Genomic DNA, 60,948 nt, shown 5'->3' on the forward strand with positions numbered 1-60,948 from the left:
CTACAGCTCAAAAGGAAGCAAAAGTCAATAGAAAATTAAAATATATAAAAATAGGTAATTAATGCACACAAAGACTCTAAGCAAATTGAGTGACATGAAAACCAAAACAATCCAATATGAACTTTAACACAGCATGTCAAAAATTTAAAATATTTATAAAACATAGTGTTGACAAAGGTATAAAATGTAGAATCTTGAATATCATTTTGACATACAAATACATTTAACCCCAGAACATTCATCATTAGGCCTTCATCTTACATATACACTCACAACCAAGGAAGGAATGTGTACAAGTCAGTACATCTTTTTTAGCCATTGGCAAAACACAAAAAATTAAGGGTTTTTTTGTAGTAGATTACTTAAAATTATGGAATATTTATAAAATGGAAAAGAAAGATATTTACTAAAACTATGGTAGCTCTATATATACTGATATAGAAAGATATCAATGTGAATCAAGTGACACAAAGAGCATTGGAGAATATAGTATGAATACTTATGTTTATAAAAAGTATACAGCTTATATGTCTGAAAATATATTTAAAATACACAACAAACTGGTTGTAAAAAGATTTTATTTTATGATTTATTCTATTTGAAATTTTAATCACACACCTGTATTATTTCTCCTTCTTCTTCTTCTTCTTCTTCTTCTTCTTCTTCTTCTTCTTCTTCTTCTTCTTCTTCTTCTTCTTAATGTTATAGGAATTTAGAAGTTTTCTACTACAAAAGTTTGGAATTTTTTTAAGTTTTACGTTTTTACAGGAAATGATCGTTAACTAGGAAGTTACATTATTCAGAGAAACTTATTCCCTTGAACTTTATCATAACTAAGATTTCATTCTTTAATTATATAGGAACTAGTGTTGAATAATTTCATGTTTATTCACATAAAGAAATGTGAATAAAGAAACTGTAACTATAATTTAAATCTTGACCAAGTACTGTGAAAACTACTTGCACACCATTCTTTTTTACATTGCTGCAAACAAATATTTTCTTCTGGAGTCTGCAATGAAGGCCTACGACAGAGTATTTCTTGGCAAAATAAAGAAGGGACTAGGATCTTAACTAAGAACCATAAACTGACTAGTTTCAGACTTGAACTTTCATAATCAACTACTGCTACTTTAGAGAATCATATCACAGCCTTTTAATATAGTACTATTTTTTGTCCTTAAATCATGTTTTGATATCCAAGACTCTGATCAATCGCTAGTCTTAACACAGTATGATATTTTTCAACTTTCTCACATTTTTATGTGAAAGCTACAGTTAAATCTACCCTTGATACACCATTTTTCACCTTTTCCACGCCGATCAAAAGATTGAACTCAACAAGTTAACTATATATGCATATATATAATATATGTATATATTATATATACAGGTATGGATGATGCTTTTTACTTATTTATTTTTCGATTTTTTTTGTCTTTAAAAAAAATCTCTTTCCTTAAAAAACAAGGTAACACACTGGAAAAGGAAAAAAATAAAATAAAATAAAATATAAAGCAAGATAAATTTACTACCCTCATCTTTGTTTGGGAAGGAGAGAATGGAAATCCTGGTCACCTGCCCCCAGTCTGCTGGTCCCACTAAACTTATGTTGGGGCTCAAAAAGCTATAGCTCAAAGAGTAGGATTTTGGATGCTGAGAGCCTTGAACTAAAGGAGAACCAAGGTCTCTTTGGCCTTTGTTCACCTCCCTGTCTCACACCATGCTTTCCTTCCTAATGAGGGAAGCTTTGCCAGGGCTTCCCTGAAGCTAGTTTACCTAAGGGAAATCCCTTTAGGAGATCTGTAAGTGTCGTGGACTGCTCCCTGACACTTCATTAGAGAAGGTGAGCTCACTGGAAAAGGACACCAAAGGTATGACACCTTGCCAACAGAAACTTTGACACTGTTCTTAGGAGGGCTGCTACTCCAGAGACTTTATTTGCACAGCAAAGTGAACTTTGTTCCCTGTGGATTTCTTCCCCTCGTCCTCCTAATCAGCTGATACCAGCTGATGGAGTTGAGTTCATGGGTAGTGACCTTCTTAGTTCTTTTGATGGCTCCCAAGCCTGCTCCTAGTGCTCTTGGGCAGTGTAGGCCAGATGCTGGGGACAAATCTCATTCAGTTGCTTAACACCTTCAACCTGCTGTGTATCACAATGTTCAAGCTGTAGGACATTTCACAATACAACAAATATTGAAGGTGCATCTCCAACTTGTTCCTGGCCAGGCCATCTTGTCACAGTTGAGCTTCAAGCCATGCCACTATGTCTGCAGAAGCAGGAATTTACCTTCCTTGCCATCATAGGATGCTGAAGTGGTAGAATTGCGTTGCAGGGTGTGTTCAAAGACCTGTAAGCCTGCTTTGTGGAACCCTCATGTTAGTTGTGGAGAAAAACATAGGCTACACCATGTTGGACACCCAGCTCGGGCTGCTGGAAATCAGGAGCTGTGTATCTTTTCCCTGGTGTGCACATAGACAGTCCCAGAGCTGTAGCTACTGCCTCCTCCTATAATCTGCACTACTCTTCTTATTAATAGAGTATTAAAGAAATGAGAGCCTATAAATAAAGATTTCAGATTATTCTACAGGGCACTGAGCAACTGAAATTAGCAACTAAGCAGTAAATTAATTATCTATCCTCTCTTCCAGCATGGAGACTTAAATGCAAAGCAAAGGCAGCTGGCCGCCAATTAATTTTAGTTTTATTTTTAAGGTGAGTTAGAAAGGACAGAGATACTCCCAGACATTTGTATTATCAAATGGAGAAAGTTGCCCCCTTTTTCAAGTCCATTTTGGATTCATTTACCTTAATTTTTATCTGATTCCAACTCCCAAGAGAAACTCAGAGCACAAAGCTAATGCCTAAATAAATTTTGTTATAATGGAGGAAAAATTCACCCCCTTGTACATAATCACTGTTTTTTCACAATTCCAATATCAAGTTACCTGACAAGTAACTTAAAACTCTCCCTCTCCCTCTCTCTTTCTCTCTCTGCAGTTTGCTGTGTAAGCAGAAAATCTGAAAAAAAGCCACTAAACATAGTTTCTTGCAGAAGTATATTTATTCCCTGACAGTCCTAATGGCTTGAGGTACCTTGAAGTGTCCTCCCCACTTCACATCTTTATGTGAAAGATACAGTTAAAGTCTGGGCTGGATCTGGGCTTCTTTATGACTAAGAATGGGTGATTGTTCTAGTACTGAATCCAGCAACTACTTTAAAGTCACCTGCCTGTCTGATCTTGTTTGAAAAACCTAGTTATTGCTTTGTTTTATATGATAAAATTAGATAGATTCCTCCATTATGGTTTGGATTTGAAACGTCCCCCAAAACTCATACTAAAGGCTTGATCACCAGCTGATGGGTTTTGGAGGGAAATGAATGGATCATGACCACTTCAACTTCATCATATGGGTCAATCCAATGATAAGATCATAATTTGATGGCATGATTGGGAGGGAACGAAAACAGAAGTAGGGACCTAGTTGAAGGGAGTAATTGAGAACAAGACCATAAGGACTATATCAAGTTTCTTGACTCTCACTCTCTCTCTCTCTCTGCCCCTCCTTCTCTCTCTCCTCCCTCTCTTCCTCCCTCCCTCCCTCCTTCCTTCCTGACTGCCATGATGTAAGCAGCTATGCTGCATCATGATGTCCTGCCTTACCTCATATCCAAAGTAATGGAGCCAGCTGACTATGGACTGAAACCTCTGAATTCATGAGCCAAATAAATCTTTTCACCTTAAAATTGTTTATGTCAAGTGTTTTGTCACAGTGACAAAATGCTGGATAAATATTCCCCTTCAGATAAAAACTGTGCTACTTAGGTGGTGCATTAAAATGAATTTAAACTAGCTAATATTTTTAACTTTCAGAGGGTTGCAGGTACCAAATGTAAAAATAGTGATGTCATTCAGCCCAAGAGACTGATGTGGTTAATTAGAACTAAACTCTGCATGGAAGATCTTGCTCAGGTTTATTCTTTGATCATGGGAATCATGAGACTCGTGGACACCAACAGAATGAGTGATTTCTCCAATTTATATTCTACAGAACATCTCAAGAAAGGTTTTTTAACTCACAAACACTTATTATAAATCTTGCTACATTCTAAACACTATTTTAAAGTACTGTATAATTATTAACTCATTTAATTCTTCCAATACCACTTATTGGTACATTCTATTATTCTGATAATTTAAGCATGGAGAAATGCAGATGATTAGTAACTTTCCCAAGGTCATATACCTACTAAGTGGAAAAGCCTTTGCTACACTGCTCCTATTGTCAAGATAAAGCAAGATTTCTCAAGTTCAGCATTATTTATATTCTGGGCTGGTTAATCCTCTGTTGTACATTTGGGCAGGCATGTCAGTATCTCTTCCCTCTATCTCTGTGCATTTCAGTGTCTCTTCCCTCTATCCCCTAGGTCCCTGTAGAACAAGCCAAAAAAAGTCTTTAGACATTGCCAAATGTCCCTGTAACCCCAAATCATCCCTTTTTGGGAATGCATCCTTTGTTTTTATCACTGAAAGAGCATGACTGAAAAGAGAAAATGATAATTGAAAAGTATGAGCTTGTTAAAAATAATTCTACCATGCCTCCTCACCTTTTAAGATAAACATGAAATATCTGGAAATAGCCCTTTATTGGTTTTAACTTGTCTTTCATTTCTATCTTCTTCCTAATCTTTTTCTGGCTTAAGCAAGTAGAAAAGGGAACACTCTAGAGAATATTTTCTATAGACTTTTAGAGAAGAAAAAATTGGTAACCTAATAATTGTATAACCAGTTGTCTTCTGTGTAAAGACTGAAGACAAAGATATTCAATAATTAATAAACACAACGTTTAGGCTTGGGCTGTAGCTCAGTAGTAGAATGTTTGTGTGGTATGTGCAAGGCCTTGGCTTCGATCCCCAGCATCAACGAAGGAATGGAGGGAGGGAGAAAAGAATATAACATGTATCTATCCCTTAGAAGTTGACTTGAGAGCTAACTCAACAATTAAGAGCAGAAAATATATAAAGCAAGAATGCCAAGCTGTGCTATTAAGCACTAAACCTTGAAAAAGAAGGAAGGAAGGAAGGAAGGAAGGAAGGAAGGAAGGAACCTGGAACCCTTTCTAAAATCCACAGGGTACTCAGGAAGACTTCTCTGCACTGTGAGAGAATGTCCTCTCTGTAGCAAGGTGGCTCATAAGGGCACTGAGCATTTCTGGGCAGTTGGTCAAATGCTTAGTGCTTCAAATAGTAATTATAGCACAAAGTCAAAGGAAGCATGATTTATTGGGTGGAACACAGTGTCAATCTGAATATGATCTTTTTATAAATAATGTCCATGGGGATTAAAGGAAAAGGTTAGAAGTTTTAAATAATAACTAAGTGAAGTAAGGTAAGCAGAATTACTTTGCTCCACAATGTGGGTTACAGTTATTCAATTGTTTATTATTTTATCATCCAATGAACCCTTTCAAGTTCCCCTCGTTCCACTATGTTCATTTGGCCAAGAGTAAGAATCTGCTTTTACTTGCATCTTCTCATAATGTACTAAGAGCAGCAAGATTAAAGTTTTACTTTTAATTGACACATAACAATTGTTCATATTTATGTAGATATGGTGTGATGTTTTGATATACAATGTGTAATGATTGCATCAGAGTAATGTATATCACCTCAAACTTTTTAAATTTCTTTGTGTTGAAAACACACAAAATCCTTTTTTCTAGCTATTTTGAAATATACAGTGTATAATAAATGTTAACTATAGTGATTCTACTGTGCTATAGAACACAAGAACTTATTCCCCTATGTAACTGTAATTTTGTACCCAATAACCAATCTTTCTCTATATTTCCTTTCCTCTTCCAGTTTCTTTACATTCTTCTTGGAACTTGATAAAAGAGTATAAAACAAATTGAGAAAGTAACTACCGGTGAGTTTTATTTCAGTACCAAAAACCGCATGACTTGTGTGTTTATCACTCTTGTATGAGTGTGTCCTCCTCTTTGATTCCTCCTTCACCTGATGAAGCTGCAGCTTCCACTTCCCTCTCCAAGTTGAGACATCCAACCTTGATATAGGGCTGCTGTGATGAGTAATGTGAATCATAAAGAATAGGGTATCATCAAAAAATACAATAGTTTAAATTTGGAGTTAGCAGAGATCCTGACATTCTTGTCTAAAAGTATTGATTGTTTACTTAATATATCCCTTGCTGACTGCTGTGTGCTACAAAAGATAAAAAGAAACATAATGCACCATGACAATCCTTGAGATGTTTCATCTTTTGGAGGATCACACAAATAATAAACATTAGAAACCCTAAGAAATATAAAGGTGAAATGTCAAAATGCAATGTCGTGAATGAGTACTGTTATGAACTGTTATGGCTTATATCTAGATGTACCCCCCAAAGCCTCATCAACTAATGGTGGCCTTTTCAGAGGAGGCTGGATTTAGGGTGTGTGAGTGTGTAGATTAAGGGTGTGTGGTAATTAACTTAGTCTACTTATTGATTTAGCTTAGTTTGGGCTGTGGATAATGGGAGGACCCATCATGAGTGTGGCTAGTACTGACAAATAGGCTTATAGCCTAGATGGGATAAAAGGAAAGGGAAGGCTCCCTACTGCTGCTGCTGCTTCCTGCCTGCCCTGTCATGGACTGTTTCTCCTCTGCCATGACCCTCCACCATGCCACACTTCCTTGGAGTCTGCCAACTATGGACTGAAACCTGTACAAACTGTAAGCTGAAATAAATCTTTCCTCATTTAATTTGTGAGTGTCAGGGATTTTTGTCCCAGCAATGAGAAAGTAACTAAGACATGAATTAAATTGTGTACCCTCCACAAGCATATGTTGAAGCCCTAAACCCCAGGTCCTCAGAATATGACTGTATTTGGATACAGAGCCTTTCAAAAGACAATTAAGTTAAAATAGGTGGATAAAATATACCCTAGTCCAGTGGCTAGTGTTCTTATGAGGGGAATAGATTAATTAGGACACACAACAAGAGAGGGGAGAAAAACCACATAAAGACACAGGGAAAAGATGGCTGTCTACAAGTCAAAGTGAGAGGCCTCAGCAAACACAAACCCTGTCAACAGCTTGATCTTGCACTTGAGACTCCAGAACTATGAGACAAGTTTCTCTTGGTGAAGCCACTCAGTCTGTGGTATTTATTGTGGCAACCATAGCAAACTTAGATAAGCATTAAATTTGTGTTACAATCAAGAAGTGTTTTTTGTTAGAAAAGAGATTAATGTGAGCCTGAGTGACCAAGAAAAGCTCAGATAGGAGGTGGGCCTTGAACTAGTCCTTGAGGAAATAAGTTAGACTTGCAGACAGTATAGAAGAAAGAGAGACAGTCCAACAAGATCCAGCAACGTGGTGAAGGATCAGAGAGTCGGCAAAAAGCTTCGAAGTTTACACAAGTGAATCAGGAAGAAAGAGTGGACATGGGGACTAAAGGTCAATAGAGGTCTGCACACATTTCTCAAGAGCATATTAACTCATAGCCAATTTTTTTTCTTTTGTGTACAGAAGTTAGCTTATGCAATTTTCTAGCACAATGTACCCCAGTTATATAAACTTGGACTTCTCAGGGATTTAACATGAAATGGCCCATTTACTTATAATAATAAATATGGTTTATTTCCCCTCTGCTTTCAAAGTAAGCACTTTATCATAATATCCAGCTTCAGTTATTCCCTTGGCTAAAATTTCAAGAGACAGTCTTCTGGGACCTTTAGAAGAAAAGTAAATTGATCATAAATAATCTAACTTTAAAGAGAGAAAGCAAGCTTTTTAAAAAAATAAATAAAGCACCCTAAATATCACTTTTTTGTATTGAATAACAAACAAGAAGCCAAGGAGACAAGTAAGGTATTTAAAGTAAATATCAAAGGCAGGGGTACTCCAGTATCAGAGCTAGTTAAGCTGTGGCTAGTGACCACATTTTCTTCCCTACTGTTCATGCATTTTTATTATGCTCTATCACCAAGCACAAAACACTTCTTATGCGAATTAGAGAATATACAAGAAGAAAAACTTCTATGATGCTCACAAATTATAAGACTGACTACAGAAATTATGATATCTACACTTAGAACCATTTTTGTTCCATACATGTTCCAAGACTTTTAAATGCTATTTTATTTATTTTTTCATAATAATCTTTGGAGACTGGTAGTGATGGGGCTTTTGTTGTTCATTGCTTATTTTCCTTTACATGAACCTGTAATCCAGTTTTCAAAGCTGTCATTTCTCATTAAAAATCTAAATAACAATAAATGAAATGCCAGTTCCGCGGTCAATCCAGCACCTCTATGTACAGCATCTATGGAAGGTGAAGGTAATCTGTGAGCTCCGAAGGGCTTGGTCAGCCCTATCCCTACAGCCTTGCTGGTGGAAGCCCATACGTCTACTCTCCTAGGCTGGCTCTGTGTGCTGCCCTTGGTTTTCCCGGATAGAATTTCCAGATTCCTGGCATTTGTCATTCCTGTGGTCTCCACTGTGGTTTTAATTTTACTATCACAACTTTACACATCTCCCCATTGGGGGTACTTGCAAACTGCCTGGCATCCCAACCTTTGTTCAAAATCGCGATAGAAGTCTTCCTGACCCCACAACACTTGGATTTTACATGCCTTTGAAACCACTGCACAGACAATGCCAAGGTCTGCCACCCAATTGGCCAGTAACCAGGTCTCTTTGGACCACAGGTGTAGTGACCTCCTTAGTACCTGGATGGCCAAACATAGGGACACTGAACACATATTTAGTGAAGAATATATAAGTACAGTTCCTTAGCTATCCTTATGGAAGTAAAGCATCCTTGAACTGTCTTCTCAAAAAAAAAAAGAAAAAAGAAAAATCTTTTAGCCTCTGATGGACAGGGTCTTTCTGATTCCTTAGATGCCCTCAAGGCATCTTTTTTACTGTCCTGGTATAAAGTACTGACTTCTTTTTAATGTCTCCTATCTCTTCAGCAATTACACCTCCTTTGCCACAACTTTAAACACAGTCCTTTTCTGGCCAGACTGAGTGTTTCAATTTTTTTTCTCCTCTTATTTTTTTTTTTGCTCCTGATTCTCACCTTTATTTTCTACATTCTGTCAGAATTCTGGCCTTCTGTGTCTACCAGAATTTCTAACCAAGCTCAGTTTACAAAATTCTAGACTTTCTGTAGCTCACCTCCCCAAACTTTTCCAAACTCCTCCTGAAAACCAATCCCAAAATCTTCAGACCCACATCACTGGTATATTCATTGAGACAATTCCAGTTCTTATTACCAATTTTCAGTGTGAGTCAGCTTTCTGCCACAGTGACAAAATACCTGAAAATTTTCATCTTAAGGGAATGAGAGTATTATTTTTGGCCCATCTTTCCACAGGTTTCAGTCCATGGTCATTTGGCCCCATTGCTTTGGTCTTGTGGCCAGACAGAACATCATGATAGGGAAGGAGCATGTGGTGGAACAAAGCTGCCAACCTCACTGCATCCAAAAAGGAGGCAGGGGTGAAGGGATTGTCCTGATATCCTCTTGAGAAGCATGTCCCCAATGATCCAGCTTCTTTCTATCAGGCATTGTCTCCTAACGGTTCTACTGCCTCCCAGTAGTATCCTAGGCTGGCATCTAAGCATTTAGCACAGGGACTTTAGGGGGCATTAAAGATCTAAACCATAGCAGCAGGTTACCAATGTTAGATGTCTATCAACTTCAGGTTTCTATTCTAGATTTTAGGTACTAGAACATGAGGAATGACCAGGAACTGTACCCATACCTGGCCCCCATATGCCTCTGATCTAAGAGGAAAGCTCTAATCACACTTTGGACCCTCAGGTATAAATGTCAACTAGGGTTTGTGTCCAATTCACCAAATGTTTGGATATTTTACTTTTCTCCAGTGTAGTACTGACCAAGGAAATGATAGCAGGCCCTTTTGGAAGAATCGTTACCGCTTATATTTGCTATGGCGTTTCAGGTTCATAATCCTGGGAACCAGCCTTTATTTCACTCGGTGGGTTCAGAAGCTGAAAACTGACCTAGATATGTGAACTAAGTAAGGTAGCACAATTTTGTAGTGAGACAGAAAGAAATCTTTGATTTCCTTTCATATGTAGATTGGCTAACACTTGGCTGGCTAATTCTGTGTTTTACTAATCATGGCGATAGTTCTCTGTGAGTCAGGACCTACTTGCTATCCAAACTTGTCATCCCTTACAATGAATGTGACCTCATTGCTTCTGATGACTAAGTACTGCTACTTGAACACTATTGTTTTGATATCCTATTACTCCTATTGCTATCATAGAATCCATTTCTGTAATGGGATGATACAAAATATTGTACATGGATATGAACTGAGTCTCTGAGTGTCTTGGTTACTTTCTTCACTGCTGTGACAAAATACCTGACATCACAACTCTAAGGGGAAGAAGTTTATTTTGGCTCACAGTTTGTAGGAGTTTCAGTCCACATCCAGCTGGCTCCAAGGCAAAGCAGCATGGGCGATGGGCATGACAGAGGAGAAAGAGCTCATTGTATGGCATTGGGACACAGAGAGAGATCAAGGGAAGAGCAAGGGGAGATATCCCCTTCCAGGCCACGCCCCCAGTGACCCACCTCCTCCAACCAGGCTTCACCTTCCAGCATCACAATTAGCTCTAAACTCATCAGTAGACTAATTCACTCTAATGAGTATCACACACACGTGATCAAATCACCTCCCCCAAATCCCACCTATGAGTCCATGAGGCTTTGTGAGGACATTTAGATTTAAACCATAACACTCAGTGATACTCTTTTTATCAGAGAATTTCTTATGGCTTTGGTATTTATAAAGGTATCTTCAGGCACTGTCTGGGGTATAATCATCTAGTCTCCTGCTGTCTTAATCAGCTCAGGCTGCTACAATAAGATAACATAGGCTGAATGGTCTTAACAGCAGAACTTTATTTCTCACAGTTCTGAAGCTGGGAAATCCAAGATCAAGGTGACAGCCAGTTTGGTTCCTAGTGAATCTTATTTTCATGGTTTGTAAAATAAGGGGATTGTCCTGAATTGAACATAGCCTCTAAGGTCCCTTCAATGATTTTATGGCATAGTTATGCAAAGATCAAGAAGATAGGCTTTTCCTCATAAGTTGCAAGAAATAAAGGATTCTGTCCTGTGCATATATACTGATTAAGAAATAAAAATTTGCTAAATACTACAAAAAATCTGTATTTGGACACAGCTTATGGTTGCATGTATCAAGATGGAGCAAACATTTTTCAATTATATTCAGCTCCCTTCCATAATAGGCATGAATATATATGGCATGTATATGTATGATAAAAATATATATGTAGATGAATGTACATATGGCATATATATGATAAAAATACATTCATATGAATAAGTGAGCAATATAAATTCTTTTGAGAAAAATGACAAAACCAGAAAAATAGGCCTACTGTCTATAAATAGTCCTTGTGCTGCCATGTTGTGGTTGCTTCAGTGTCCTGAATCTATTGAAACATTTACCTTTAATGGTCATTTTGACTCAGAAGAGCCAGAAGTCATACAGCGCTAGATTCAGTGAATAAGGTGGATTAGGACTCACCATAAAGTTTATATGAGCCTGCCTTTCCACTGGATGACACACAGCAGCAGCATTCACCTAATGTCTGATTGCACCTCATAAGGACATACAAAAGAAGACTTCCAGAACTGTTTTAGAAAATGACAAGAATTATAAGTGTGTTCCAAATGAGAAGGTGTATTTTAAGGAGGACTGATGGAAATGTGTCATTTACTGTAATCAAATTTAATGTTATCATTCACTGTTTTGATCACACCTTGTATTTTAAGTAACTATCAAATCACCTTCATTTGTAATTAATATTTAATTATCCCCAAATAACAGAACACACTGAACACCTTGAAAACAATAAGAATCATACTGATTTTTGTATATACATATAAAAACATATATAACTTATCTAAAGAAATATATGCAAGCAAAGACCGCATTGTTCATCATTGGCAGTAACAAGGTACATACCTACATAAAAAGAAGTAGAAACATGCAAATATGTTGCATTATGGGCTGTGTCTTCAAAAATATGAAATTAAACTATCTTTTGGAAAAAGCAAACTTCTCAGGGTTTTATTCATATTTATACTCAAACTGCAAGAAGATAGTGAGAAGCGAAAACAATGTCAGAACTCAAGTTAACATCTTACATTTAACAAGTTTGAATTATCTAAACATTGTCTAAGAAAACATTTATTCTGTAGCTCAATGGTCATAAAGTTAATGAAGATATTATAGCTTTCTAAGCAGAAATTTGAGCAGTTATTTCTTACTGTGAAAATCAAATAATTGAATTGGTTCTTCTACATCATAAGCATCAGACTCATCCAGGATTTGTTAGAATGATGCTTAGTGGATAATCACTAGTTTCTTTGTCCACTGATCTCAAGGGTTCTGAGAGGCTTGATCGACATCATCATAGACACAGAAGATGTTATTCATTTTATTTTATTCCAAGAAAAACAATTTTCACTATTTCATGTTAATAAACTAGATATGCTTTATCTCCCACTGCAGTATAACAGTTTTATCAAAATTAGAGCACCAGATTACTGCAAGAGTAGACAGGACCAGCATCCAATTTCTACAAGCAACAGTGATCAATTGTTTTTAAATGAACATATTGACCTTCTGGAATCAAAACAAAAGAAATGTGTCCCCATAATAAAAATATCATTTCCTAGGAACACTGTCTTATTTTATCTTTACTAACAAAACAGCACATCTAAATAATCTTTTGATTCTTAAAAGCTGTAGAAGCTGTTTATATTTCTTCAGATCACCCATATTAAAAATGAAATAACAGTCACCTAGCTAATGCACACAATATTATATAATATGTATACACACACACAATTATGTACAAACACTTTCTTGAATGTTTAAATTGTGTAATAGTAAAAAACGTTCCTAAATAGTTGTCACTCAAATTAAAATGTTTCTGTTTCAGAGATGGAAAATAAAATAGTAGACTATTAAGACTCATGATTCTAAAATTATTAGCATTATATATTCATTTATGATTGTTGTTGCATAGTTAAAGTTTAAATTTTTCCATCCTCCTTTAGATTAAATGATTATATAATTGGACTCCATTATCCTTTAGATAGATGAGCAAAAGCTGGACCCACTTAGGATATTTTGCAAAGTTTCAGGAACTTGATGGCCAGAGCATTTTCTTGGTACTTTGGTTCTTATTTGTCACTCTCTTATTACTGTTCCATTATACGTATACTGAAATGTCAGTTAAATATTTGTCCTTTCTCCCTCATTCCTATATTTTACAAATTTAGTTTACATTCAATCTTTGACCCCCCTATAAAACATTTGGTAAAATAAGTACAGTACTCAATTATCAGCAACATACATATTGAACACACCTAAAATCATGTTCAAATATTCACCAAATTTTCACTAACACAGTCATATGTTTCCAAGCACCTGTAATCAACACAGCAAAGCTAGTGCTACCATTGCAGAGAAGATAACAGTTCTAGAGCCGTACATTATATGTTTTTTCCAGATGAAGATGCTTTTTTTTCAAGTATTAAAGTAAAGGAAAATAAAAAGAAAGGTGGAACAAAAACCTTTAAAAATCATTTCTTCAAAGAAAAAGCTAATTAAGGAAGATTGTTCACAGAAAATTCCCAAATATAACATTTTGATCATTTAAACTGACTTAAAATATATGGATTATATTCCAAATGTGTTTGGTTATTCACAATGGATATATGGTGATGTACCAGAGGCAGACCAAAAAATAGATAAAATTATTATTCATTTCATAGCACGCTGAAAATGTTTATTCAATAAGCAATTATGGATTTCATATATATGGTTATCCTGTCAAATTACCTTCAGAATATTTTAAATCAAATATATCTGCCATTTCATTAGAAAAATGTCAGGGTAGGGTTATAGCTCAGTGGTACAGTGCTAGCCTAGCATGTTCAAGGCCCTCAGATTGATAGGCAGGCAGGAAAGAAAGCAAAGAAGAAAGAAAGATACCATGTTTATGCCTGTAAATGACTTACACACACACACACACACACACACAGCACAAATACTTGGTAACAGCACATGTAATTAAGCAAGACAAAATTATTCCTTTCTCCTATCTATAGCATGTAGTAACTCTTTTATTTCTATTAACTCTCTAATTTTAAACAAATAATGTGATTATGAAGCTTACATCTTGTAACATAGGGTACATGATTTCCATTTTCCTTGAGAGTTCAATTGGAGGAAATTCTCCAGTGGTTAATATTAAAGTAATTTATATAAATTAGAATGTGCCAATTCTTCTGTCTCTGTATTTCAACTTGTTATTAGTGTAAGTACATAGATTGTGGCATGTGAGGATTGTATATAATTCTAGCAAGTGATTTTAGAAAAGACAATTATAAATACTGATCCTTATTCCACCTTAAATGGCTCTGTATAGATTTTGCTTATCTGATCTCAGATTCCATCCAGTGCTTTGAAAAAGAGCATCTTTCCACTGTTATAACATAGGTATTGCCTCTGGTTTCTCCAAACCTATGCAGTAAAATCCCAGCTACAGATAAGTACAAATATAGGTAAAATTTGGAAATGTTCCACTCAAAGAGGTTTACCATAATAGCAGTTTGTAGCAGTTAATACAACTTTCTGGACTTCATTAAAAATGTGTTTCCTGGGGCTGGGAATTTAGCTCAGTGGTTCCAGAACCTGCCTTGCAGGTTCCAAATTTGATCACCAGTACCAAAAAAAAAGTGTTTCCTGAAATAGGGGATCACATCAGCTGCACTACAAACCAGGGATCAGTTTGTACTATACAACAGTCATTTGATAAATAGCAATCTAGATGTCATAAAAGAGGTGAACTTCCAGACTACAAAGTAGTTTGTGCAATGGAAATACAAGACACAACTGGCTATAGATCTGAATTTTTCAGAAGAAAAAAATTATAGAGTTTAGGATTTTCTACTTATTAATGTCACAGTGAGAAGATGAAATATCTTGAAGGATTTGAAGTCTTAGGATTCTGATAGAGAAAATTTTGATTTTTGGTATTTATGAATAGCTTTTGAAAAGAAATACTGTAATTACTATTCTGATGATAGTGAAAAGTAAGGATTTTCAAGTTACATACTTGATTTTCAGGTGATATGTTCTTAGCAGACAAAATTTTAAAAGGCACAATTTCAATGCAGTAATTTTATGATTGCAAAATTCAAATATAATGTGACATATAAGCCAAGAAATAAAATTCTATAAGGGCCCAAGGAATCATACAACATATAAGCAACATAGTAATTCATTCCAAGCATCAAGAGAAGAACGCAATACAAATGTTACTAGTTTGGTTGAAAATAACTTTTTAAAGGTTTGATTATCTGAATTTTGGAACATTAGTTTAAATATTGTTTCTGCCACATGAATATGATTTAAGTAAGAACTTTATATATAAATTATTTCAGTAAAATTTGGAAGATAACTTACACATTCTGACAACTGTATCCAAAATTTGATGTTTCCCAAAATATGCTTTATAAAAAAAATCAGTAGAATCCTTTAAAATAACCTGACCCTCCCAAGGAATTCTGCTTCTCTAAATATATATCCAGATAAAGTTTTTGTTGTGTATATAGTCACAAATCACCAACTTTTCCTTGTGATAATTTTGTCACAGACCTTTAAAATACAAAATTAAAATAGGGCTATAATTTGTACTCAAGCACTCTATGTAACAAACCTCATAAAAGTCCCAAACAGACACTTGAGGTAAACTACAGCAATGTTTATGAAACCAAAGTTTTGCATTATATGTCTGTGCCCTCTTAGATTGTCAGTACTCCTTGGGAAATTAAATACTGAAATGAATTGTTGAAGAATATTTATTTTGAGACACCTATAAAATAAAATCTGGTTTAGATTATTTACTTCACCAACTACAGTGTGAATCTAGAACGTGGTCAGTATAACATATAATGTCTGTATCTGCCCAGCACCTAGCAGCAGAGCTGACCCCAGCCCTGAGGAGGAGCCTTCCAGGCCGCCTTACCTCCGCCCCTAACACCAAGGAAGTGAGCCGCCCCCAGAGCCAAGGAGGAGGTGAGCCTTCCAGGCCAACATAACACTGCCCCCAGTGCCAAGGAGGTGAGCCACACAGGCACCAGCAACACCCACCTCCCTTGAAATGAAAAGACAAATAAATAAATCTCAAAACCAGACTTCCAGATCACTTAAAGCAACCCCACAGGGAAACAAGATGGAAAAGTCTGATACTCAACAACCTGGACTCCCTGAACTGGCAACAAAAGAGAATCTGAAAAAAATGAAATCAAAAATAATTTCTCAGATAACAGCAGAGATTGTGCCCATAGTGCAAGATATGATTAATAAATCTAGAGAGGACACAGATTAAAAAAAATAGAGGTGCTAAGGAACATGATGGAATCCAAACATAGGAAAAAAATGGAATCCATAAAACAGATGCAAACAGATTTCCAGGAGATGAAAAACTCCACTGAAAGTTTACAAAGCAAAATGAGCAAATGAGAGGATGGAATTTCAGATATAGAAGACAAGATTGCAATTAGTGACCAGGAAAAGAAAAATTGCTTCAAAATTGAAAGGGACCATGAGAAATCAATCCAGCAGCTGCTAGGCAATGCAAAGAAGAATAACATAAGACTGATCAGAGTCAATGAAGACACAGGAGAGGGTACATACGAAATAAAAAACTGTTCACAGAAGTTATGGCAGAAAACTTCCCAAGCAGTGGAAAAGAACTAGACATGCAGATAAATGAGGCATACAGGATTCCAACTAGGCTTCATCAAAAAAAAATCTACACATAGGCAGGTAATAGTTAAGATTCCAGAACCCAACAAAAGAACAAAATTCTACAAACAGAGAAAAGAGACAAATCACATACAAAGGAAATTCCATCAGAATCACAGCAGACTTCTCAACACAAACCCTCAAAGCAAGAAGGGCTTCGAGTGACATATTCCAAGCCTGAAAAGAAAACAGCCTCCAACCCAGATTGATGTACCCAGCAAAACTACCTTTCAAAGTTGATGGAGAAAGAAGATATTTTCCTGACAAAGAGCACCTTAGGAAATTCATGAATACCAAACCAGCACTCCAAAAAATTTTAGACAATATCCTAAGAAAAGAAAATGAGGCTCACAACACCAGGAAGCCTGGCAGAGTGAATCCATTGGGCACAACAAGAAATGAAATGCAAAGGGGGAGAATCCAACAAAAAGAAAAAGTCATGACAATGAAAATCAATGCATATGAGTTATAACCATCAATGTTAATGGTTTCAATTCACCAATCAAAAAAAATAGACTGGCAGAATGGATCAAGTAGCAAAATCCAACAATATGCTGCATACAAGAAACACACTTAATCCAAAAAGAAACTTACAGACTGAAAGTTAAAGGGTAGAAAACAATTCTCCATCTGACTGAAAACCGAAAAAAAAGCAGGATTAGCTATCCTCTTTGCAGATCAAGTGGATTTCAAACCAGCACTAAGAGAGAAAAAGAAGAACACTACATCCTTGTAAAGGGAACAATCCAAGAGGAAGAGAAGACAATCATAAATATATATGCACCAAACATTAGTGCACCCAACTATATAAAACAAAAACTAACGGACAAGAAAAATCAAATAAGCACTAATACAATAGTAGTGGGAGACCTCAATACCCAATGTCACAAACAAATAGATCAACTAGACAAAAAAAAGCAACAAAATATTAGAACTTAATCAAACTCTTGAACAAATAAACTTAACAGATGTTTACAGAGTGTTCCACCCCACCAAATCAGAATACACATTCTTTTCAGCTGCACACAGGTCATTCTCCAAAATGAACCACAAACTCACTCATAGAACATGCTTTAGTAAGTGGAAAGGAATTGAAGTTATCCCCTGTACATTATCAGACCATAGTGTGATGAAATTGGAGATCCATAGCAAAAGAAACCACAAGAATTTCAAAACACATGGAAAATGAACAACACACTTCTGAATGACCAGTGGGTCACAGAGGAAATTAAAGAAGAAATCAGACAGTTCCTGCAATTAAATGACAATGACAGCACAACATATCAGAATCTATGGGACACGATGGAAGCAGTCTTACAAGGAAAATTCATAGCACTGAATACTGATATTATGAAAATAGAGCAAGCCCAATTAAACAACCTGATGCTGAACCTCAAGCTTCAAGAAAAAGAACAGCAGGACAAAGCCAAAGCTCACACAAGGGAGGAAATTATAAAGATCAGGGCAGAAATCAATGCAATGGAGTCTAAGAGCATGATACAAAAAAATCAATGAAACCAAGAGTTGGTTCTTCAAAAGATAAAATTGACAAACCCTTAGCCAACCTTGTCAGAAAAAGGAAAGAAAAGGCTCAAATCCATGCAATTAGGAATGAAAAGGATGAAATTACAGTGGACCCAGCAGAAAACCAGAGGATCATCAATACCTATTTCGAGAACTTACATGCCAATAAGATGGAAAATATCAAAGAAACGGACAGATACCTAGATATATATGAATTACCCAAGTTGAACAAAGAAGACCTAAAAATTCTAAACAATCCAATAACAATCAATGAAATTGAAAATGTAGTTAAAAACTTGCCAATTAAGAAAAGTCTGAGCACTCATGACTTCACTACCGAATTCTACAAGACATTTAGAGAGGAACTGCTGCCACTACTGTTTAAACACTTCATTGAAATTGAAAGGGAAGCAATACTTCTGAATTCACTCCTGGAAACAAGCATCACATTGATCCCCAAAGCAGAGAAAGGCCCATCGGAAAAAGAGAACTACAGGCCAATCTCACTAATGAGCATACATGCAAAAATCCTTAGTAATTTCTTGGCAAATAGAATGCAGAAGAGTTTTAAGATTATACACCCTGACCAAGTGGGATTCATCCCAGGGATGCAGGGATGGTTCAACATAGGAAAATCAATAAATGTAATACACTATATCAATAGAGCCAAGGACAAAAACCGTATGATCATCTCAATAGATGCAGAAAAATCATTCAACAAAATCCAACACAAATTTATGATAAAAGCCTGACAAAAAATTAGAATAGATGGTCTCAACCTCAAACTGATAAAAGCCATCCATGAAAAATCAACAGCCAATACCATACTAAATAGTCAAAAACTGAAATCCTTCACACTAAAATCAGGAATAAGACAAGGATGTACACTACCACCACTCCTGTTCAATACAGTTTTGGAAACATTAGCAACAGCAATTGACAAGAAAAAGAAACAAAAAGAATAAAGATAGGAAATGAAGAAGTCAAATTGTCATTATTTACCCATGACATGATACTCTATGTAGAAGACCCAAAATCTTTACCAAAAGTCTTCTAGACTTAATAACCAAATTCAGTAAAGTAGCTGGATACAAGGTCAACACACAAAAATCAATAGCTTTCCTCTACATGAACAAAAGACTCACTGAGAGAAAAATAGGGCAAACAATTCCTTTCACAGGAGCATCCAAAAAACTGAAATACCTAGGAATCAACCTAACAAAAGAAGTCAAAGACCTCTTCTCTGAAAACTATAGTCCTCTGAAAAGAGAGATTGAAAATGATATCAGAAAATGAAAAGACATCCCTTGCTCTTGGGTAGGAAGGATCAACATAGTGAAAATGGCCATACTTCCAAAACTGCTATATAGATTCAATGCAATCCCAATTGAAATCCCAGCAGCATACTTCACAGACCTTGAGAAAACAATCCAAAAATTCATTTGGAACAAGAAGAGAGGCAGAATAGCAAAAACAATTCTAGGCAACAGAAACATGGCAGGGGGTATCACAATCCCCAATTTGAAACTATACTACAAAGATCCTGTGATAAAAACAGCATGGTACTGGCAAAGAAACAGACCTGAAGACCAGTGGAACAGATTAGAAGATGCAGAAACAACTTCAGATACACTCAGCCACCTCATCTTCAACAAAGGACCCAGACACCCTCACTGGATGAAAGATAGCCTCTTTAATAAATGGTGCTGCAAAAACTGCATTTCAACTTGCCAAAGATTAGAACTAGACTTATATCTCTCACCATGCAATAAACTAAAAATCAAAGTGGATTAAATATCTAAATATCAAAACAGAAATGTTGAACCATTTGGAAGAGAGGTTAGGTAGAACTCTTGAAGACATTGGTATAGGAAAAGATTTTATGAACAAAATCTCAGTTGCCCATGAACTAGCACAAACAATCAACAAGTGGGATCTCTTCTTATTAAAAAGTTTCTTCACAGCAAGAGAAACCACCAACAGTGTGAAGAGACCACCCACAATATGGGAAAAAATTTTCACCTGCTGTTCCTCAGACAAAGGCCTACTATCTAGAATCTATAAAGAACTTTAAAAAATCAGACCTCCCAAATTTAAAGACCCAATCTAAAAATGGGCATCTGAAATTTACAGTCATCTCTCAGACAAAGATGTAGAAATAATAAATAAATATATGAAAAAATGTTCAACATCACTGGTCATTTGAGACATGCAAATGAAAACAATGCTGAGATTCCACCTCAACCCAGAAAGAATGGCTGCTATCATGAAATCAACCAATAACAAATGCTGGCGGGGCTGTGGAGAAAGAGGAACCCTGCTCCACTGCTAGTGGGAAGACAGGTGCATCCACTGTGGAAATCAGTATGGAGATACCTCAAAGAACTAGGACTGGAAGTCCCATTTGACCCAGCTCTTCTCCTACTGGGTATCTTCCCCAAAGAATTAAAAGAATCATACCACAGTGAGATATGTACACCCATGTTCATAGAAGCACAATTTGTAATAGCTAAAACTTAGAAGCAGCCCAATTGCCCATCAACTGGAGACTGGATAATTAAATTGTGGGTTTTTAATAAAATGTAGTACTACTCAGCCATAAAGAATGAGAAACTAGAGACCTTTATAGCTAAGTGGATGCACATTGAGGCCATTCTCTTAAGTGAAATAAATAGGACCTACATGTGTAAATACCAAATAGTTGCTCTAGTGTGAGAAACTGAAACTGTAAATAAGTACTAAAAGGTATAGTAGATAATGTGAAATAGGAAGAAAAGGGACAAAGGGGAAAGGGAAGGGGAAGGGGAAGTGGGCAAAGGGGAAGGGTACAGGATAGGGGAGAGAAAAGAAGGGAATGGAATTAATATGAAAAAATGGAAACAAAATTTTGTAAATAGGGAGGGATGGTTGTTTGAAGGGAGGGCAGTGGAGTGGGGCAAAAATAAGAACCAAGAGAGATTATGTAAAAGTGCAAATTTCCAACGATGAATATCATTGTATTGTATACCTAAAATGTACCAATAAAATTCATTTTAAAAAATAAGGTCTCTAACTCCTTGACCCTTATTTTTGACTGAACTGATTAAGCAATTTAATGACTATACAAAGGTCATTTCAAAATAGTTGGTCAGGAAAGCAAAATAATAAGCCAAATATCTATGATATGGTTTGATCTAAAGTATTTCTCAGAAGATTCATGTGGTGAGAAGTGGAACTTTTGGAAAATTAATTGGAGCATGAGGCCACTGATGAGTTTATACCTGAATGTGCTATTACAAAGTGAGGCCCAGTTAGTTGGAGGAAAGGGGTCACTATAGGTGTGTCCTATCCTCAGCCCCTTCTTCTCTTTCTGGCTTTCTTGATCTCACTCTGTTTCTTGGCTGCCATGGGTTGAGCAGGTTTCCACTGCCCCGCCCTTCCACCATGATCTTTCTACTTTGGAGCCAACTAACCATGGACTGATCATTTTGAAATCATGTGCCAAAATGATATAAACTTCTCTCTTAAGTTTTTTATACAAGTATTTGTCACAGAGACAAGCAGACAGCTGAATCTACTAGTCAAATAAAATTTTAGATGTAGCTTTTTCTTTAAATATGATGGTAATTAACATCTGAATAAGAGCTCTAAGGACTCTGTAATAGTTCTTCATCTGGTTGACTGTGTGGTTGAATGTAGTGATTATAATATAATCTTAGATGTAATAGAGATTATGACTATAGTTGCCCAATGCTATAGTGCCAACTGAAGAGTGTGTGATGGTGGTGGTGGTGGTAGCTATTGTTGAATCACTCACTGATTTATTCTCAGCTTTTCATTCTGTAACAAGAGTCGCTCCTCTCACTTTCCTTTTTGTTCCGTTTACTGCTCTATTCTTTTTATACTACAAATGTTTTTAAAAGGGGGGGTGGCAATTGCAGTTGTTCCCCACTGTCTGTGAGAGGATGATTCCAGAATGGCCCAAGGATATGAAAATCTGTAGAGGCTTAAATCTTTTATATAAAATGGTGAAGTATCTCCACATAACGCTAAGTCATCACTAAATTTCTTACAATGCCTACTACCATGTTCATGTTATGTAAATAGTTTTTGTACTGCATTGTTTAGGGAACAGTGACAAGAAAAGAGTCTGTACATGTTCAATACAGATGTTTTTCCTCTAATATTTTTTATCTGTGGTTGGTTGAATTCAAGGATGAGGAATCCACAGAAAAGGAAGAGTGACTTTACTGCTTTGTTGTAACTCACTTATGATAAAAGTTTTCACACACTTTCTCCACTTAAAGGCATTCATTGTGCTACTTTTACCCCCTACCCCTGAAGCACATCTTCAGGTAACATATGACTCTCATATGTTTTTTTATTTCTCTTGATAAGCAAAATTAGACTTACTCACAACAGACAGCACACTAGCTCAGAAACTACAGAGGCAACTCCTGAAGAGCTTGAAGTTTTTCAACTACTCTGTTTTCTAGGCATAAGAAGGAAAACAGACATGATAATGAACCAGACCTTGAGCAATACAGGTAACTATTAATAATACTTTTTTTCTAAACAGACTCCACCTTTATTAGATTATTATTGGTTATTAATGGAGAAGGTTTACTTTTAATCTTATCTTCTACATCATTAGAACTATCCACAAAGAATATCTTGGCTGTACATAGTGACACTATAATTCTTCTGTATTCCTTTCTGAAATTTTGGTTCAGTAGTCCATATATAATTGCATTGAGGCAGCTGTTGAAATAAGCCATATAGTAACTAGCCACAAAGAGCCACTCTGGGATCCTGGGCACCATGCTGGCAGGGTCTGAGGCTACAATGAGACCAATGAAGTTCAGAGGAGCCCAGCAAATGGCAAAAAGTACAAAAACCACAAACATGGTGACAAAATTCCTGAAGTCCTGTGGTTTCAGTTTAGGTTTGTTTTCAGGTTTCACCTTCTGTCTGACCTGTAGGACCAGGATCCATATTCTAAGGTAACAGAAAATGACTATGATCATAGGGACTACAAGATGGAAAACTACCACAGCTATTGTATATGCTGAGCTCACAGATTGTGAAAATGTACAGGAATAGATCCGTGGATCATACTGGAGCGTTCCAATTCACAAGTTGGGCATAATTGCCACAAGTGTCAATATCCATATCAGGAACACGTAGCAGAGCGAATTCTTGTCACTGTACAGCTTGTCATACTTGAGACTGTGGCAGATGTAGCAGTAGCGGTTAATAGCGATCCCAGTGATATTGAATACGGAGGAAATGACACTCAAGCCCATCAGGAAGGCACTAATCTGACAATGCAGATATCCCAGGTTCCATCCATTGTTAAATATAGAGGTCAGCACCAAGGGGTATGGATAAACGGCCACCACCAGGTCTGCAACTGCTAGGCTCACCACAAACATATTTCCTAAAACAGAAAGATTTGCAAAATATGTTAACACCAATATTGCATGAATTCCATTGTGTTTTTTCTCAGTTATTAAAGAAGGAATTGCCCCCACAGCTTGAATGCCTTGACATTACAGTACTACCTCGTTATAAATGAACTGGAGGCCATTTTCACCAAGTAAGCCCACTGTTGCCCTTGTCAAGTCCATTCTTCATAAATTTATGCATCCCAGAACAAGGTGTGTTTCATATCCAAAATTATTGTCTTTCAAATTAGTTTCTCTTCTTTAATGAAAAGCCCAAGTTTATCATATTTGTATTATGCCTTTTCTTTTGGAATCTTCTACATTACCTGAGAAATCACACGTCATATCATTTCGCAAAGAGTTACCTGTAAGAAAAAGGGCTCTATTGTCAGCTGTCTGGATTAGAACGGTGGTTTTCTTCTTTACTAGCCATGTAACTAAAGCAAGTTGCTTCACCTTGCCAAGCCTCAGTTTCCTCTCCTATGAGATGGAAATAATGATAGTATCTTTCTCATCAGTTTATAGTGAGCATTAAATGAGGCACTCTGTCACATACTGTATACAATGTCCAGTGTCACATGGATGTTGTTCATATTCTACAATTCCCTCAACCAAACCAAAAGAAAAGATAGTTAAACCCTAAATAAGTAAGTCTCCGACTTAGGAACACCCCATGTCGCGAACCGTCATAGGTGAACTGTATAAGACTCACTTTATCAGATTACTCTGGGTCACATACTTCACTTGAAGTTCCTATTTCATCAATTTTATTTCCCCAGAAAATTTTTGCAAAAATTAAGTGAAATGGCAGTCTTGATATAAGAAGAAAAAGTTTATGCCATTTAAGAATTTCAGAGAATTTGTCATAAAAACAAATTTTTAAAAAATTGGTTATGATTGTTTAAATTAAAATTGCAATGGAAAATTAATTTTGAAATGAATAATTATCAATCAAATATTTAAATTCTTAAATTAGCATATTCAATACATTTTAACTCAAAATATTTAATACTTTAAAAATATGAGCAACATATGAAATACAGCTACAGATTAAAAAGTCACAGAAACAGATTCCTTTTACTCAGAGTGTCATGCATACAAACAGATTCCTTTTACCCAGAATGTCATGCTTAATATATATTAATTTTTAAAGAGTTTAAAAATAAAATCACAAATGACGGCATGAATTTTTTCCCTATAGTTTTAATCCTGTGCTTCATTTATTTTATACCAAGTATGCTTTATTACTGCTCAAGTAATTACACTAATTAAGTCATCAGCTTAATTTTCTTTGAAGTAATCTCATTTTACAAATGGTTAGAAAAAAATACTAAGCCTGAGATATGGCTATCAGGTAGCTCCACGTGAAGCGTTATCACACCTGCTCATGTGTGTTGTGTGAGTGGGACAAGGAGGAAGGGGATTTCTTTCTTTTATTTTTCACTTGACAACTCTACCAGGTAAGAGTAATTAAATAATTTAGTCATAATTATCACATTAGAAGGTCACATACTCCATTCTCAGCTCTGTAATAGATTAAAAACCTATCCATTTATACAGATATCAAAGACTCTATGCATCCAGCATAATAATGTAACCTGACATTTAAAATAATTTCTATCTATGGCCAGCAGTTTCTTCTCTGCTGAATTACTGCCAGTCCCTATTGTGGAGGAATAATAGAACCATACAATGTTAAGCTTGAGAGGCACACTATTAATAATGGTATAATTCCTACTTTTTAGAGATGAAGAAAGTACAAAAATGGAGTTAAATGGAATTAAGTCATAAAATAGTTAATGAAAGAGTCCAGAGTGTACACAGCCATTTATTTGTTAGTTTTTCTCAGAGTTCTTCCCTAAGGAAGCTCCTGTACTCAGATATGTGGGTTCAAAATGAGGTCCAATGGCCAGGCCTGGCTAAGTACCTCAAGGCACCATTCCAAAAAAAGTATATTAAAACTGAAAAATTGTAAAGTAATGATGAGGAAAGGGAAGCCACTTAGAAGTCACTATACTAACAACAAGAAGAAACTTGAAATAGCCTCACAGTGACTAAAGATATCAATTATAAATGCAGAGTACATATTCATTGTGGTGAATAAAACTTGAAATTAGAAGTGAAATATAGAATAAATAAATATATATAAATATATATATAAATAAATTAATGGACATATAATGGAAATATAGCATAAATATAAATGTATATATATATAAATTAATGGACAACTCCAAAGTTGCCTTTCTAAACTGCCTCCCTCAGAACTAATCTTATGACTTCCCTCTAGGAATGGCCAAAGCAGCATTGCTTTCATTGCCTTTCTTTTTTTTTTTAATTTACTACAATTATCTCTCCACCTTCTACCATTTCCCCACAGCCCAAGTACATACAAGGGCTGCACCTCTCTCTAGGTCTCTCCACACCACCACCACCACAAACAGTGTGGGGTATAAAGTTAAAATGTATAGCAGATTTATGTTTGGTCAACTTTGCCAGGCTGAAAAGATATTTCCTTTCATAGTCCCAGACAAGTGACAATGTGCATGGGATTTAAAAGATGAAAAAGAAGAAGCATCAAAAATATTTCTATGCTCAGAAAGTCCATATAAAGTCCCAGGGGCCACTGCAGGCTCTGACACAGTGGTGCGCAGTGCTGGTGAGAGACAGCAGTGTGCCCACAACTTCTCCAGCTCCTGCTGATCTCCATGCGGCTTCAATATGTAGGGAGACTGATCCATGAGGGGTAATTCAGCTCATCCTCCTGGGTTTCAGCAACCCTCCATGGTTCTGCTGTCCCTTGGGTCCCCTCTTAACATCTGTCTTTCCATCTCAATTGCCTTTCTGTTGGATTTGGGGTATTAGCTCCAGATACAGAAGCATGAACTGATTCAGCTGCTCCCTCAACTGCTCTAGAGATTTTGCTCCTCAGGCTGCTGGAACCCTAACTCATGCAGACTCTGATGGTGAAAGTGGACGAAGAACCCTTAGGATTGTATCTCTGTTTTGTTTCTGTTTATCTGAAATTGGTTCTGTAAGGGTTGGATTTAAAGTATTAAAAATCATATATCGAGGAGCTAAGGGGGCACTGATAGTTCATGACCTGCAGTGGTAAAAGTTACTTATCTGTACCAACTTCCATGGTAAAGAAAAACTTGCTGCATTGCCCTTCTTAGCACTAAATATATCATTCTGACATACTATGAGGTGTGATTTTTTTTAAAAACCTACACTGAATGTTTACATTTTTTAAAAATTATTACAATACAGCCGAGGATTTAGCTCAGTGGTTCTGCAGCCTGCCTCCCAAGCACAAGGTCCAGAGTTCGATCCCCAGTACCAAAAAAAAAAATTATTACAATAAAAGACATTGTCATTAATCCTCTCAAAACACTCCCTCTATCTTCCAACACATTTATTCCATCATTCTTGCCACTTTCTGGAGCAGTTTACATTGATGGTAATTTCTGTCAAATAAAAACAATACAATGTGTCTTCACCAACCCTATTCACCAGATCTAGCATTGTGCAACTTTTGGCTCTTCCCCAGAGTCAAAATGGCCATGAAAGGTAAATGTTTGAATAGACGAATAGTTGATTAAGTCATGAGTGTGGAGTATTCATGAATGGGATTAGTGACCTTCTAAGGGGTACAAGGGGGTTTTTATCTCTTCTACCCCTTCCATCTTAGCCCTCTAGACCCACCAAAGGATGTAGCTAGAAGGCACCATCCTGGAAGTAGAAAGCAACCCTCACCAAAAACCAAATCTCCACTGTCTTGATCTTGGACTTCTCAGCCTTCAAAACTGTGAGAAATAAATTTCTATTATTCTATTATCAGTCTAAGGTATTTTATTATAGCAATAGGAACAGACTAAGACACCAATGGTGCCTGAATTACTCGTGGTAGCTTGGGAAGCTGTAACAAGACAGTAGCAGGCACAGAGAGTTGATTTATAACACAAAACCTTAGGATTTTGCAGCCAATCTGTGTTATCCTCTGCAGATAATCATGCTCCTTTTGGGAAAGACTTGTCTTGCTATTCAGCCTCAGTAGAGTCTGAATACTTGACCATGAACCATCAGGTGATGATGTGGTCTCAAAGGTCCCTCATGGATTAGGTGTTGGTTGATCCACCAAAGCAAAGGTTTCAACATCAAATATACATATAAGATCTGGCTCAAGCAGGTCCTAAAGGCACAAATAGGTGGACAGATGACCGTGCATCATATTCCTACCACAATGTTCCCATTCTCTAAATATATACCTATGGCCTCACAGGGATTTTCCTTTGACCGGCTAAGAATGAAAGTAGTTCTGGCACTGTTTATAGATGATATTTCACTGAATACTGGCATTACCTGCAACTGGATAATTGCAGCACTGCAAATCCAATCCAGAGGGGCCCTGAAGGACAAAAGTAAAGGAAAATTCTCCCAGTTAACAGAACTTTAATCAATCCTCCAAAAAAAACTTGAGACTGGTTGCTCATTTTTCTTGGAATGAGAGATGGCTCCAGAAATAGATCTCCATTGATCCTGGGCGATAACTAGTAATAGAACCAAATGGTCAAGGAATTGGAAGGGCCATGATTAGAAAACTGGTGGCACAGAGGTCTGGAGAAGATGTAGGTATACAGGCATGTCAGGATGTGATTTGATGTGAAGATATTTAGATACCATTTGAACATTCACCAAAAAGCAAGCTCAGGAGAAGAGGAACTCTATGATGCAACTTGTGGACATCACTTAATGTTTCCTTAGCCATGACTGGCCTTGACCAATAAGCTCACAATTTATCACAGCAGCAAAGAAACCTATGTTCATGGGCTCAGTAACATAGATTAGTACTCATGAAAACTGATCTGGCCATAGCCACTACTACACTGCTGAATACTCAAACTGCCAACAGTGAGACCAACACCAATATAGCACCATTCCCCAGGGAAATCAGCCAATCACCATGCTGGTGGCAGGGTGACACAAAACCACCTTCATCATCAAAAGCAGAAGTATTTTGTTCTGACTGGACTAGAAACATTCTCTAGGCATGGATTTGTCTTTTTAAGCCTTTAATACCCCCCATTTTTCTACCAACATAACATTCATGTACTTACAGGACGCCTTTTCTGCCATGATCATATTTTTCACAGCACTTCTTCTAACTAAGGAATTCATGTTATAACAAATGGGATATAACAATGAGACTATGCGTTTGGGATTTACTTGACTTACCATGTTTCCCATCTCAGAACAGCTGGCTGAGAGATTGGGATTTAAAGGTTCAGTAGCAGAAGCAGCTGAGTAAGTCTGTGGGACTTCCTTCAAGATGCGGTATGTATTTAAACCACTGATTAACAGACAGTGTTGTTTATCCCATTGCTAGGATTCACAGATCAGAAAATGAAAGGTGGAAGTGGTAGTTTTTTCCTTTCACAAGTACACTAGTGATATCTTAGCAAAATATTTGCTTTCTGTCCCCTGTCCTTGCAACTTTAGGTTCTTTCAGTCCAACATTTTAGTTCCAAGGAAGAAATGCCTCCACCAGGAGACATGCCAATGGTTTCATTAAACTGGAAGTTGGTACTGCCACCTGGCTTCTTTGAGTGCATCACAGCAGTGAATCAATAGAAAAAGAAGGTGGTTACTGTGCTGACTGTTGTGATTAACAGAAATCAAGTTGTTATTACTGAATAGGAGCAAGGATAGGTATGTCTTGAATAAAATAAATCCCTGTAGTATCTCAATAATCCCATGTCCTGTTATTAAAGCCAATAGAAAACTCAACTCAACACAGGGAGAAATATAAATGTCCAAAAGATTCAGGAATTAAGGTTTGAGCTACGTGAACAGGCAGCAACCCAGAATAAATAGAAGACAGAGGGAGTAGGAATGGAGAAGGTAATTATATGCCCATTATGATCATGTGACAAGTGCAGAGGTGGGGAGGGGATGAAAATAATTATGAATATTTCTTCTTTACTATGAATAAGTTGTGAATAATACTCATATTAATCATCTTTTGTTTCTTTCCCTCTGTGGTTCTCCTGTCATCTAATATGTGTCAGAAGTGAACCCTTTATCTCAGTAAATAAATTATAGGATAAGTAGGGAATGTGATTCAGCTAGAAAATACTGAAAATCATGCCAAGGTGGATAAAGGGACTGCATTCTTTGGCAACAAGAGTTATTATGAAATTAGGGACAAAGTCCCTTTCACAATAGCATCCAAAAAAATGAAGTATCTGGGAATCAATCTAACAAAGGAAGCAAAAGACCTCTACATTGAGAACTACAACACTCTGAGAAAAGAGATCGAAGAGGATATAAGAAAATGAAAAGACATACCTTATTCTTGGGTAGGAAGAACCAATATAGTGAAAATGGACATACTTCCAAAACAGATTCAATGCAATCCCTATTGAAATCCCAACAGTATATTTCACAGAACTAAAGAAAACAATCCAAAAATTCATTTGGAACCATAAGAGACCTAGGATAGCAAAAGCAATTCTAGGCAACAGAGACATGGCAGGGGTTATCACAATCCCCAACTTAAAACTATACTACAAAGCCACTGTTATAAAAACAGCATGGTACTGGCAAAGAAACAGACCTGAGGATCAGTGGAATAGATTAGAAGATGCAGAAACAACTTCAGACATATTCAGCTACCTCATTTTTGACAAAGGAGCCAACCATCCTCACCGGAGGAAAGATAGCCTCTTTAATAAATGTTGTTGGAAAAACTGGGTTTCGACTTTCTAATGATTAAAACTAGACCTGTATCTTTCACCATGCACTAAACTAAAATCAAAGTGGATTAAAGATCTAAATATTAAAAGAAAAACACTAAACTTTCTGGAAGATAAGTTAGGTAGAACTCTTAAAGACATTGGCATAGGAAAAGATTTTATAAACAAATCCTCAGTAGCATGGGAACTAGCACAAACAATTAACAAGTGGGATCTGATCTTTTTAAAAAGCTTCTGCACTGCAAGAGAAACCACCAACAGAGCTAAGAGACAATCCACAATGTGGGAAAAAAATGTTACCAGATGTTCCTCAATGGTCTGCTATCTAGAATATATAAATAACTAAAAAAATTAGACCCCCCAAATATAAAGATTCAATTCAAAAATGGGCATCTGAAATGAACAGACATTACTCAGACAAAAAAGTAGAAGCAGCAAATAAACATCTGAAAAAATGTTCAACCTCACTGGTCGTTCAAGAGATGCAGATGAAAACAACACTGAGATTTCACCTCACCCCAAAAGAATGGCTACTATCAAGAAATCAACCAATAACAAATGCTGGTGGGGTTGTGGAAGAAAGGAACATTTCTTCGTTGTTGATGGAGTGCAAACTGGTCCAACCCCTGTGGAAGTCAATATGGAGATACCTCAAAGAAATAGGATTAGAACTTTTTTTTTTTTGGTACCGGGGGGGGATTGAACTTGGAAGATTAGAAGTCTCATTTGACCCAGGTATTCCTCTGTTGGGTATCTTCCCAAAAGAATTAAAAGAATCATACCACAGTGATATATGCTCACCATGTTTATAGCAGCACAGTTTGTAATAGCTAAAACTTGGAAACAGCCCAACTGCCCATCAACTGGAGACTGGATAAAGAAGATTTGGGTTTTTTTATAAAATGGAGTACTACTCAGTACTCCACTCAGTAGTGCTATAAAGAATGAGAAACTAGAGACATTTATAGCTAAGTGGATGCACACTGACGCCATACTCTTAAGTGAAATAAATAGGACACACATGTATAAATACCAAATAGTTTCTCTGGTGTGAAAAACTAAAAGTGTAAATACAGATCAAAATGTATAATTGATTTTGTATAATAGGAACAAAAGGGTCTAGAGGAGTAGGGGAAGTGGGAGGGTAGGGGAAAGGAAAGAAGGGAAAAGAAAAATAGGAGAAAAGGAAAAAAATGGAAACAAAGTCTTTGTAAATAGGGAAGGGAGGACAGGGGAATGCGGAAAAATAAGAGCCAAGATAAGTCATGTAAAGGTACAAGATCCCAATGATGAATGTAACTGTATTTTATACCTAAAATCTACCAATAAACTTAATGGGAAAAAAGTTATTATGTTTTCAACTCAATAAGAGATAGTTGGATTATGTTAAATGGAAGCAAAATTTTGGTATTTCTTTTATTTACAAGTTATCAACAGTTAAAAGATATGTCTATTAACAGATGAATGGGTAAAGACAATGTAGTATTTATACACAATGTAGTACTAGTCTACTAAAGATAAATTTGAGTTATTTGTAGGAAAACGAATCCACCTTGAGACCATAATGTTAAGTGAAATAAATCAGACATATAAGCTTGAATATCACGTGGTTTCTCTTATGTGAGTACCCAAATTATAAATAAATAGCAAAATAAAAGATACATAATAGAAGTAGGGAGATAGGTCTTTCTCAAGAGGAAAGGGGAAAAGGGGGGATGGGATTTAGCTCAGTGGCACCGTGCCTGCCTTGCAAGCACAAGGTCCTGTGTTCAATCCCTGGTACCAAAAGAAAAACAAAAGAAGAAAGGGGACCAAGAAATGAAGAAAGTGGGTAGAAGAGAAGAGAAAATGGATGACAAAAAGGAATTAAAAATATGCTCTGTGTACCAACTTCATGCAAGGAATGTGAACATTACGTATTGCAAACATGTACTAATAGAAAAATTAAAAATTTAAAAATAAAATAGAAGAAAAGGATATATGGAGATAGATAGATGATAGATAGATAGATAGATAGATAGATCCATGCAAAATTGCCAATGAGTGGACTGTATTGGATTTATATTGTGTCCAGTTAGCTAAACTCAAAGTGTTTGCCAGAATTTACTTCATTGAATAGTTATATTTTAGCATGATCCTCAAAGAATTTTGTATAAGATGGAGAAGGCAGCAATGAAGCAGCAGCCACATTTTCTATGATCAGAAGGTCCAAGCAAAGCACTAGGCACTGTAGCAACTCCATTCTAAACTAGTGAAAAGTCTTAGCAAGAAGAGTTTATAGGAATTTCCTATAATCAGCCAGATTCTTATGTTTTATCTGTCATTTTTACGGCTTTTAAAAAAATTCATACTTTGGAAACCTCAGACTGACTTGCAGCAGAACAAATACTTCTCCACTGCTTTCCTTTTATGTGAATTACAGAGAAATGTGTTGCCTGGTCTGATGCTGTCCAGAGTCTGGGCCTTATCTTTAAGTTTTTTACCAACAGTTTTTCTATAGCACTAGCCACCTTATTCTTAATTTAATAACTGAATCTGGGCAATGCTGAAACCTGAATAGAATTCGTTTCTGTAGGCGTTCCTCAAAATATTGGCTATAAGAACCCATTACTAAACAAGCTCAATTATCAGCCTACTTTTGTGCATTCTCCTTGCCTCATAGCCCCTGTGGCAGATGCTGCCAATGTCTTTCCCAGGATCCCTTTGACAGGCTGGTGCATTTTTCTCCAAAGTTTCTGAGTGCCAAGTGCTTCTTCTCCAGAGATTGCTCTCTATGATCAATCACTGATACTGGCAGAAAAGGTCAGTTTCCCTGCTTCAAGCAATGGCAACTCTAGTTGGATTCATGCCTAGACACCCCAACTTTTTAATCAGATCAAGTCTAAACTTTACCAGAGATCCCATTCTTCCTCTTTCCCTTGCTCTACCTGCCTTCTTCACAGGCACATGAGAGCACTCCTAGTAGAGGATGAGGGCGGAACCTCTGTCTCAGGTTCTGTTTCCAGGCAACCAAAGATAGACCTTCAGCTCACAGATGGGGTTGAGTGGTTTTCTAAGGAGGTTACTGGCTTTTGGGGGAAAAAAGAATTACTATGCTTATCTTACAGAAACAAGCAAACCATATTGGATAGAAGGTACAGACTCTAAATGCTTCCTAGCAATACTCTTCCAACTTTTTACCCTCGCTTTAATGAGAATATGCTTCCAATATGAAATCAACACAAAACCAACCCCATTTGCATTAGTCTATCTCTAAGAGACTGAGAGCCAAAACTGTGGGTCTGAATTTTTAAATTCTCACTATGGTGCAATCATACTACTGTGCCACCCAGTATTGTATAATAATAATATTGCAAATGGTACAATAATATTTCTCTATTTATATGTTAAAACTAAATCATGAAAGGAAAAAGAAGAAAAAGTTAACATTAAAAAATATAAAATAATAATCTCATAGAAGTAATTTTAAAATTTCAAAATTTGACCCTATTTTTTATGTATTCACATACTTCTTAAAGATCTGGAAGTTTAAATATTGTATTCTGACTTAAAAATATATTCATCTACCCTAGTTTCACACTAAAAATAATAAATAAATAATAAATAAATAAGTTATTCTGCTTGCTATAATGTTGCATGTAAATCATAATTAACTTGAAGTACAGCAATCCATTTAACCCTTACAACATTAATTTTGTTCCAAATTAACAATTGAGAAAACCTAACAAGTAATTTGCCCAAAGTCATATCCATTGCATGGCAAAGCCAGGATTTATTTACTCCAGCCTATCTGGTTTCAGAGGCTTCATTCTTTAGAGGGAACATATTTTTAAAGATGAGTCAGATAGGACTTATTTTCCATAGATAAGGAATGATTTACCTATACAAATGATATACACAAAGCAATCTTTAACTGTGCACAACACATTTTTGTCATAAAAGCGTATCACATTTACTCTTTAGAATATTTCTACCTATGAATTATTAATTTTAATTTTATGAGTTTTATTATATTAAATGAGTGATTAACAGGAAAAAAATCAGAAAAATAAAGTATTACATCTGTAATGTTTATTGAGTGTTTATAAAAAAACATCAAAATTTTCAACATTGACTGGTATTTGGCATACAAAGTCTAAAAAAAATCAGAAATAAAAACCTATAATGAAAAATACCAATGGCACTCTACAAAAAAAATAATCTTTACTTCAATTATCACACCTAAGAATCTTAACACATGACAACAGCACATTCTATACACATGTATCGTGTACACTAACAGCACATGTGTTTTCCTTTCCTGGCCTTTTGTAGGACATGCTGGACATCTCACTTGTCTTGCTGTTTTGTTAGGAGGTTATTATTATATTATATAATATGTAGTTAACAAATATAAAATATCAATAAAATAAAATATTAAAGTCCTAATATGTATTGTGTATTTAGAATAAATACAAACATTTTCAAATCAGCTATTTACTTGCTTACAAAACCTAAAAGATAACATCAGAAATAAAAACCTATGTGAACTACAATGAAAATACCAACAGAACTGTACAGCAAAAATAATATTTGCTTCAATTGTCACAACCAAGGCAATCTTCACACATGAAAATTGCATGTTCCATATATAAGTATCGCTTACACTAATAGCTCATATGTTTTATTTTCCTGTCCTTTCTTGTAAGACAGAGTTAACATCTTTTTAGTTTTCCTGTTGTCATAGTAGGTCTTTGGAATGCTGCACCTGCCTGCTCACCTGTCAGTTCACCAGTGTGCTCCACAATTTTTTGTGTAGTTCCCTGGTCAGAAACATTTTGTTTTTCTTCTGTTTTAAATGATCTCTTATGAGTTCCAGTCTGAATCCTCTAAGAAAATTTCTCTGTGGTATTTTGCACTGGTTATTTTCTTTGTAAACTATCAAACTATTTCTGTCATGCATGTTTAGGATGGAGTAAAAAACAATCACTGACCAGTGCTTTGTGTTTTGAGTGACATCATAGTTGCTGTATAGCTCATCAACCACATCTTCTCCGCTTTTGGTTTTGTTGTAGAAAGTTTCCATCTCAGGGTTCCTTTTGTTGAGGTTTCCCCATCAATATTCCCATTATGATGCAATGTTGACATTAGCAGTATCAGTTTGTTTTTCTTTGTCATATCCAAGGCCAATGTAAATCTTGCTGAAATCCAAAGATTATATTATACAATTCTCTATATAAAATTGCAACATTTCATTTGGAATTTTTGCTTTCTTCCTGCATACAGTTGCTACACTGGTCAACTTGTCCTCTGTTAGCAAATGCAACATCAATTGGAAGCTGGTAAACCAATTGTCAAATGTCACATTCTCATTAGTTTGAGAGATAGGAGAAACAAGTCTGTTTACAGCGTCATTCGGTATATTACTATATGAATAAGCATCTGGTGGCTGAGTGCTAGGATAAACTTCTAAATTGAAATCATAATAAATCTTCACATCTACAAGGGCATAAATTTTTATTTCATACTTTGAAGGGTTTTTTGGCATGTATTCCCTGAAGCTACAGCAGCCAAGAATTGCTGTGAGATGTTCATCAATAGTCATCATAGTATTCAGATAGTGTGCAAACTGCTTGACAATTACTCACAAATGTGTCAAACAATGACCATGTAGCAGCCAGATTATCGGTTCTTTTTCTTTCTTGGTAGGTGGTTTTGTCATCAAACCTCAGGTAATTTTGAAGGAAACCAAATCTCTTCAGTGTCACTGCTATTCTGCAAACCTCAAGCCCACACTCATCACTTTTCCATAAAATCTTCACATTCTTGTGATTACCATGAGAAAGCCTAGCTATGAACAACAGACCTATGAATGCTTTCAGTTCAGCTAGTGAGGTGTCATAATAAATGTGTTTCTGATTATGGCTATTGGTGAATACAGAATGTTTTATTTGTATTTCAGCCTTTGTGTATTTCACAACATCTTGCAGCATTTCATCTGTTACAATTTCCAACATTGAATAGCAGGGCTGGTATTCTGTCCAATAGGTTTCACCCCTGTCAAGTCCTCTCTATATTTTCAGTTCTAACATTGGATTGTTCCATTTGCTTGTGTGACCATTTTGCAACATTTCAACTAGTCGAATATGCACCCACATTGCTGTTTTCTTCGTCATCTTGATATAGGGCAACAATTAATCCAAATAATATAAATAATTCAAACAAGGGAAATACTGTAACTCTCAACCTGCTAGATATCTGAAATGCCAAGTTTATGTTCTCTAAAATTGAAGAGTGAATTCTAGGAACAACAGAGATTAAGAATAGGAAATATTTATGGAGGGAAGGTCAACTCCTACCTGAGAGGGATGGGTGGGGACACCTAGAAGTGGATTTCCTGGGACCCTGTTTCTCAGGGGGCTTTTATGGAGCAAAGCCATGAGGTGAGACAGGTACAAAGTGGGACAAAACTACAGTCAGCCAATAAGATCCAGTGGAAAATCACAAGGTGGGCATAAGGTGGGACAAAACCATAATCAACCAATAAAATTACAAGTACAGTCACCAGGTAATATTGATTAAATGGGGAAACAAGCCACATAGCAAGCGTACATGGAATGAACAAGGAGTTTCCGGAAAGGAAATGGGCTAGAGAGATTTTGGTCCCCCACTTAAGGTGATTGATGTCAATTTAGAATATCAATAACTGCTATTCATCTCTAGTATGTGAGTATAGCATTTTTTTTTGAGTCTTGGTATTGTGTAGATAGGCCTCAATTGTCTTCTGTATTGACTCCTTGACTACCTAACTGCCTGCAACATATCTGATTAGCTTACTGACTACAATAACCTGAATCAAGTAGTTCTGCATTTCCTTTGTTAGTCAATATTTGCTTCATTTAAGTATCACAGAAACTTATGCTCACATGGTCAATGCCAAAGTTATCATCATACACCCATACCACTCTTCTCTTATAAAAATATGTATTTTACCAAAATGGACCATTTTCATCATCTATACATGAGTAATCTCATGATTCATTTTTTACCTCCGCCAAAACTTGCAAATTCAGTTTTTCATGTGCCATTGTACTGATTTTGGCTACTTCTGATATAGGGTGTATGATATGTGCACTTTAAATAATCTAAATAAGGGAAATGTTATAATTCTCAACCTGTTAAATATCTGAAATGCTGAGTTTGTGTTCCCTAAAGTTGAAGAATGAATTCTAGGAACAATGGATATTAAGAGTAGGGAATATTTATTGAGGGAAAGAGAGCTCCTGCCTGAGAGGGACAGGAGGGGGACACCCAGAAGGTGGGTTGCCTGCCAACATTGCTTCTCAAGAGTGTTTGGAGCAAAGCCACGAGGTGAGGTGGGTTTAAAGTGGGACAAAACTATAGTCAACTAATAAGATTAAAAGTATAGTCCCTTAGATAATATTTATCTATTGGGAAATCCTAAGGTGGATATGAGAAAGGACAAAACTAGGGTTAACCCATAAGATTACAACTAGTCTCTTAGGTAAAATTGATTAAATGAGGATCAAATGCAGAAGCAACTCACATAGCAAGGGTACATGGAACAAACACAGATTTCCAAGAAGGAATGGGCTAGGGAGGTTTTGGTCCCCATCCAAAGTGACTGATACCCATTTAGAATATCAATCACTACTGTTCATCCCTAGGAGAAGTATGTGAGTGTAGTAGTTATTCATTTTTTAATTTTGGCCTTCAGTAAATATGCCTCAATTTTCTTCTATATTGACTCTCTGGGTGGCCCTGCCCTGTCTAACTGCTTACAATATATCCAACTAACTTAACTGTCTATAATACTTCTACCAGCAAAATCAAAAGGAAACTTTAAAAATATATATTCTAGAATGGTGTGGGTGTATTATACTCTGTGATGCTGATGTAAACATATGTAAAACCTGTTAGGGGGAGCATAATGTGGGTGAAAATCCTGGTTTGATACTTTTGCAAAGGTTCACACAACTTGGCATTTACAGTACCAAGTGGGTAAACAAAAAGATTGCTTTTTGTATCCCTCAGGGGAAAGTATTGAGATGCACACCTGGCTATTATTACACTAAAGTAAAAAATTAAAGTAGAAAAGTAAGGCATAGGTTTTTGAAACTAGATGTTATGCTCATACACACACACACAAACAAAATAGCTGAACATAGTCCATGCTGAAGTAGAAAGGTAGAAGGAAAGAAGGAAAAAACAAAGAAGGGAAGGAAAAAAGGAAGGAAAGAAAGAAAGGAGGGAGGGAGAGAAGAAGGAAGGAAGGAAGGAAGGAAGGAAGGAAGGAAAAAAAAGTTAAGGGCAAAAAAGTATAATAAAAACTTCAAGTGGAAGGAACAATTAATGGTAAGCTAAAAGGTATAAGCAAAGTTAGTAACAAGGTAAAAATGATATTTAATTAACAAGAAAACTCTTAAAAGTAAAAAAGTTTAAATGTAAACCAATCTTATGATAAAAACAAATTAACTAGAGCAGTGTTACCTAGTGCCACAGAACTGTGTTCCAAGCCTTTCATCTATGATACCATAGGAGATGTCCAAATGGTATTTAAATAATTTAAAAGGAATAAACACATGAAGAATGATAGCACATCATCCCTTTCACGATCAGAAGAGTTTTGTACATTTAAACATGTTAAGAAAATCATAAAAGAGGAAGTAACTAATTACCGATTATAAATTTTTATCATTGGCCATTATCTTACACCATAGAAATACAATAAATATTTATTCAAATGAATATTCAATTCAATAGGCATCCAAACTGCTCATTCTAGACATCCTGTTAAGCCATAAACTCAACAACACAAATTACCCATAATTTGAATAGAATTTAGCACCAAGTACATATCTTCCATTTCTTGCCCTTTCTTCTAAGACTAATTCTTTCAGTGTGGTTGTCAAAAGTGTACCATGCTGTGGAAGGGTAAGTCTTCCAGCACCTCATCCAGAAAATCCAGAAACTTAATTTCTCATTTGCAGCATTATTAAATCTCACTGAAAGCTACTAAAATATCACAGAGAACCCTTAAGTGTCAGGTCAACTTGATTGGCCAAGCTATTCAAATGGTGAGAAAGTTGGGGAACTGATTTTTTGAGAACTATCTTTTTGGAGAATAGATGATATCATGCAGAGTTCTGTGTATAAGCACATTTTTAGAAAGTATCTATTACTTGCATTTTTGGTAGTATATAAAAGCCTAAGAGAGGACGTGAATTTCTCTTTTAGAAAATGGAGTATTTCTGTCAGCTAGGCACCTTAAAAATAGTTAAGAAAAAGGGTGAAAACTCAAGACACTCTGTATAAATTGTACTATCCACCTCAAATATTCTAGTTATTATTTTGAAAACATGAATGGAACAAGTTCCAGAGACTCCATGGAGATTTAAAATGGATTCCAAGGTAGATATTTTTCAAAGCAGGTATTCTGAAAAGTAGAACCATCAAATTTAGTAAAAACAAATAGCAGGAGGTTTAATCTAATATTATTTTTATTCTTGTTTAACTTTCAAAATTGCCAACAGAACAGTGATTCTGAAGTCTAACAAAAATGAGTTATATCTTACCCATGATGAATTTAATACTGAAACTTTCCACCAGGAATACTTTCTCATATGATGAATAACTGAAGGAACTAGAGACCAAACTCAAATCCAATTATGTTTCCAAGAGCCTGGAGCCACTGCCCTAAGATTTCTAGGAGATTCTGGGATTCACAAAACACACAAAAATGTCACAATGTTTTCAACAGCAGTTAAACATGTGCTGGAAAAAAAATCACTATAATTCCCTTAAACATAAAAACCTGCTCTGAATCAATAATTTTAAATATCAGAGAGAGCTGCAGGAGGAAAATAGCCACAGTGCTAACAAGAAATCTGTCAGACTGAAAGAATGGACTTTATCAGTTTGACATCATTTTCTAAGTCTACACAATACAGGGAAGGCAGAAACTTTTTTAAATGGTAGCTAACATATTTTTCAAGAAAGCTATTGTAGTTTATAGAGATAATTAGTTAAGGAACACCATGGATTTTATTGTTCCCTCAAAGTCTCATGGGTCGGAGGATGATCTGATTGTAAGGTTGTGAGGGTGTCGTACTCATCAGTGGAGTCCTCTATGAATGCGTTCAGAAGCTGAATATGCTGTTAGGAGATTGACCCTGGTTGGAAGTGGGTGAGAGGGTATGTGTAGGGTATATTCTTATCCCTGGCACCTCCTTCTCTCTCTACTTCTAGGTGCCAAGAGATGAGCAGCTTTCCTCTACCATGCCTTTTGGCCATGCATTTCTTCCTTGGAGCCAGCTAGCTTTGGACTGGACCCTCTGGAAACTGAAAGCCAAATAAATCTTTCCCCCTTTAAGTTGTGGGTGTTAGAAACTTGTCCCAGCAACAGGAAAGTAACTAATAGAATGGATAACAAAATAATCAGCCTCTGAACCTCAGATCTATCTGGTGTGGAGAGATAGTGGTTATTATTAAAGGGAAAGTTAAGATATTAGAGAATGTGTATACTATTTATATAATGTCACAAATGAGCATTGGATCCTAGATCTTTAATTTCTGGCTGATTTCAGTTTCTACCAATTTATGTTGTCTAATTGATTTTTTAAAATAACCTTAAAATGAACATTTAAAACATAAAACCAAGCTAAATTGAACTAAACGAAGAATGTATAATAGAAATAATATAATGCTATTAGTATAGTATTTTATAACTTCAATATAATGGGTGAGTAGGTAGGTAGATGGGTGAATGGATGGTTGTATGGATGGATGAATAAATAGATTGATGGGCAGACTCTAATTTAATCTTCCGGTTTATCCTGTAAGGTGAGAAAATGAAGAAACTGGGGCATGGAAAGATTTGAGTAACTGGACTCTGAACATGCTGCAAATAAATATATGCAGATAAAAGGCACAGTTTGGATCTTCTGTCCTTAATCCCTGTTCTCTTTCAAGTACATGCATGGATGTGTTCTGGAATAAGAAATATCAATCATCATCTATGAATTTTGAGTTTCATTTTTCATATCTGCCTGAGGAGGTTGTTATATGAATAAGACAAATTATGGAAAAGTGATTTGAAAACTACAAATTGCTTTATGTACATAAGTACAAAAAATATTAAACATTTTAAACAAGACAAGTTCTTTTTCTACTTCACAAAGGATGAAAATCCATCCAAAAGCTGTCCATGAAAAGTGTGACAGAAAGTACAAATCTACCAGTTTCCAGCTTTAATTTTCAGAAGCTTGAAAAAATGTTTCAAACACAAATTCATAAATACATTTCAAAAAGTAACATTATATGATTGAAAAAACTAATTCATATAGTCATTGAGATTGGTTTAACATGGATGCAATAATACATTTATACTTTAAGTGCAAACATTCACCAAAAGATGGGCAAGAGTTTTTGGAGAATTGGCCCCAGTGCCTAGGAATAGAGCCGCCCCCAGCACTTACCAGGAGCCTTAAAGGACAACGTACAATTGCCCCCAGTGCCAAGGAGCAGAGCCAATCCAAGTGCTGAGGAGGTGAGACACATGGGCACCAACAGCACACACTCCTCCCTTCATCCGCGGACCTCCTTTGAAATAAGAAGACACATGTTTTCTTAAAGAAAATCTCAAAACCAGATTTTCAGATCACCTAAAGCAACCACACAGGGAAACAAGATGGAACAATCTGATACTCAACCAGCTGGACTCCCTGAACTAGCCACAAAAGAGGATCTGGAAAAATGAAATCAGAAATAATTTCCCAGATAACAGCAGAGATTGTGCCCATAGTGCAAGACATGATTAATAAAACTAAAGAGGACACAGATTAAAAGAAATACAGGAGCTGAGGAACATGACAGAATCCCAACATAGGAAAGAAATGAAATCCATAAAACAGATACACACAGATTTCCAGGAGATTAAAAACTCCATTGAAAGTTTACACAGCAGAATGAGCCAATGTGAGGACAGAAATTCAGATCTAGAAGACAGGATTGCAATTAGTGACCAGGAAAAGAAAAATTTCTTTAAAATAGTAAAGGACCACGAGAAATCAATCTAGAAGCTGCTAGATGATGCAAAGAAGAATAACATAAGACTGACTAGAGTAAATAAAGAAACAGGAGACAGTGCAGATGACAAAAAACGACTCTTCACAAAAGTAATGGCAGGAAACTTCCCAAGCAGGGGAAAAGAGCTTGACATACAGGTAAGGGAGGCATACAGAACTCCAACTAGCCTCGAGCAAAAAAAATCTACACACAGGCACATAATAGTTAAGAGTCCAGAAATCCAAGAGAAGAACAAAATTCTACAAGCAGTTACAGAAAAGAAACAGATCACATACAAAGGAAAGCCTATCAGAATCACAGCAGACCTCTCAACACAAACACTCAAGCAAGAAGAGCTAGGAATGACATATTTCAAGCCCTAAAGGAAAACAGCCTCCAACCCAGATTGATGTACCCTGCAAAATCAACTTTCAAAATTGATGGAGAAATAAGATACTTTCATGACAAAGAGCACCATAGGAACTTCATGAATACCAAAGCAGCACTCCAAAACATTTTGGACAATATCCCAGGAAAAGACAATGAAGATCATAACAACTGGAGGCCCAGAAGAATGAATCTATCAGGCACAACAGGAAATTAATTGCAAACATGGAGAATCCAATGAAAAGTAAAAGTCATGACAAAGATAAGTCAATACGTATCAGTTATAACCATCAACATTAATGGTCTCAATTCACAAATCAAAAGAAATAGACTGGCAGAATGGGTCAAGAAACAAGATCCAACAATGTGCTGCATACAAGAAACACACTTAATTCAAAAAGAAACTCAGAGACTGAAAGTTAAAACAATACTCTACACAAAAGGAACCTGCCAAAAAAGCAGGAGTAGCTATCATCTGCAGATCAAGTGGATTTCAAAGCAACACTGATTAAGACAGACAAAGAAGGAGGCAGCCATCTGACTCCACACTACAAAGACACAGAGGACACCAGACCACCAGACCAAGGTACTGAGTCCTGCTATTCCCGGCCCAGAGGTAAGGGCTTCTGAGCCATCGTCCCACTGCTCCTGGTCCAGAGGAAGGGGCTGCCCGGCCACCATCCCTCCTGCTGCTCCCAGCCCACAGGAAAGGGCTTTTGGGTCACCATCCCTACCGCTGCTCCTGGCCCATGTCCCACCTCTCCTAGCTCAGAGGAGGTAATCCATGCAGGCAATAACAGCCCCTGCCCCACTTGAAATGAGAAAACACATAAAGAAGTCTCAAAACCAGCCTTCCAGATCACCTACAGCAACCCCAAAGGGAAATGAGATGGAACACTCTGATACTCAACCACCTGGACCCACTGAACTGCCAACAAAAGGGGATCTGGAAAAAATGAAATCAGAAATAATTTCTCAGATAACAGGAGAAATTGTGCCCCTACTGCAAGCTATGATTAATAAATCTAGAGAGGAGCTCAGGAACATGATGGAATCCCAACATAAGAAACAACTGGAATCCATAAAACAGATGCAAATAGATTTCCAGGACATGAAAATCTCCATTGAAAGTCTACACAGCAGAATGAGCCAATGTGAGGACAGAATTTCAGATATGGAAGATAAGATTGCAATTCATGACCAGGAAAAGAAAAATTGCTTCAAAATTATCAGAATTATAAGGGAACATGAGAAATCAATCCAGCAGCTGCTAGATGATGCAAAGAAGAATAACATAAGACTGATTGGGCTCAATGAAGAAACAGGAGAGAGTGCAGATGACATAAAAAAACCTCTTCACAGAAATAATGGCAGAAAACTTCCCAAGCAGGGGAAAAGAGCTTGGCATACAGATAAGTGAGGCATATAGGACTCCAAAAAGCCTTGATCAAAAAAAATCTATATATAGGCATATCATTGTTAAGATTCCAGAAACACAACAGAAGAACAAAGTTCTCCAAGCAGTCAGAGAAAAGAAACAAATCACATACAAAGGAAAGCCCATCAGAATCACAGCAGACTTCTCAACACAAACCATCAAGGCAAGAAGAGCTTGGAGTGACATATTCCAAGCCCAAAAAGAAAACAGCCTCCAACCCAGATTGATGTACCCTGCAAAACTATCTTTCAAAATGGATGGAGAAATAAGATACTTTCATGACAAAGAGCACCTTAGGAACTTCGTGAATACAAAACCAGCACTCCAAAGAATTTTACACAATAGCCTAGGAACAGACATTGAGGATCACAACCCCAGGAAGCAAAGTAGAATGAACCCATCTGGCATGACAAGAAATTCAATGAAAAGGGGGAGAACACAACAAAAAGAAAAAGTCATGGCAATGACAAGTCAACACATTTCAGTTATAACCATCAAAGTTAATGGTCTCAATTCACCAATCAAAAGAAATAGACTGGCAGAATGGGTCAAGAAGCAAAATCCAACAATATGCTGCATACAAGAAACACACTTAATTCAAAATGAAACTCATAGACTGAAAGCTAAAGGGTGGAAAACAATACTCCATGCGACAGGAACCCGAAAAAAAGCAGGAGTAGCTATCCTCTTGGCAGATCAAGTAGATTGCAAACCAACACTGACTAAGAAAGATGAAGAAGGACACTACATCCTTGTAAAGGGAAGAATCCAAGAGGAAGAGATGACAATCATAAATATCTATGCACCAAACACTAATGCACCCAACTATATAAAACAAAGACTAACGGACATGAAAAGTCATGTATGCACTAATACAATTGTAGTGGGGGACCTCAACAGCCCACTGTCACAAATAGATCAACTAGACTAAAAATAAGTAATGAAATACTAGAATTCAATCGAACTCTTGAACAAATGAACTTAACAGATGTTTACAGAGTCTTCCACCCCACAAAATCACAATACACATTCTTCTCAGCTGCATATGGGTCATTCTCCAAAATAGACCACATACTCACACATAGAACATGTTTAAGGAAGTGCAAAGGAATTGAAGTTATCCCCTGTATATTATCAGACCATAGTGTGATGAAATTGGAGATCCATAGCAAAAGAAACTCAAAAAATTTCATAAACACATGGAAATTGAACAACACACTTCTGAATAACCAATGGGTCACAGAGGAAATTAAAGAAGAAATCAGACAGTTCCTTCAACTAAATGTCAGTAACAATACAACATACTGGAATCTATGGAACACAGTGAAAGCAGTCTTATGAGGGAAATTCATAGCAGTGAATACTCACATTAGGAAAACAGAACGAGCCCAATTAAACAACCTGATGCTGAACCTCAACCTTCTAGAAAAAGAAGAGCAGGACAACCCCAAAGCTCCTACAAGGGAGGAAATTATAAAGATCAGAGGAGAAATCAATTCAATGGAGACTAAGAGAATGATACAAAAAAAAATCAATGAAGCCAAGAGTTGGTTCTTCAAAAGAATCAACAAAATTGACAAACCTTTAGCCAACCTTGTCAGAAAAAGGAAAGAAAAGGTCCAAATCCATGCAATTAGGAATGAAAAGGGTGAAATTACAACAGACCCAGCAGATATCCAGAGGATCATCAATATCAACTTCCAGAATCTATATGCCAATAAGATGGACAACACAAAAGAAATGGACAGATTCCTAGATACATATGAATTACCAAAGTTGAAAGAAGAAGACCTAAAAATTCTGAACAACCCAATATCAACCAATGAAATTGAAAATGTAATTAAAAACTTATCAACTAAGAAAAGCCTGGGCCCTGATGGATTCACTGCTGAATTCTACAAGACATTTAGAGAGGAACTGCTGCCACTATTGTTTAAACTCTTCAATGGAATTGAAAGGGAAGCAATACTCCCAAATTCATTCCTGGAAGCAAGCATCACCTTGATCCCCAAAGCAGAGAAAGACCCAACTGAAAAAGAGAACTATAGGCCAATCTCACTAATGAACATAGATGCAAAAATCCTAAATAAGATAGTGGCAAACAGAATGCAGAAGATCATCAAGAAGCTCATACACCCTGATCAAGTGGGATTCATCCCAGGGATGCAGGGATGGTTCAATATGTGCAAATCAATCAATGTAATACACTATGTCAATACAGCCAAGGACAAAAACCATATGATTATCTCCATAGACACAGAAAAAGCATTTGACAAAATCCAACATGCATTTATGATAAAAACCCTACAAAAAATTGGAATAGTTGGTCTCTACCTCAAACTGATAGAAGGCATCTATGAAAAACCAACAGTCAATATCATACTAAATGGTCAAAAACTGAAATCCTTCACACTCAAATCAGGAACAAGACAAGAATGTCCACTATCACCACTCTTGTTCAATATAGTTCTGGAAACATTAGCCATGGCAATTAGACAAGAGAAAGAAATAAAAAGAATAAAGATAGGTAATGAAGAAGTCAAATTGTCATTATTTGCAGATGACATGATACTCTATATAGAAGAACCCAAGAACTCCACCAAAAGTCTTCTAGACTTACTAACCTAATTCAGTCAAGTAGCTGGTTACAAGGTCAACACACAAAAATCAATAGCTTTCCTCTACACCAATGACAGACTCACTGAGAGAGAAATAGGACAAATAATTCCTTTCACAATAGCATCCAAAAAACTGAAATACCTAGGAATCATCCTAACAAAAGAAATCAAAGACCTCTTCTCTGAAAACTACGGCACTCTGAAAAGAGAGATTGAAGATGATATCAGAAAATGGACAGACATCCCCTGCTCCTGGGTAGGAAGGATTAATATAGTGAAAATGGCCATACTTCCAAAACTGCTATATAGATTTAATGCAATTCCAATTGAGATCCCAGCAGCATACTTCATAGACCTTGAGAAAACAATCCAAAAATTCATTTAGAACAAGAAGAGACCCAGAATAGCAAAAGAAATTCTAGGTAACAGAGACATGGCAGGGGGTAACACAATCCCCAACCTGCAACTCTACCACAAAGCTACTGTGATAAAAACAGCATGGTACTGGAAAAGAAACAGACTTGAGGACCAGTGGAACAGATTAGAAGATGTAGAAACAATGCCAGACACACTCAGCCATCTCATCTTTGACAAAGGAGCCAAACACCCTCACTGGAGGAAAGATAGCCTCTTTAATAAATGGTGCTGGAAAAATTGGGCTTCAACTTGCCACAGAGTAAAACTAGACCTGTATCTCTCACCACTCACTAAACTAAAATCAAAATGGATTAAAGATCTAAATATTAAAATAGAAACTCTGAATCAGTTGGAACAGAGGTTAGCTAGAACCCTTGAAGACATCGGTGTAGGAAAAGATTTTATGAACAAAACCTCAGTTGCCCGTGAACTAGCACAAACATTCAACAAATGGGATCTCTTCTTATTAAAAAGCTTCTGCACGGCAAGAGAAACCACCAGCAGTGTGAAGAGACAACCCACAATGTGGGAAAAAATCTTCACCTGCTCTTCCTCAGACAAAGGTCTACTATCTCAAATCTATAAAGAAATTAAAAAGGTCAGACCTCCGAAATTTAAAGACCCAATCCAAAAATGGGCATCTGAAATGAACAGACATTTCTCAGACAAAGAAGTAGAAATAGCAAATAAATACTTGAAAAAATGTTCAACATCACTGGTCATTCGAGAGATGCAAATGAAAACAATGCTGAGATTCCACCTCACTCCAGAAAGAATGGCTGCTATCATGAAATCAACCAATAACAAATGCTGGCGGGGCTGTGGGGAAAGAGGAACCCTGTTCTGCTGCTGCTGGGAGTGTAGACTGCTGCAAGCACTGTGGAAATCAGTATGGAGATACCTCAAAGAAATAGGACTGGAAGTCCCATTTGACCCCACTATTCCACTGCTGGGGATCTGCCCCAAAGAATTAAAAGAATCATACCACAGTGATATATGTGTGCCCATGTTCATAGCAGTGCAGTTTGTAATAGCTAAACCTTGGAAACAGCCCAAATGCCCATCAACTGGAGACTGGATAAAGAAAATGTGGGTTTTTTTATAAAATGGAGTACTACTCAGCCATAAAAAATGAGAAATTAGAGATATTTATAGCTAAGTGGATGCACATTGAGGCAATACTCTTGAGTGAAATAAATAGGACACACATGTGTAAATACCGAATAGTTTCTCTGGTGTGAGAAAATGAAAGTGTAAATAAGGACTAAATGTATAATAGGTAATGTGAAATGGGAAGAAAAGGGGCAAAGGGGAAGGAAGTGGGAGGGCTAAGGGAAAGGATAGAAGGGAATGGGATTAATATGAGAAAATGGAAAAACAGGAACAAAATCTTTGTAAATAGGGAGGAATGGAGGGGTTGAAGGGAGAGCTGGGCAAGTGTGAAAAATAAGAACCAAGGGAGACTATGTAAAGTTGTGAATTTCCAATGATGAATGTCATTATATTGTATACCTAAAATGTACCAATGATTAGAATGAATAATCGATAATGTAAACTAGGAAGAAAAGGCCCAAAGGGGTAGGTTTAGTGGGAGGGGCAGGGGAAAGGAAAGAAGGGAAAGGAAAAATGCTGAGAAATGGAAAAAATGGAAACAAAGTCTTTGTAAATAGGGAAGGGTGGAGGGTGTGAAGGGAGGGCTAGGAATGGGGAAAAAATAAGAACCAAGATGGATTATGTAAAGGTACAATTCCCAATGAGAAATGTAATTGTGTTGTATACCTACAATGTACCAATAAAAGAATTTAATACAAAAAAAGAGAGAGACAAAGAAGGACATTACATCCTTATAATGGGAACAATCCAACAGAAAGAGATGGCAATCATAAATATCTATGCACCAAACACGAGTGCACCCAACTGTATAAAAGAAAAAACTGTCAGAGATGAAAAATCAAATAAGCGCTAATACAGTAGTAGTGGGGGACCTCAATAACCCACTGTCACAAATAGATAGATCAACTAGTCAAAAAGTAAGCAACAAAATACTAGAACTCAAACTCCTCAACAATTGGACTTAACAGATTTTTACAGACTGTTCCAAAACAAAATCAGAATACACATTCTTTTCAGCTGCACAAGGTTTGTTCTCCAATACTCACTCATAGAACATGTTTAAGTAAGTGTAAAGGACTTGAAGTTGTCCCCTGAATATTATTAGACCATAGTGTGATGAAATTGAAGATCAATGGCAAAAGAAACTGCAAGAATTTCAAAACACATGGAAATTGAACAACACACTTCTGAATAACCAATGGGTCACAGAGGAACTTGAAGAAATTAGACAGTTCCTACAATTAAATGACAATACATCATATCAGAATCTATGGGTCACAATGAAAGCAGTCTTATGATGAAAATTCGTAACAGTGAATACTCATATTCAGAAAACAGAGCAAGCCCAATTAAACAACCTGAGGCTGAATGTCAAGCTTCTAGAAAAAGAAGAGCAGGACAAACCCAAAGCTCATACAAGGGAGGGAATTATAAAGATCAGAGGAGAAATCAATGTAATGGAGACTAAGAGAACTGTACAAAAAATCAATGAACCAAAGAGTTGGTTCTTTGAAAGAATAAACAAAATTGACAAATCCTTAGCCAACCTTATCAGAAAAAGGAAAGAAAGGACCCAAATTCAAGCAGTTAGGAATGGAAAGGATGAAATTACAACAGACCAAACAAATCCAGAGGATCATCGATACCTACTTCAATAACCGATGCTCCAATAAGACGGAAAACACAGAAGAAATGGACAGATTCCTAGATATGTATGAATTACCAAAATTGAACAAAGAATACCAAAAAATTTTAAACAACCCGATATCAATCAATGAAATTTCAAACATAATTAAAAACTTACCAACTAAGGAAAGCCTGGGTCCTGATGGCTTCACTGCTAAACTCTACAAGACATTTAGAGGGGAACTACTGCCACTAATGTTTAAACTCTTCAATGAAATTAAAAGCAAAGAAATACTTCCGAATTCCTTCCTGGAAGCAAGCATCACCTTGATCTCTAAAGCAGAGAAAGACCCAACTGAAAAAGAGAACTATAGGCCAATATCACTAAAGATCATAGATGCACAAATCCTTAATAAGATACTGGTAAATAGAATGTAGAAGATCATCAAGAAGATCATATACCCTGACCAAGTGGGATTCATTCCAGGGATGCAGGGATAGTTCAACATAGGCAAATCAGTAAATGTAATACACTATACCAATAGAGCCAAGGACAAAAAACATATGATCATCTCAATAGATGCAGAAAAATCATTCGATAAAATCCAATACGCATTTATGATAAAAGCCTGACAAAAATTAGAATAGACTGTCTCGACCTCAATCAGATAAAAGCCATCTATGAAAAACCAACAGCCAATACCATCCTAAATAGTCAAAAACTGAAATCCTTCACACAAAAATCAGGAACAAGACAAGGACGTCCACTATCACCACTCCTGTTCAATACAGTTTTGGAAACATTAGCAACAGCAATTGGAAAAGAGAAAGAAATTAAAGGAATAAAGATAGGAAATGAAGAAGTCAAATTGTCATTATTTGCAGATGACATGTTACTCTATAAGAAGACCCCAAGAACTCCACCAAAAGGCTTCTAAGCTTAATAACCAAATTCAGTAAAGTAGCTGGATATAAGGTCAACACACAAAAATCAGTAAGTTTCCTCTACACGAACAACAGACTCACTGAGACAGAAATAGGGCAAACAATTCCTTTCACAATAGCGTCCAAAAAACTGAAATACCTAGGAATCAACCTAATGAAAGAAATCAAAGACCTCTTCTCTGAAAACTGTAGTCCTCTGAAAAGAGAGATTGAAAATGATATCAGAAAATGGAAAGACATCCACTGCTCCTGGGTAGGAAGGATCAACATAGTGAAAATGGCCATACTTCCAAAACTGCTATATAGATTCAATGCAATCCCAATTGAAATTCCAACAGCATACTTCATGGACTTTCAGAAAATAATCCAAAAATTCATTTGGAAGAAGAAGAGACCTAGAATAGCAAAAGCAATTCTAGACAATAATGACAAGATAGGGGGTATCACAATCCTCAACTTCAAACTATACTACAAAGCTACTGGGATAAAAACAGCATGGTACTGGCAAAGAAACAGACCTGAGGACCAGTGGAACAGATTAGAAGATGCAGAAACAACTCCAGACACACTCAGCCACCTCATCTTCAACAAAGGAGTCAAACACTCTCACTGGAGGAAAGATAGCCTCTTTAATAAATGGTGATGGAAAAATTGGGTTTCAACTTACCAAAGATTAAAACTAGACCTATATCTCTCACCATTCACTAAACTAAATAAAAATGGATTAAAGATTTAAATATTAAAATAGAAACACTGAATCGGCTGGAACAGAGATTAGGCAGAACTGTTGAAGATATTAGTATAGGAAAAGATTTTATGAACAAAACTTCAGTTGCCCATGAACTAGCACAAACAATCAACAAGTGGGATCTCTTCTTATTAAAAAGTTTCTGCACAGCAAGAGAAACCACCAACAGTATGAAGATACAACCCATAATATGGGAAACAATTTTCACCTGCTGTTCCTCAGACAAAGGTCTACTATCTAGAATCTATAAAGAACTTAAAGAAATCAGACCTCTCAAATTTAAAGACACAATCCAAAAATAGGCATATAAAATGAATAGACATTTCTCAGACAAAGAATTAGAAATGCCAAATAAATATATGAAAAAATGTTCAACATTCCTGGTCATTCAAGAGATGCAAATGAAAACAACGCTGAGATTTTACCTCACTCCAGAAAGAACGGCTGCGATCATGAAATCCACCAATAACAAATGCTGACGGGGCTGTTGGGAAGGAGGAACCCTGCTCCACTGCTGGTGGGACTGTAGACTGCTGCAAGCACTGTGGAAATCAGTATGGAGATACCTCAAAGAACTAGAACTGGAAGTCCCATCTGACCCAGCTATTCCCCTGCTGGGGATCTTTCCAAAAGAATTAAAAGAATCATACCACAGTGATATATGTGCACCCAGGTTCACAGCAGCACAATGTGTAATAGCTAAAACTTGGAAGCAGCCCAATTGCCCATCAATTGGAGACTGGATAAAGAAAATGTGGGGTTTTTTTTATAAAATGGAGTACTACTGAGGCATAAGAAATGAGAAATTAGAGACATTTATAGCTAAGTGGATGCACACTGAGGCAATCCTTTTAAGAGAAATAAATAAGACACACATGTAAATACCAAATAGTTTCTCTTGTGTGAGAAAATGAAAGTGTAAATAAGGACTAAAAGGTATAATAGATAATGTGAATTGGGAAGAAAAGGGGCAAAGGGGAAGGGTAATTGGGAAGGGTAGGGGAGAGGAAAGAAGGGAATGGAATTAATATTGATAACAAAATAATGGAAACAAAGTCTTTTTAAATAGGGAGGGATGGAGGGCTTGAAGGGAGGGCAGGGGAATGGGAAAAAAATAAGAACCAAGAGAGATCATGTAAAGGTGAAAATTTCCAATGATGAATGTCATTATATTGTATGCCTAAAATATAGCAATAAAATTCATTTTTAAAAATAAATATCAAACCATTCCAATGAATTAAAACTTTTATTAAAAAAAGAGTTTTTGCAGAATCAGTTATGGGCCAGAAAAATCAGAAGGAAGCTAAAATTTTAACCCAACAGGTTTAAACTTATATTATTAAAACACTAGATGGGGAATATTATATATCTACTCAAAATGTTCAAACTCAGTATTTAGACTTCCATTACTCTTCTAGTTACCTTATACATTATCCAATGTCCATTGATACCCTTTATAGTGAGCTAAGAATATAAGGTGCAAAATGAATCTTTTCAGAGAGAAAAATCCTGAAAAAATAAAATGATTGAAAAGTAATATCCAAAATGCATGTTTTTCTGGTCTTGTCTTTTGGGTTTTGTTTTGTTTTGTTTTTTGTCAATTATCTAAAACAAGTATTTTGTTTAATTTTGTTTTAAAAGATTTCACAGAGTACTCTTCTTCAAATCACCAGTAAACCATGTGACAAGCCACCTTTATGACCCCCGTACAGTCATCCTGAACTGATTTTGCAGGAGAGATTGTGTGATTCTTTATTTTGGAAATGCTTATAACCAGGTGAAGAGCTTGTCTTCCTTCCTCCTTTGAACACCTACTGAGAGTGATGAGCTGGCTCGTATGAACGGCGCCCAGGTCTCCACAAGTGTACCACTGCAAGCTGAATGATTGGGATGGCCACCTATTCAGGCTGTTCCTCTCCAGTGGGGACAGCTTGGTGGGGTCACTGCAGTTCAACTTTCTCACCTTGGCCCAACCAAAGGCATGAAAGTTAGCTCGGTCAGGAGACTTGCTCCCTTGCACAAACCATTAGCTCATGGTGAGTGTGCTCTGCTCATCCTATCCAACCTCAGAGAACATATGTCTATCCCAGAGCACTAATCTCTGGTTTCTCAATCAGAAAGCATCCCACCAACAGAGGCTTGATTATTCTGTGTAGTTAGTTACTTCATTTCTCTGAGTAGGGAAAACTACATAAATTTTTTTAAAGACTCATAAACATTCCTTGGGAAGTAAAAGTAGGGAAACCAGGGGTGGTTAGCAGGTCATTTTCTCTGGCAGAGAGTCATGAGAGAAGGGAACCATACTGCCTAGAACAAGGGAGGCACACATTCCTAAGGACATACTTTGTTTCTCTGATGCCTGTTATCATTAAATACAGAAGTGACATTGTATCCACACTCTTTCTTATTCCTAGTCAACTTCATAACATTATAATTTCCAGGTCAGTTAATAATCTTGAAAATTAAAAGACATTTGAACTGAAAAATGTCTCATGGGTTTTGTACAACCCCATCAATATACTTGCTGATGTGAAAAATGGCTCAGAAAGATGAGGAGTGATTAGAAATACAGATCCATTCAGTAAGAAGCCCTGAAGCACAGGTTCTGGATCCATTCACTCTACAAGCTTCTCAGAGGCTGAGACAGGAGGACTGCCTGAACCCACAAGTTCCAGCCAACCTGGGCAACATAGTGAGAGTTTGCCTCAAAAACAAAACCAAAAAAATAAAGTAAATGCTATGTAAATCATTGTTATACTGTATTGTTTAGGGAACAATGAACCAAAAAAGTCTATACACGTTCAGCACAGATGCTTTTTTTTTTCTAGTATCTTCCATCTTCAATTGGTTAAATATGTGGAGGTAAAGCTCTCAGATGTGTAGGGCTGAATATATTTGTTTCTGCTCCATCTCTGACATGAAATTTTTCTTCATTATCTCTCTTTCCTCCAATCTCTTCCATGACATTTCTGAGGCATGAAAAGCCTCCCTTGGTCCTCACATTACAACATGTGATTCCATTTTTACACAATCCCAAGGAGCTCAGAATGCAGAGTGGAGGAGGTGAATTCCAGGGCTCAAGGGTCCCCGGTGATTATTATTTCAGCCACATTATCAGTCTGATGATTTTGTAAGTTAGCAGAAAAGCCAACTAAGAAATTCATATGTAGAATAAAATATTTATATACTTATAGAATATAACATTCATACACATTCAGGACCTTCTTTTTCTGGTACAGAATAAACACAATTAGGAAGTAGAGCTTGCAGTGTGATCTCCACTGTGGTAGAATCCAGTTATGGTGATTAAAGAATAATGGAGGTCAAGCAATAAGAAACAGATGAGGAGAGAAAAGAATGAAAAAGGCATAGAAAGAGACACAGAGGGCAAGACCAGAGAAAGGAAAGGATGCACAGAATGGCGAAGGGTTCAGTGCAAGCATCTCAGTGATATGAGATGAATGAATTGATGGAGAGGGAGGGGTATGGGCTGAAGATATGGAGATGGAAAGAGGTAAAGGTAATTGCTTCAGTCAGAGACACAGGCAGAGAAGAGCCCAGCACAGGTAGCAATTTGCTTTTGGATGGTAAAAGACAAGAAGAGCAGGGTGGTTGTTTTCAGTGCTTACACTTGGCCATAAATTCTAGTCAAGATGTGAATATCAGCGCTACTACCTACCAATACCCTTTTTTGCAAGTCCTTTCTGAAAAGTGATGGTCACACATGCATATGCATGTGTTAAAACACAACAGTGTGTACTTAGGTTCTGTGCACTTTCCTGTGTGTAAGTTATGCTTCAATTTAAAAACATTTTTAGTAGGCATGCTGAGTACCTATAAGCATCTTAAAACAGCCCTGGTGCATCCAAGGTTTGAACCCAGATCTCCAAGGCCTAACATCCATGTTCTCTCCATATTTTGTGCAGCCTCTCCAAGAGTAATTCAGAGTGGAGATCTATCATATTCTGCATAGACAGGAAGGAAACAAGGGCAAGGATGGCACGGTACAGTGGCAATTGTCTGGTTATATAATCATTCTAGGGAACTTTTAAAAAATAATTGCATCATTTCACTAGGTAATTACAACAGTTGTGTGAGGCGAAAAGATTAGGTATTTCTATTTGACAAATGTGGAAAATGAAGTTTAGATAACCCTGATTTCTCGAATCAGAAGGTATCAGAAGGTATTCTTGTTATCAAGAGTATAACTCGAGCGTTCCAGTGCAGGAATCTTTGCACTATGCTATGGAATTCACTCAGAACACATAATGTGGTAGCATCAATTCTAGCTATCAAAGTTTGAGCATGAGCAGAGAAAACTTTCTACCAGCATTTAAGACCCTAGTAGTTTGTGTGTGCTAATTGGTCAGCATCCAGTCTCTCAGGTGGTCGAGCATTTCTTCCCTGAGAAGTCAAATGCCAACACCCATCTGTGGGGTGGGGCATAAATAACTCTGCATTCATACTACATTTGCCAAAGAAAGTACTTTTACAAAACTTTTGAGATTCCTTAGCATTCTTGTCCTTTTCCATTCTCTTTTTCCATCTTTTCATCCTTAAAGTTACTGAAATAAGATTACCTGAAATGGGAGTACTGAGCAATCCTAAAAACTTTTAAGAAACATCCCAAAACTCATATTTGAATAGGCTATCTCTATCATTGTGTCTAGAAAGCCTTACATGGCATGCACTGAAGCAGTGGTACATTTGAGTAAAAAGTCCCAATTATAACACAAAGGTTCAAAACTTGTATATATTAAAGTTCACTAAGAGTCTCTCATTCAACTACAGAAATATGGTATTTTATACATTACTCTCTCAAAAAGCTGCTTAGCAAATAAACAAAATACATAATAATGTGAAAAGAGTATTCATCATAAAACACGTGAAGCAGAATTGTTCCAGGCATGTGAGCATGTTTTAAATGAAAGTCTCTGCAAGATTCAAATTTCCAAAGTGCCACAGTTACTGATGCCAACAAAGTGCGGTGAGTTCTAGATAACAAGCTCTGTGATTTAAACCTGCCCATGACCCACATTCTGCAAGACCAACATGCACCCCAGCCATCTCCACTGGGCTGACTCAAAGATTCAATCCATTAACACAGAGCTCAGAATGCGTCTGGCCTCTGGCAAGTTGCTTTTGTATCTAGGAGTATGAGCCCCTTCTGGAAGGCAGGATTGCTCTAGTTTAAGCCTATGATGTGAGCTTATTCAGTTTACTCAAATTTAATATATATTACCAGGTCCTTATTAACTAATTCTTAAGTGCCTCAAACATTAGGGAAAGAAATGGGAGGCAGAAGTCTCTCAAAAGGACCTAACCAAAAATGGAGCTTTTATCAACTATCTGATCACAACAAAAATACTACTTTTTTGCAAACATTTAAGTAGGTGGTTTTGTTCCCACCTCTTCTCCCAAAAGTTTGTTTCCAAATCAGCAAGAGGAAATCAAGCCCCAGACATGAGTGAGTTAGAGCGAGCATTCAGGGGCTTAGGGAGAAACTGTGTGTGTCCCCGCTCCTAACCAGGATAAACCTATTTCAATTCACTGCCTGGAGAACAAACAAGTTTGACACAAGCACGAAATTAACCCGGGTGGTATAATATATGTAAACGTATTCTTTACTATTTTTAAAATGCAGACTTGTTCACTTGCAGGAGCAAAAGCCCTTTCCAAAGCATGCTGAAGAGCATATTTTTTTTTTTGCAATTGTGTGCTAATACTAATTGAAAACCACTGCTGACAACTTCACTAAACCAGTTGCTCCGTCATTGTGCCAGCTCATATATTTTCTCATATTTTAGCAAAGTTGGAAAAACTAATTTATATGTAAAACCAAGCAGTGGATGCATTCGTCCATCTGATTTGAAGAGGCATCTTGAGGAACTTTCTCAATTTAGACCAGGTGTCTTTCCATCTAAGAAAGAAACATTGAGAGAGTAACAGCTTTCTGCTCAAGTAGAGAAAGACTCTGGCTACGTTTTCTTTCCCTTGGGGACTTAACAGTTCATACTGTTTTTGTGGAAAGGCATTTTAGATGGACCGACTGGACAAGTCAACCGACAGGTCTCTCACTTTTAGTAAGAATGACCCGAAGTTCCCACTTTTTAAGAAAAGCTCTTTGTGGAGCTTCTCTTGGGGCACAGCAGGGGCCGGCGTTGGGCCCCAGGAGCGCCTACCTGCGTTCCTGAGCTTCTTGTTCCCATACACAGACAGGATGACCAGCAGGTTGCCCACTTTGTCCACCACCATGGTGAAGATGAGGGAGCAGGCGAGCGTGGACGCCAGCCACGAGGGTCGCGGCCGCGCGCCCTCCCCGCCTCCCGGCGACGGCTGCGAGGCGTTGAGCAGCGCGCTGCCGTTGCCCTTCATGGTCTCGGGCGCTCAGGGCTGCGCGGCCATCGCCCCGTGCCCCTGCCCGAGCGCGTCCGCTCCGCCACCTTTATGGCTCCTCGCAGCCCTTCCTGCGCCTCCTCCTCATCCCGACCGCTTCTTCGAGCCCATCCTGCCCGCTCCATCCCCGCCGCCGCCCCCCCCCCCCCCGCAGCCGGACACCCACTCTACACTAGGGGGCCACAGCCTGGTGACACCTGGTGTCCCCCCGCAAGCGACGTGGACTCCGGGGACCCGCAGAGCGGGCCCACAGCACCCCCGTGCGGGAAGCTGCGCGGAGCCGGCGCCTTCGGGGACCGGAGCGCGCAGGAGCCTTTGCCTGCAGCCGACTTTTCGAGGCGAGGCGGGGTCCGCGCTGCAGGACCGGCAGGCCTCCTAGGCTTGAGCCCTACCTCAGACTGAAGGAGACTACTCAGCCACCATGTGCTCCAGCTTCCTTATCTGCAAAACGGGAGTAAAACAGTCAGTGTCTAACTCATCAAGTTTACAGCTAAGAGGGGGCCTCGGAGGGGAGAGAAACCTTTTTAGTCCGGTTCAATATTGCACCTACGTAATACTTGTTCTGGATGCTTCTGATAATAAAATGAAATTATAAAAGAAAAATGTAAAACTCAATCTTTGCAGAAAATAGAAGTGTCATCACTAAAGCACCACTGAACTGATATATAAATTTGCTAGAAAATGGCTTAACTAGCTGTGTGCAGAGGGGGGGAAAGAACCTCAAAATGTTCTGAGAATCACGAAAGGAAACTTACATACAAGAGGAAATGTTATTTAGGGAAACTAAATAACCATGTTTTCATATTAAAAGCTTGAAATTTTCATGGTCTCCATATACTTATTTTATGCCAGCCCCATAAAAATGCCAAATGACTTTAAAATTCCTCTGAAAGAGTAGAAAAAGCACATTGAGACCATAATATTAAGTGAGATAAACCAAACACAAGTTAGTACATGTTTTCTCTTATATGAGAAACCCAAAATATAAATAAAAAGCAAAATAAGAGCTAGACAAGTAGGAAGATCCTTTTCAAATGGGAAGCAGAGCAAGAGCTGTAGGGAGGGGGAGGGAAAGGGGATTGGAAAAAAAAGAACTGAGCAAAAACAACAACAAAAAAAGGAAATAGAGCTTTTGTAAATGAAGGAACCAAGAGGGGGAAGAAGTTGGGAGGGGAGGGAGGGGCAGGGGATGAAAAAAACTTGAGATGTGTTCTGTACCTGCACCAACTTTCCAAAGGAAATGTAATTATTATGTACTGCAAATGTGTACTAATAAAAAATTTAAAATATTTTAAAGAGTAAAAAGAAGTATAGAAAAAAGTATTTGAATAAGTATGAGAAACGTGACCTACTAATACTAAAATGTACAACTAAAATTACAATAAGTAAAACACCATAAGCTCATCAACAATTCTAGACTATCTAAAATACAGATATGAGAAAGTTACCATTTCAAATTAGTGGCAGGAGCACTATATTATTAAAACAGAGATGCAATTAAAGAAAATGTAGGTAAAAGGTTATATAACCTTCGTGTGGAGAACAACTCTCTAAGCATAAAAAGCAGGACAGAAAATAATCATAACTACAGGAAGAAAAGTACCAGTAAGCACTAACTGAGCACTTATTTCCCATTTCCCACCTTGGGATAATTATTTCATGTGCACTGCCTTGCACAGTGTTCAACTATAAGGTTTGCCATTGCTTGGATCAGTTCATGGATAACAAACCTGTACTGCTGAGAGGTTAAGAAGTTTGCCCAAGTCAAGCAGTGATGGGTGGAGGTAGAATTTTAACTTTGGCCTTTCTGCCTACAGAGCTACAAATCTCATGGCAGAGTGTTAGTGCTTCTTAGTAGCGATATATTTGAGAACAAAAAAGTTAAAGCTTTATATATTTTTTAAATACCATGAACTAGTGTAGTAAAATCCAGATAAACTGGGGAAATGATTTGCAACCTAAGAGACAGAATTTTTTTTTTTTTGTACCAGGGATCGAATTCAGGTCCTTGTGCTTGCGCAGCAGGCAACAAAACCACTGAGCTAAATCCCCGGCCCCCTAAGAGACAGAATATTAATTACCTTAAATATATAAAGAACTTTTTTCAACTGAACAAGGAAAAAATAGAAATATATTCAAAAGTTCTAATTAGACAATTAAAAACTAAAAATCTGGAGCTAAGGGTAAGATTCAGAGGTAGAGTTTATGCTCAGCATGTGTAGAGGAGAGATTTGATCCCCAGCAACCCCCCCCCAAAAAAAAACTCCTAAAATTTTATATATAGACCATGCTTTAGAAAAAAATTGAAAATGAGAGTAAGTTATTTCAGCTCTCACATTTGAAAACACTAAAAATGGGAGTACTTAATGTGATTTTAAAAGGGAGGGGAGCATTCCTACGCACTACATATAAAAGTCTTAAACCTGTGCATACAGTTTTATGTGTATTTCTACCAATGAAAAAATGAACAGTATTTTGAGTATGTAAGGGCACATGGTAGTTCCTACAGCATTGTTTGTGATACAGTCATATGTCACTTAACAAAAGGATACATTACAAAAGCTTGGTCTCCAACAATTTCAT

At 36.9% G+C, this 60,948-nt stretch overlaps 1 protein-coding gene across 1 annotated transcript; it reads right to left on the reverse strand.

Moving 5' to 3' along the window:
• Positions 1–22,973: 22,973 nt before the first annotated feature.
• On the reverse strand, positions 22,974–58,490 carry Mtnr1a (melatonin receptor 1A). Its single transcript, XM_004853058.4, is given in 2 exon segments — positions 22,974–23,849; positions 58,152–58,490. Coding segments are annotated over 2 exon segments (1,062 nt in total). The 5' UTR covers positions 58,345–58,490; the 3' UTR covers positions 22,974–22,980.
• Positions 58,491–60,948: the final 2,458 nt, after the last annotated feature.

Source organism: Heterocephalus glaber, unplaced genomic scaffold (assembly GCF_053883595.1).
Source record: "Heterocephalus glaber isolate CG9 unplaced genomic scaffold, H.glaber_assembly_v1.0 deba00001461, whole genome shotgun sequence".
In the NCBI taxonomy this organism is placed as follows: Eukaryota; Metazoa; Chordata; class Mammalia; order Rodentia; family Bathyergidae; genus Heterocephalus; species Heterocephalus glaber.